Genomic DNA, 72,089 nt, shown 5'->3' with positions numbered 1-72,089 from the left:
AAATATTAAATACAGTTTAGACTAACAGTTGTCCTACCGCTACTCACAAATAGTCCAGCTAGTATTGTCCTGTCCTACAAGTAGAGAATAGTTATCATCATTTTCATTTCTCTGTGCTGATCCCAGCCCCTTTTAGTTGGTAGATACTTTTAAACCAGTCCATGCTGCTGTATTGCTGCAGTCTGAAGCGCTGATACTGCATACAGTTATGCGTGTGAGAAGTGCTATTTCAAGTTGAGGGTCTCTAGGAATACAGAAAAGGAGGACTTGTGGCACCTTAGAGACTAACCAATTTATTTGAGCATAAGCTTTCGTGAGCTACAGCTCACTTCATCGGATCCATACAGTTAGTCATGTGCATCTTTTGCCAAACTGATTACTTCCTGTTTAAATAAGCTGTCGCTAACTTCCTGCATAACACATTGAACAACCAGAAAATGAGGAAGAGGGTCCCTATTTCTGCATGACCACTCCACTCTGCTGATAGTATAATTGCTTGGGTTTTCTTACCAGAGCTGCTCAGGGTTTTGATTCTATTTATTTATTTTTGAAGTGCTCATGGATGTTGACAAGGCTGACTACTTGATGGAAATGAATTTTTCTGACATGAAAAAGTACAATCCGCACATTTCCTGCAATTCTGAAGTTTGTGATCAGCAGTTTCTTGGAATCTTCTATCATTTGCCAGTTAGCTGTGGACCAATGAAACCACTCCTCTGTGATCCACAGTTTCAAAGAAACAAAACAAATTTTAAAAATGACTGCAGAAATCGTGCAAAGTATGATAGGTTCCTTCCAGTCAAAGAACAATAGAATGTTTGGTGGCTGGAGAACTGTGTTTTCAAGTTATATTGCAGAGTGACAGTGAGATAAAACTGAGCAGAATTAGGTCTCAAGCACATTGCTTCAAAGCAATTAATACTTGGTCAATTTTCCCCCTGTTGTGCAAGAACAGTGAGAAGAGGATATGGGGAAGGAAAACTCTGCAAGGTACCACTTTGTGGAGTTTTCAGCAGATTGTTGTGTTGGGAAGGTGGGAGTGACTTTACCCACCTCATGGAATGGATAAGGCATTCTTTCCCCAGAGTCTAAAGATTTGTTGTTGTTTTTGAGATCTACCCGGAATCCTGGGCATCTGCTTGAAGGCAATGACTGGCCTGGTGGAGACCTGCACACTGGGCTCTTGCGTACTCTCCCAGTCTGGCTCTCTGGCAGTGTCTCCAACAGAAATCTCTTTCAAGTGGGATGGGTGCACTCAAATGGATTTCAAAGGGATGTGAGATCTGCCTGTCTGTTAAGGCATTTATACCATCCCCCTCAGAGTGATACCTGCATGCCTACACTGCGGCACACACAGCAGCAAAAGCACAAATTCAACAATTGCCTGCCAGCTTCATATATGATGGTAGAAATGCTAAACCAGTGTTGGTTAGTGTATGAAGACAAATATGCACATAATGTTTCAAGGAGCAGATTTTTAATATTGAATGTCAGCACTGAGGGCTTTAAAAAAATCTCTCTCCCTTCTAGTCAGTCAATGTAAAGAAAATGTGGGGACATAATGAGAAAATAAATTGAATGACTGCTAAGGGAGTCAAGAAGATGACCAATTACTCAAGCTGAAAGCACAACAAAACCAAAATCAACAATCAGTTGCTTCCTAACTTATACCTGGTACACATGCCACCAAGCTGTCATCCTTCATAGCTGCTGGACAATCAGGTAGACATAGTTTTATCAAATAAAGTACAGATGTTTGTCAAATGAATTACAGTGGTAAAGTCAACCCATATATGATAAATAAGCTTATAACTGCTAGATGTGAAATTGCACTGAAATAAATTCACTTGCTGTTTTCCTAGCCTTCAGTTGCTTATTGGAATGCCAGCACATTCATTTTATTTTGTGTTCTTATTTAAAATATCAGTGACACCGATACAGCAATATCCTGGACAAACCTTACTGAATTAAGTTTAAGTATCTTAGGAATTCATTGTATTAAAAATACAAATGTATTATTGTGGGATTGTGTGTAAAGGCTTGGGGCGGGGTGGGAAACAGGGGGAGAGAGAATCAGACTAATGCAAATCCTAGGAAGTGTTGTCAGCTATTTGAAACCATGTGAAATTTAAAGTTAAGTGGGTTTCCCATTAAATCTCTAGGGGAAAGTGTGAGCAAATGTAACTCTTCCAGTTACAATCTTTTGACACTAGAGAAACCCATTGTCTATGAATTACCTATTTCCACATCAAGAAAAGGAGTACTAGTGGCACCTTAGAGACTAACCAATTTATGTGAGCATGGATGAAGTGAGCTGTAGCTCACGAAAGCTTATGAAGTGAGCCATAGTTCACGAAAGCTTATGCTCAAATAAATTGGTTAGTCTCTAAAGTGCCACTAGTACTCCTTTTCTTTTTGCGAATACAAACTAACACGGCTGTTACTCTGAAACCTATTTCCACATCAGAGATCTAGGCTGTATGAAGGAACAACTGAACTTCTCATGAGAGTATGTGTTCTGAGCCAAGTTGATTATGAATTTGCAACCTCAGAAAAGCCCTATGGTGGCATTTGAAGGACTGTTCACCTGCCAGATCCTCTGTTGGAGGTGGAATGGACTCGGGTAATCTTATTAGCATCCATGTCAGTTTTTAATGTTTTCTCTGTAATGCTTTCACCTTGAGAATAAATGTGCTTTTTTAGAGCTGTGTGGTAACTTGTGACTATGGACATTTACACTGTTCAATAGACTCTGAAGAAGGAAGGGAAAGCAGGCCTGTTGAGACAGTCTGACTGTCCAGCCTGGAAATACCCCAGTCACAAGGGAGAGAGGTGGGTCTCTGCCCAAGGGAGGTGAGGGCTGGGGAGCCAAAAGCCTAAAAGGGGGTGCTTTTGCTGGACCATGGAGCAGGAATACAGGTTCAGTTGCCCTGAAATGTGACAAGACCCAATTCTTTTCTCTCCGTCATTGGTAAAAGATCATATTGACTTCAGTTGGAACAGGATAAGGCCCTCAGATAATGAACATACTGTTTCAATTGCTCTTGCTTAAATTCATTTCCTTCTAAAACTTCAGCCTTAGAATTTGAATGAAAAAACATCTCAGTCCATAAATGATATACAGTGGAACATTGCAAATTCACCATAATCAAAGGTAAGCACATTGTAACATACAGTACCAGTTTTTGAAACTGATTTAAGGCCTAAATCATCACAAGTAAGTATACACTTTGGAAAGGCTGTACTTACCTATACGCTGGGAATATGTCTACATGTGGAGCTAGAGGTATATTTCCTAGCTCACTAGACGTACCCATGATAGCTCTCATCAAGCTAGTGTGTTAGCCACCCTATGTACAAACTCACTGATCCTTGTGGCTATGTACTTGTGGTGGCTAGCCTGTGCCAACAGTTGCTGCTGCCCATGCTACATGACTATTTTTAGCATGCTAGCTCAATAAGAGCTAGTGCAAGTGTGTTTACATGAACTAGGAATCACAGCATTGCACCAAGTGTTCTTGTTGTCTGTGCTCATATATGTGCACCCATAAACCCATGAGTGAATGATTACATGTGCTTCAAGGCAATGAAAAATTATGTCCAATGTCTATTCAGTACCTTCTATCATGCATTTTCTACATATGGTGAACTTTAATTCTTTCTCCCATTGTACTTATTACTAGATGTCTTAACTGCTCAGAATTTTATTATGTGAAATCTAATACATTTTGTATTATTATTATTATTATTTGCATTTTCTGAGTCCCTGTGATGATAAATTTCAGTAGTTCATGGCTACTATTACCAAGCTACCTTGTTACTTAAGCTCTCGATTTGTTAAGAATGAATTAGCTTTTGAACATCTTCTACTTCTGGTTCTAAGAACATAAAGCTCTCTTCATAATATTGCCTTGCCATTGTTGTGCTTGTCATAAGGGTATTTAAGAATCAGAAGGCAAGTTATAAAGATATGTGGGTCTAGTTTTGTATGAATTGAGAGTTATTCCATCAAGTCAGTGGAGTTATATTTGGACTAAAACTGTTGTAAATGAGAGGAGAATCAGACCCAACTGAGTTTTAAGAAGAGTTTAAGTGAGGTGCATATGGGGCAAAAAGTTCCTTGATTATCCATAGAGTTCTTCCTCCAGTGGGATATCTACTGAGAACACACTGAAAAAATAATTTAGAAGTTATGTAAAAACTAAATGTATTGGCTAATCAACATTGAAAACATAATAGTGATAGCCTTGGAAAACTGCATTTTCTAAATTAACCCTTTCCTCTATCATTATAAACTGCAATAATATTTCAATATGTATTGGGGGGGGGGCAAGACTAAACCTTTAATGCAAATCCTCCTTTACAAGGTTCCTGAAGTTTTGATAAAATAGTAACTTTTTAAAGATTTTAATCTAAATCTGGGTTAAGTCCTGCCATTTTAAAAATCAGTGAAAGTTTCTTAAGGAGGTATGTCTCATTCTGTGGAAACCCATATCTGAAAATAGTGGATCAAGGAACACGTTTGCTAGACCAGAGAAGAGAAAGGAGCAGTCCTTTAATGTTGTTGCCCCTTTTCCCTCCCGTCGGCCTCCCACTGGGGGAGGCAAAAGAAGTGCTCCGGGGCCGCGATTTTAAAGGGCCCAGGGCTCTGGCCGCATGTCCAGAGCCCCAGGCCCTTCAAATAGCTGCAGGAGCCCCAGGCGGCGCAGGCCAGGCATCACAGATGGGCTGGCTGGGGGATGCTTCCGCCAGAGCCAACCCCGTACCAGTAAGAGTTCAATTTTTACTTTCACCCCTGGGGAGAGAGGTGTATTGCTTAAAGGTCATAATATGTAGCGAAGAGGATGGGATTTTCAAAGTCATCTAGCACAGTGGTTCTCCAAGCCGGTTTGCCACTTGTTCAGGGAAAGCCCCTGGCGGGCTGGACCCGTTTGTTTACCTGCTGCATCGGCAGTTTCGGCTGATGGCAGCTCCCACTGGCCGCAGTTCACCACTCCAGGCCAATGGGGGCTGCTGGAAGCAGCGCGGGCTAAGGCATGTGCTGGCTGCCGTTCCCGCAGCCCTCATTGGCCAGGAGTGGTGAACCGTGGCCAGTGGGAGCCGAGATCGGCCAAACCTGTGGACGCAGCAAGTAAACAAACTGGTCCGGCCTGCCAGGGGCTTTCCCCGAGCAAGCGGCGGACCGGCTTTGAGAACCACTGATCTAGCAGATTTCAATGCCTAATGCTTCCCCAAACCTACTCCACATGCCAGCAGGAGAGAGAATTTGGCCTGGTGAGTTCAACTTCCGCTTTCAGTTACATCAGTATAAAGTTGATGTAACTCCACTCACTTCAATAAAGTTACTCCAGGTTTATGCAGATGTAACTCAGAGCAGAGTTTGGCCAACTTTTTCTTATTATATGTATGTACCAGCTAATAACTCTTCTCACTGGATTTAAACTGATTTTACCTCACAATATTTTGTTTACAAGGTAATCTTTCCATTATTAAATGGAAATTTTTTTTTGTCATCATGGGAAATTGAAGAGACAGCTAGGATAACCACCATTAAGACCTGTTGCATTCCTTAAATTGTTTTACTGTACTGGTATGGACAGGACTTCTACAGTGAGCCTGGCTATGTTCACCTTATGGCCTCATCTCTGCACAGGATCAGCTCATATGGAGCCTGTGCTTGTATGGAATTCTACTGGTGTTCACACTAGCAGATTTCATTGCAAGTTTGACAGATATGGCTGAAATCATGTTAGCAAAAAATCACTCAAGTCTGGTGAATGTTGGTAAAGTTTCTCTGACAACTATGGCTTTTCCCCCCTAATCTATACAAGGAAGAAAGGAAAGCAGCAGAATACGGACCCTGGACTTCAGAAAAGCAGACTTTGACTCCCTCAGGGAACTGATGGGCAAGATCCCCTGGGACAATAACATGAGGGGGAAAGGAGTCCAGGAGAGCTGGATTTTAAAGAATCCTTATTGAGGTTACAGGGACAAACCATCCCAATGTGTAGAAAGAATAGTAAATATGGCAGGCGACCAGCTTGGCTTAACAGTGAAATCCTTGCTGATCTTAAATACAAAAAAGAAGCTTACAAGAAGTGGAAGACGGGACAAATGACCAGGGATGAGTATAAAAATATTGCTCGGACATGCAGGAGTGATATCAGGAAGGCCAAATCACACCTGGAGTTGCAGCTAGCAAGAGATGTTAAGAGTAACAAGAAGGGTTTCTTCAGGTATGTTAGCAACAAGAAGAAAGTCAAGGAAAGTGTGGGCCCCTTACTGAATGAGGGAGGCAACCTAGTGACAGAGGATGTGGAAAAAGCTAATGTACTCAATGCTTTTTTTGCCTCTGTCTTCATGAACAAGGTCAGCTCCCAGACTGCTGCACTGGGCAGCACAGCATGGGGAGGAGGTGACCAGCCCTCCGTGGAGAAAGAAGTGGTCTGGGACTATTTAGAAAAGCTGGATGTGCACAAGTCCATGAGGCCGGATGCATTGCATCCGAGAGTGCTAGAGGAGTTGGCGGCTGTGATTGCAGAGCCATTGGCCATTATCTTTGAAAACTCATGGCGATCGGGGGAAGTCCTGGATGACTGGAAAAAGGTTAATGTAGTGCCCGTCTTTAAAAAAGGGAAGAAGGAGGATCCTGGGAACTACAGGCCAGTCAGCCTCACCTCAGTCCCTGGAAAAATCATGGAGCAGGTCCTCAAGGAATCAATTCTGAAGCACTTAGAGGAGAGGAAAGCGATCAGGAACAGTCAGCATGGATTCACCAAGGGCAAGTCATGCCTGACTAATCTAATTGCCTTCTATGATGAGATAACTGGCTCTGTGGATGAAGGGAAAGCAGTGGACATGTTGTTCCTTGACTTTAGCAAAGCTTTTGACACTGTCTCCCACAGTATTCTTGCCAGCAAGTTAAAGAAGTATGGGCTGGATGAATGGACTCTAAGGTGGATAGAAAGCTGGCTAGATTGTTGGGCTCAACGGGTAGTGATCAATGGCTCCATGTCTAGTTCGCAGCTGGTATCAAGTGGAGTGCCCCAGGGGTCGGTCCTGGGGCCGGTTTTGTTCAATATCTTCATAAATGATCTGGAAGATGGTGTGGATTGCACCCTCAGCAAGTTTGCAGATGACACTAAACTGGGAGGAGAGGTAGATACATTGGAGGGTAGGGATAGGATACAGAGGGACCTAGACAAACTGGAGGATTGGGCCAAAAGAAATCTGATGAGGTTCAACAAGGACAAGTGCAGAGTCCTGCACTTAGGACGAAAGAATCCCATGCACCGCTACAGATTAGGGACCGAATGGCTCGGCAGCAGTTCTGCAGAAAAGGACCTAGGGGTTACAGTGGACGAGTAGCTGGATTTGAGTCAACAGTGTGCCCTTGTTGCCAAGAAGGCCAATGGCATTTTGGGATGTATAAGTAGGGGCACTGCCAGCAGATTGAGGGACATGATCATTCCCCTCTATTCGACATTGGTGAGGCCTCATCTGGAGTACTGTGTCCAGTTTTGGGCCCCACACTACAAGAAGGATGTGGATAAATTGGAAAGAGTCCAGCGGAGGGCAACAAAAATGATTAGGGGACTAGAACACATGAGTTATGAGGAGAGGCTGAGGGAACTGGGGATGTTTAGTCTACGGAAGAGAAGAGTGAGGGGGGATTTGATAGCTGCTTTCAACTACCTGAAAGGGGGTTCCAAAGAGGATGGCTCTAGACTGTTCTCAGTGGTAGCAGATGACAGAACAAGGACTAATGGTCTCAAGTTGCAGTGGGGGAGATTTAGGTTGGATATTAGGAAAAACTTTTTCACTAGGAGGATGGTGAAACACTGGAATGCGTTACCTACGGAGGTGATGGAATCTCCTTCCTTAGAAGTTTTTAAGGTCAGGCTTGACAAAGCCCTGGCTGGGATGATTTAGTTGGGGATCGGTCCTGCTTTGAGCAGGCGGTTGGACTAGATGACCTCCTGAGGTCCCTTCCAACCCTGATATTCTATGATTCTATAGAGTATTTAGAAAGATTCTTATAGCACATATTTGTTAATTGACTAACAGTCCCTGCCATAATTGCCACAGAAGCATTACTACCAGCAAACCGGTTTACATAAGCTTGTTGCTAGGCCGATTTCAGCCATGGGTGAATAGAACCACCGAGCCCACATGGAAATGCAGTAAGGGTATTGCATTCTGCTGCCTTACATTACACGGGAGACCCTTAGCTGTGACTTTGCTAGACTAACTTTTGTCTGCATAGACCGTTTTTAAAGAGACTGAGTCTATTTCTTCTGTTACACTGAATCTAAATCCCTCCTTCACCATTAGAAGTCACTTATGGCATGAATGTTGTTCTGCCAGCCCTGTGTATCACGGGCTGCTCTTTTCATGACCTATGTTAAATCCCATAAACTCTCCCTCTCGAGGTAGTGTTTGAGGAGGGAATCTTTTTGGTCAGCCCCTTTTACATGTTCTTCCAGCTGCTATGGCTTCATTCTTAACATACACCCCAGATATTTCCATCTTTTGATTGACTTTAGCAATAAGAAGTTGTTAAACTCTTGATTTTTAAAAATATATTTGTTCCATTTAATACATTAATGGCAGATTTCAAAGCCATTTAGACATCTGTCTAACTTTGGTGGATTTCCAGTTTTCACATCCATATGTTAAGGTGGAAATAACATTTGAGTTGAAGATTCATAGTTTTGGCTTTCAAATTGTAGATGTTTTGATGACAATCTTGTTTAAGCTGGTGAATACAGCTGCTGCCTGCCAATTTCCTTCTGGATATACCTTGGCAATAACATGCAAGCCAATGGGTATGTAAATGACTCAACCCCTGTGTTACTTTGCATTCTTGGAGGGTTCTCTTTAGTTTAGTTTTTTTTTTTTTTTTAAGCAGATGCAATTCTGGACAGTCTTTTGGACTTTCATGTTGCTCGAAATGCCACTTAAAAGAGCAATGTCAGTAAAACTAATTCTTCTAGTGCAGTGTTGCTGAGCCATGCAATGCCTGTGTTGTATCCAACTATACGCTCTCATAATGAAGTTAAAGGCAATGCCAAATAGGAGATATCAGAGAATGCCTCCTTGTCTTACACCAGTACTCGTATTGAACCATTCACTCAAGTCTGTGTTTATTTTAACTGCATCTTGATACAAAGCCTTATGTTCATTACATGTCAAGATGTTTCAGACTAAATTGTGATGGAGGCTATCAATTGTCTGTTACACTGACAAAACATATTTGAAGCCCAAATGAACAATTTTACCCAAAAATACCCAAATGACCTGTTTGGTAAGTAACTATAAATAATCATTGAAATGTGTGGAGTATTGGGAATATTTGTGTTAATATTGTGCATTCCATGTGTGTGTCCATGATGGGTTACTTGCTATGGACTTGGAGCAAAACAGTTTGTTAAAGAAACCAAGCAGGAAAGAAAATGGCCTAGATAAAGGCATTCCAGCAACAATCAAACACAATAGCCAGGTTTTATTGCAATGAAGAGGTGACTTCTCAGACCCTCCTTGGTGACCTGGCTGTTTTGCCAAACCTGAGGACCTGGAGATCAAAAAGTTACTGATCTGTTGAAAGATCTACTCTACAGACAGGAGTCTGCTGTAGGCTGACAAAGCCATCTGCAGTAAACAGGCTGTAACTTGGTCCTCAAGCACACAGTAGTTACCAAGGCTGTCATGCCAACCTTAGGACTGGAGCGGAATGCCAGGGGTACATAAGACAGTATGTGTATAGGTCTCTGTTTGTTTTTAAATCCATTTCTTGGAGCATTGTGCACCTTTTGGACACCCTATTTTGTGTTGAAGCTGCTTCTGTGTCACTGCAAACTGTTATTGTCCACAGGCTCTATAGGGAAACTGATTTGTTGGAGGGGGAATGTGGTGGACATAATATGCCTCAATTTCAGCAAGGCTTTTGACACAGTCCCCAATGACATTCTGTTAAGTAAGCTGCAGAAATATGGGCTTGACAGAACTACCATTAGGTGGATACATAATTGGGTAAACAACTGCAAAGAAAGAGTAATGATTAAAGGAATTATGTCATCTTGGCAGGAGGTCTCAAGTGCGGTTCCACAGGAATCTGTTTTGGGTCTGGTGTTTAACATCCTTATTAATGACCTGGATGTAGGTATAGAGAGCATACTGATCAAGTATGCAGATAACACAAAGCTATGGGGGTTACCAATACGTTGGAGGATAGAGCTAAAATTCAGAGGGATCTTGATAAATTGGAGAACTGGGCTATAAGCAACAACATGAAATTCAACGAAGACAAAACTAAGGTGCTACCCTTGCGGAAGAAAAACGAAATGCACAAATACAGAATGGGGAAAAACTGGCTTGGCTGCAGCACTGCTGAGAAGGATCTGGGAGTTGTGGTAGATCACAACTTCAACGTGAGTCAACAATGCAATGCTGTTGCAAAAAAGGCGATGCAACCCAAAATTCTATTTAAAAGAGGCATAGCCTGCAAGTCACAGGACATGACAGTATCACTCTACTCGGTGCCAGTAAGGCCACAGCTGGAGTACTGTGCTTCTCATAAGCATCCAATTTTGGTCACCAGTGTGTAGAAAGGATGTAGAGAAAGTGGAAAGGATCCAGAGGTGAACAACAAAGATGATCAAAGGGATGAAACGCAAGCCATGTGAGCAAAGACTGAAGAAACTGGGTATGTTTAGTTTGGAAAAGAGTAGGTAATGGTCCTCAGGTACTTGAAAGGCTGCCATAAAAAAGATGGAGATAAGTTCTCTTGCCACAGAAGGCAAAACAAGAGCCAATGAGTTCAAACTACAGCATAGCAGATTTAGATTAAATCTCAGGAAAATTTTCTTACTGTAAGAACTGTAGGAAAATGGAACAGACTGTCTAGGGAGGTTATAGAAGCGGCGAACCGCGGCAGTGGGAGCCGCGATTGGCCAAACCTGTGGACGCGGCAGGTAAACAAACCGGTCCGGCCCGCCAAGGGCTTTCCCTGAACAAGCGGCGGACCAGCTTTGAGAACCACTGATTTAGATAACAAATCCTGCATCTCGTCAAGGGGTTAAAGCAGATGATCCTTGCGGTCCCTTATAATTCTGTTGTTCTAGGCACTTGTTGAGCCTGCTATATATCATGGCTGTCACTCAGGGGTTGTAACTCAGAGAAACTCAGAGAAACAATGTAACTCAGAGAAACAACACAGAGTGGTTGTGTTGCAGGGTCCTACCCTAAAGAGAAGTGGATGCATGGGCCTGTCACTTCAAAGGGGTGCACTCAGGAGACAGGAAATGATCTCAGAAGGGGCAGCCTGCACTGGGACCATAACACAGTGTACTGAAAAATATATACAGTCTGCAAAAACAAGGGACAATTCCCCCAAACGTGTACACTGTCCCTTTGAATCACCTTACATTTTAGTTAAAAGGTTGGAAGGAACTCATTTATAGTTTCTAATCACTACAAAGCAAAATATAATCCTTGTTTAATCAGCTGCAAGTCAGTCTTGACTAAAACGATTCATTTACACCAGTTGGATAGAACAATATTTACTACATGTTAATATCAGCTTCCCCCTTCGATGTCTGGCCTGTGAGTAGTGTTCCTCTCACTTAACAAATAGGATTAAATAGAGAGAATTATGAGTCCTTGCTAGTGTTGCAAATATTTGGCCTAGCATGAAAAATATGTTGTCTTTGTCTCGTGGATAACTCTGCCAACCATATCTGCTTAAGATCAATGGCTAGTTACATTTCACATGCAAGCAGAGAGAATGTAATCCACACACCCAGAAAGTGCTTTGAGTAAAGACAGTAATCTTGTTTCAGCTCTTTATTTGCTGAGAGAACTATTACTGAATGGAACCCCACATCTCAAATTAGCTTCCTCTTAGTTTATGCTGACAGGAATTTACTTGAACAAGAACAAGCAATTTTAAGGAAGAAGAAAATACAATATTATCTGCTTTATGATGCTGATATATTTGACATGATAAACTAGGCTAAATGCTCAGATCTTTGTCAAGGTTTTGGTTTATTGCCATTAACACTACAGCAGTTGAAGAGCATGAAAGACTCGAAGATATTGAATCTCATCTCAGAATATGAAAACACTTGAATGTAAGGGAGTAAGGGAAAAATGGGAAAAAATGTGTTTTATTGTGGGTGTTACCATCGTAAGCAATACATTTGTTTCAACAAGAGCACTCTCTGGGACACATTCCCACGCACTAATGCTGACATTAATAACTAATGTAGGGATCATACAGCATCTCTAAATCAAAGTGTTTCTGTTAATGTCCTCCTTCAGGAAAGTCTTTAAGGAAGTGTGCATGGAAGGGGGAGAGTGGATGTCAAGAAGGAAAATAAACTACTATGTTCTCAACAAGCCTTCCATTTAACTCCATTGTAAATAGCAATACGAAAGTCATAACAATACAGCTTGAATCTAATGGCTCCAGGGTCTTGATGTTAAATGAGGGAGTGGAGATCAAGAAACTACTGAACATGTGAGAGTGGAGAGAAAAGCAGAGAAAAGTTCAAAAATGGTACAAAAAGCTTCAGAAGGCCAGAGCCCTTTTGTAATGCAATAGGCTTCATATAAAGACTAGTATGGCCATTATCCAGCAAAACCCTTAATCAGCTGCTTAATGTAGTACTCCTCAAGTGAATAGAACGATCCACATGGATAGAGTTAAGCTCATGCTTACCTATTTAAGGATTGGGGCCTCTCTGAGGGGAAGAGGAAGCAGGAGAAAATATTTGTTGGTCAGACGTTCAGGAGCTAAACTAGAAAAGGTGAACTGGTTCAGAATAAATAAAAAATACCTGCTCTTTCACTCTTACTTTTAGTGGTTTAGGAAAGTTCAGCTGAAGGCTCCCTGACCTGCCTGTCTTCCAGAGGCAGAATGGAGATGACCAACCACTTCCTATTTTACCACCCGTACCTGCTGGAACAGCTTTTACTCAAATGCTTCCTGCAGAGTCAGGCAATTTACAGGGTGACAAGATAGCAGAAAAGGTGTGGGCTTTTTGTTTGTTGGTGGGGGAGGTGGGCTATAAACATGCTTCTTCCTCCAGCAGACAGATGTCTTGAAAGGTGGGAAGGTTATGGAAACAGTCCTCCTTGTCTTAATCTAGTGCTATTGGTTGCCCTAAGGTTTTTAAAGCTTTCTCGGGATAAAGCACCCCAGTGTGCCCTGGACTCTTCTATAGTATACTTAGGTCCTGCTGTTTTAAAACTTCTAACATACAGCTGTTGCAAATACCAAGGTTGGCAAGAGCTGTCTGTCTTCTAGACTACTTCATGGTGTGGAATATGGGTGGTGGTGGGGAAATGCTGCTTAATGACCAACCTTCTCACATGTCTGAGAGAGTGAGCCAGTTGGCTGAACCGTGTAGAGGCTTTGAATGAAGAAAATCCAGATCTCTGGAGGTTTGCTCCTTCCTACAAGGAAATTAATAAAACATTTCTAGTTTTGCCTACAAGGCCTTTCAGCCAAGATTTTCCAAAGCACCTAAAAGAGCTAGCTACCCAAATTCCACTGAATTTCAATGGGAGTTGAGTGCCTAACTCTATTAGGCTCCTTTCAAAATCCCATCCTTCCATTTTAAGAAGCTCTCATTCTTGTTTTTTGTGTGTAGAATCATGGTTGTAGAGTGAGTCATTTATTATTGTGACTAACATGGATGTGTTGAATGTTGAGCACTTTTGAATATAGGGTCACTTCTAGTCAGGTGTCCAAATATGTAAGTGTAGGAGATGCCCAACTTTGGCATCCAATTTTAGAAAACATTGTCATGAAACCCCAGTTCTGTTTCCAATAAATGATAATATCCACTAATAAGAACAGCTCTCCATGCTTTCTCAGTGGTAGACTCATGTTGCAATACAGAGAAAATGACGCAATTAGGAGATTTTATACTCTTCATTTAACAAATTTGTGGGGGCTGGGCAATGCGTGGAAATATTTCCCTGACAAATAAGTATGTGTTAATGAAACAATTGTGCACTCCTCTAGGGGCACCATCTACTGGTGAGCATTCAGTGTCACATCTGCCTTAGGAGAGGAATTCAGCTGTCCTCCTAAGCAAAGATCAGCCACAGACTCATTCCTGTTAATGATTCTAAAGTTTTCAATTTCATCTGCTAGGCTGCTCATCCACATACCTAACAGCCCATTAAAAATGAATGATTGGAAACAAAAACTTTAAAAGGGGAAAATAATTCACAGATCCATAAGTAATCTTCTGTGATGCCCTGGGCAGCAACAGCAGCAAAAGCATAGAGTGAAAGCTGACACATGCTTCAAGCAGTATTAACAGACAATCTTCAAAGAAATTGAATATAAAGGAAACATTTAAATTAAAGCATATCAAAGAAGTATAATTGAATGATGGGAAGCAATAATTAGGAGCTAAATAAGGTATTATAAACATTTCTGCATGATTATGGTTACTTCTGAACAAGGGGTAACTACCCATTCTCAAATATGAATGCTAATTTCCTATATATTGTGCTTCTAATATGTTTTTTCTTTTTATATCTATCTAAAAAAAATCAATACAGAATACTACTAATGCAATTTCTCCTTGTAGGGAATATTATGCCTTTTGTATGAAGCTGAGTAAAATAAACACACCCTTACAGGTAGGTTAAAACATGGCTTTGGGAATCACTCTTGAGCAGATATATCTTAATGGTCACAAAAGGAAAATATGAATAGCCAATCAAACGTATTAATTAATTGCATTTAATGTCCAGGGTCAGTGTAGTTCTCCACATCCATCTAGTTCTCCACAGTTCTACTGATGCATGTGAATTATTAGCCTTAAAGGCTACTTTAAGTAATTAGTAGAGTTAGCTGGATAAGTTTGGTCTAACATTTTGATGCAAAGCAAAGTCATGGACATTTTGTCCATTTCCCAACCACCTTCATGAGACCTCAATAAACTGTAGATGTTGGTATAGTATATACTGTTAACTGCTCAATACTCAGCACCTTAGTATTAATTTTCAATAAAAGATGTCTATAGATCTTAAGATCACCACATTAATAGATAGTGACACATCAACAGAAATAAAATCTGCTGTCTTAAATTTGGGCCCATAACTTCATAATAGGTATCAAATAATACAACAGGTATATAGATAGTCAACAGGAGACATTAGTTTATCCATAAACTAAAGTGTTATTTATACACTTGAAGGATAATCATGTATGAGTTAGGAAGAAACCAGTCTGGTTAGAGCAGTTACTTAGAACTGATATGTTACCTGCCCCTCCTAAGGCCAACGTCCTGCGAAGACTTATGTGGGTGCTTAATTTTACATATTTGTAACTCTTTTTACTTTAACAGGACTATTCACAGTGCATGAAGCTAAGCATGCATGTAAGTCTTGGCAGAAGTGTGCCCTAAATCAGAAAAATCTATTCGGCTGTGTCCCATTCGGTCCTTTCCCCACTTGGAGGAGACCAACAGTCCTCAGTCCAACCACTTGCCTTAGTGGCAATCTGAAGTCCCAGTTCTAGCCACTTGTCTCAGTGGCAGACTGCAGTCCATGCATTGGCTACTTCCCTCAGAGGCCAGTGAGGGCAGGAGGAGCCCAGGCCTGCCTGCTACTCCTGGCCCCAACCCAGGAACCCTATAGCCAGCAGCTATGTACTGCCTCTCCTCCAACTCCACCATCTTCTTCCCTGGGACACTTCCCCCACAACCTGAGAACCTCCTCTGCCCTTGTGTCAGGGCCTCAGTTTGGCAGCCATCAGCCTGGAGCTTTCTCATACTCTGCTCTGTCCATGGTGCTCCAGATCTCTAAGCAGCCAGATCTCCCTCAAACTCCATGGAGTGACTGCCTTGTTCTGCTCAGTAGCCCCTTCTTATATGGGCCAGCCTGGCCCTGATTGGCTTCTCCAATAAACCTTCCCCTAATTGGTTGGCACTACAAGCCCTTTCCTTATTGACTGCCTCCCGTACAGCCTCCCTGGGTTTGCTTTAACCCCTTACATACCAGTGAGAAGCAGCCACCCCATTACACCATCCGATTCCTCTTGGATTATGGACACAAATATGTATCTAGACTTGGCTGATTCCCGCTTTCTGTGCTGTTTCTTCAGGATAGCTTTTATGCTCCTCCCTTGAGACAGAATCCATTTTGGGCAAGATCTTCAAAATTTTTATCTAAATATCCAACCTGCTCTCACAAATCGAAGCTTTTTGCAGGTACAAAATCTTAGATGTGAAAAAATTGTGTTGGTACAGATTGAATTTGTAACTGTAGCATATAATTCATTTTGGGTTAAATTAATTTTACCTCCGTAAAATCAAGCTTTATGCAGGTGAAATATATGGTGGCTGGAGGGAGATGCATCCCTCCAGTCCAAGACGATGTCTCAGAGTTGCAGCATAGTCCCTCTGTAGTCAATGCATGAGCTTGTAAGCTCTCCGGAGATGAGAAAGTGGTGAAGGGTAAAATATGGATGGGAAGTCAAATAAGGAACTCACCAACTTCAGGTAATACAAATAAAATTTAGCTCCTCAGCTCTCCCAGTGGAATCAGCATGGTCCACATAAAGATGCCAGGTCCTAGAGTTTGCCCTTCCTTGTACCTGGGGAGCCAGCCCAGCCAGGAGGCGATTCAGGGTGCTATATAAAGAGCTTCAGTCTCTAGATTTCCCTACTCCCACCAGCACTGACAGGTCCAGCAGAGCCTAGGAGGTGTAAATCTTGGCTTGCTAATTCTCTATGTTCTCTCACCATCCCAGCCTTCCAGTCCCCTCATGGTATCAGTGTTCCTGCAGTTTTGAAATTAGAATTCTACATTTATTGCTTTCCTGTTAGTGCTTGGACATTCCCTCAGCCCACCTCTCCTTCTAATGCCACCACTCCTTGGCTCTTTACCTTCCTTGATCCTAGCAACCATGTTTCTCACCATTCTTCTTTCTCTCACCACTCTTTCCCCTTCCCACCACTTCCCTTCCTATTTGTCCTCTTTCCCTCCCACTTTCCCTTCTCCCTCTCTTGCTCCCTTCAGTCTTTTTCCTTTTCCCATAATTCTCCTCATCCATTTAACGGCCCCTCCCATGAAAAGATGTATAAAGACACACCTTAGTAACCACATAATCTTACTGTTTATTCTCCCCTCCCTTCCTTGGCACTTTGTTTTTTTGTTTGTTTGGTCTTTAGTTACATCTTGTCTACTTAGGTCTTGTCTATTTCTAAAGTTGGTTTGACTTTAAATTGGTTTTAAAGCTTTTTTAGTTAAACCAATGCACAGAACAACATATGGACAACCTTAATTTGATTTTAAACCTGGCTTTTATCAATGTAATTTAAATTGATTCCTCACCAAATTTATACTAACATTACACTAGGTGGGCTTAAATCAAATTAAAAATGTCCATGCTGGGTCTGCAACTATTTAATTAAACTGGTTTAAAATAACACCTTCTGTTAAACCAGTATAATCTCAAATACAGAGGCAAGGCCTAGACAGTGGCTGTTCAGGCAGGGACCTGTTTTACTCCAAACTCTGTGAGGCCTCTAGCATAAAGTATCATATTTGATAAATGATAAGGCTGAGAGATGGGAAGAACAGTGTCAAAGGTGATGGAGGGTAGAGGGATTAGGAAGAAAGTTGAAAAATTCTATTATTGCTGCATTTTAAAAACGTAATGTTGCAGGGCACCTGTGAGAAGATATTAGAGAGACAAGAACAGAGGCAACACTGGAGATATCAGGAGTGAACAGTTAGATGTAGGAGTCATCAGTACAGAGGTAATAAGGGAAACATTGGTAGCAGGTGAGGCTACCCCATGTTGGCATGAAGGTAAAACAGCTCAACTTTTCAAGCTTGATTTTTGTTTAGGGTTTTGTGTATTTTCATGTTTGGTTTATTAAATGAGAAATGCTACTTTTGGTTCATATTGTGCTTTTTTTCAGCAAAATTTAAGACAAAAAATCTGGTATTTCAAGTTTGCCTCCATTAAGAATACCAGTCAAATAACTGCTCCATTTCCAGGAGACACTTCACATTATCATTAACTAGATGTGATTTTTATTAAAAATGAATCATTATGACTACAGTAAGCTGGACTTCTACTGTTAGTGAAACAGATGGTATACTTTGTAACATTATAAATATAAATCAGTGTTAATGCCATTGGGAATCAAAGTGCATAACATCAGGTACATTTAATGAGTAATTTTTCTGGAATATGTTTCAAAAAGTCTATTTTGGGGTCATAAAATAATATTTTGATAATTGTGATAAACCTTTTTAGAAAAAAAACCCATCAGGGCTTTATGATGCATCCGTTTTTGTTCAAATTGCTGTCTTTGCAAAACATTTGTTTTTAAACGTTTGTGTACAGTATGTGCATATATATAGAAGAAGAGAAGAAGAAAGGGACAGTGAGAGAAAAAATATGCCAGACAATTGTGTGTTATCTAAAAACACCAGTGGCTTTTTAAAATGGTATGTAGAAAATGAACTACTGGGTACATATTGTCCACTTACTATTTGCACCAAAGAATTTACCAAAACAGCAAGCCAGATCAATTGTAAACTTGCAATTGAAAAAGGTAATTTCCAACATTGGGGCCAAAAGATTTTTATTATAGGAAGCATTCCAAAGTCAAGGTTTCTCTGAGTTTCTAAAGGTTGCCTAATAGCAAATAACTTATGTTAGCTGGCTCGATGACCAGGTGTGAGCAGCCAGGCTGCAAATCTACACCTAAGTTATTATGTCCTAAGGCCACACTCAGTTGTATGTCATGCTAGGACATTTGGGGGCATATCCCATGGATATATGATCTGCTTTATGATTCTCTTCCAGTGAGTTGTGGAACAACTTCTCTGTTTTTCTGGGTGCACAAGGAGAATTATGGGAAGGCACTGCAGGACTATGAGCACTTGAGTAGTTTAGTCTGCAGCCTCACTGCAAAGTGGTTAGATTACCAGCTAGAATAAAATCCTTGTATGTTCTTTAGTCTGTACTCCAGGATGGCCACCTAGTCTGGGTATAAAGCACTGTGACCCTAACAGCATTCCAGTCAAAGAGGCTCACTGGTGTCTGGGGTAGTGAGTTTCAGCTGAACTGACCAGTTCAATGTGCTCCAATTCATTAATGTCATGAACTGAATCTGATATATGTCATGCAATTTATTATCGGGAAACAAAGAACACACAGATCATTATTGTGAGGTGTATATACAGAAAAAAACTAAAGGGACTGTGTGTGTGTGTGTGTGTGTGTGTATGTATGTATGTATGTATGTGTATATATATACATATATGAAGAAAATGTGGAACTAAAATGTATTTACCAGGCAAGTCAGTGGAGTGGGTAAACAGTAGTCCCCTAGACAAAGGACAGGCCACAACATCCAGCCAGGTGTCATCAGATTCAAGTAGCAATGACAAGTTGAGCAGCCATTCATTTGCATTTGAGAGGAAAAGGATAGATCAGTTTTTCATTTTAGGAAACAACAGTGGTGAGTAAACCAGCATGGAACTTCATTCACCAAGAGACTCCATGACTCCTTCCTCAGAACTTACTTTTGGAAGTTAACCTCAGAAGAATCCATTCAAAGCTTTACTGGACTATAAAAGAGAGGGGCAAAGAACCCCATCTTATTTTTCAAGAAGACAAAGGAACCATGCATTTTGAGTTTTATGGGAGATCCTAACCAAGGTGGGAGAGTGTGTCAGTCATCTTGCTAGAAAGGTGTGAAAAGAATCTTACCTTGAACAAAGACAGTTGTTTTAAGTCATAGTCACTGGAAAGTATTTTTCACTCATTTGCTTGTAACTAGTTCTAGCTCTATCCTTTGTACCTGAAGTCACTTAAAATCCTACATCCCTTTATTAATAAATTGTTTTATTTTAATCTAAACCAGGCCGGTGCGGTTTTTTAATTGAAGTGATCGTTAACCCCAGTTAAAGTGATAAACTGAGAAGTTTGTCTCTTTAGAGAAGTAAATGAAACTGAATGATCCAAGAGGGGAATGGACATTGCAAAGCATAGGGTCTTGGGACAATTTCCAACTGGAGGGTGTTGGGGTCATCCTGACAGGTGTAACCAGGGCTGGTGGAGACCAGAGTGTGGCTGTAGTGTAACAAGCTAGCTGCTGGAGTCAGAGCTGCTGGTCAAAGGCTGCGTATCACATGAACATTCAGTGCATATTTGTATGCTGGCTGGGAGCAGACAAGGGAGCAACAGATCATTTTAAGGTACTTGGGGTTACAGGGCAGGTGATGAGACAGCGCTTCACTGATCTGGATTGTACTCCAGGATGTGACAAGCATCATTAAATTCAACAGGTGCTGGGTTATGGACAATACCCAGATAAGAGCCTGAGTTAACTTTGCAGAAAAGATAGACCCTATATTTTAACCTTACTAAATGTCTGTGGTAGCATCCCACTGGCATTACATACATACAAAGTAGTTAATATCAGAGATAAAACCATTAATGAAGGACACAGTCACCCTACAATGACTAATTAGCAAGTAAAACTAATTTAAGGACTTTCAACACTATAGTCAAAGGTGAAAAGTCAAGCTAATAGTTTAAAAATAATTATGCTTCTAGGGTGAACGTAGGATTTATAATTGGTGTGTCTGTCCTGTTTAATTAGATAATTAGTGTAGTAAAATTTGTTGAAATTATTTGAATATTCTGTAAAGTCTACCCATAATGATGAATTACTCTAAAAATCTGTCAGTGTTAGCTACTCTTGCTGTGCTGTTTGAACAATATATGTCTTCATCAGTTGTGCATTGGGAAACCTCTTTTTCATAATTGTTTGTTCTGACTTTAAAATAACTGTAAAACTTGCATGAATAAATATTAATCTTATTAATTCAAAGTCAAGAAACATGAATGTTAAGGATGAATGTGCACCTTTAATTCTACCTCCCTGTACATATGTTTTACATTCTAGTCTGTCTTTACATGGTCACATCCTATTTCTGAAACAATTCGATATATGATAACAGCATTCAATTTTTGTATTGCAACCTTGGATACTTAGGAGGAGAATAGGGTGGATCCCAAGTGAATATGCTACTAGTTTACCCCATTCTGAAGGGAGGGTTTGCAAACACTTTGGAGGACAGAACTAACATTCAGACAGAACTAACATTCAGACAGTTTAACATTCAGATAAACTGGGGGATTAGGCTATAGACAACAAAATGAAATTCAACAAAGACAAATGTAAGGTCCTACACGAAGGGAAGAAAAAACAAATGCACAAATACAGAATGGGGGATAACTGGCTTGACAGCAGCAGCACTACTGAGAAGTATCTGGGTGTTGTGGTGGATCCCAAACTCAACATGAGTCAACAATGTGCTGCTGTTGCAAAAAAAAAATTGCAATTTTGGGTTGCATTACTAGAGGTATAGCATGCAAGTTACGTAGGTGATAGCACCTCTCTAGTCAGAACTGGTTAGCTCTGGTTAACAGCTGCAGTACTGTGTCTAATTTTGGTTACCACTGTATAAAAAGGGTATAGAGAAACTAGAAATGATCCAGAGGCGAGTGACAAAAATGATCAAAGGGATGGAATGCAATCCATATGAGGTGAAGGAACTAGGTATATTTAGTTTGGAAAAGAGATGATTAAGGGAGTGGATATGATAACAGTCTTCAGATACTTGAAAGGCTGCTATAAAAAGGATGGAGAGAAGGTGTTCTCTTTTGCCACAGAGGACAGGGCAAGAGGCAATGGGTTCAAACCACAACATAGCAGATTTAGATTAAATCTCAGGAAAAACTTCCTAACTGCAAGAACAGTGGGAGAATGGAACTGCCTAGGGAAGTCATAGAATCTCCTTCACTGGAGGTTTTCAAAGAGGTTGGATAGCCTCTGCTTAGAGGTTACAGTAAATGACCCTTGCATCCCTTTTGCTCTATTGTTCTATGATTCTATGCATCATACTTCACTAGGTAGCCTGTCAGGTATAACTACCAAGATGACAAGCCAAATGTGCAATAAGAATTTTGGTTTTATGGTATACCTGAAGTGAAGTTACTGTAGATTACCCATCACAGAAATTAGCATTCCTACACCCATAGTCCTAACCAGAGAGGAGGCAGTCTTTGATGGAGTGAGCAGATCGAACTTTTAGGTGTTTAAAATCCAAAACCAGATCCTGATCTGAATTTTGCAAATTACACCTGTCTTTATAATTGGCTGAACCAACACAATGAATCTGAATATGCTTGAACTATGAGTATTTGTAATCCTGATCCAAGTCCAAATTTTGTGTTTGAGCTGATATCTTATTGGATTGTACATGATACAAGGGATAGCATTTTGGTCATATTGATAATGTATTTGAAACATGATTCTCAGTGCAACATATTTTTTAAAAAAAGTTTAGATCATGAAGTATTTGTATGAGTTATGAATAAATGTAGTCTATATTAGAAATTAACTTTCCAAATGTTGGTATTGTAAGCATGTTATTTTGTATTTATCTACAGTTCCTATACATGTATACTTGTGACCTTGACAAGAAAACTTTTATATCTCACCATTATGTGATCACTATATAGAAAGCATTTGTTTCATGAAAGAATATCATATAGTGAGAAATTTTTAATGGAAGAAGCCTATGGATTCACATAGACCAACCCCAGTATTTTTCAGGCTCGTTCTCTCTAAAGTGTTGCCAGGTTGCTTGGTCCAGCTAAATGTAGGGGGTGGAGGTTGGATGGGTTGATATATTTTCCATCCTGTTCATTTTATTGTGTGTATCAGTACTATGGTTTCTGCAGCAGACATATAAGTGGTGCCCCCTTGGTCTCCAGCAGTGCTACAATAGCTGAACTCAGTTGTAAAATGAGTCCCAGGTGTTCATACGGTGCCCTAGATAAAATGGTTCTCTATCTCCAAGTTGCAGCTCTATCCCAGAGTTCAGAGGAACAGAGTTACTTTGGGTATGGCTACACTACACAGCTTTTAGCGACAGGGCTGTGCTGCTCACCCGTTTTGCTAAAAGCCATGCAGTGTATCTGCTGTTTGTTGTCAGGTGAGAGCTCTCTTGCCGACAAAGCGCTATTCACACCGGCGCTTTTCGCCGGTAAAACTTTTGTCATTCGGGGATGCAGGTTTCTTTTAACACCCTTAAATGACAAAAGTTTTGCCAAGGAAGAGCCCAATCAGGGAAGTTAATCATCACACCCGAGGCATTCAACAGAGAAACTTCAGCTCCCTGTGCTAATTACCATGGAGGAGACATTTTATATCCTTAAAGGAGCATGAACAAACCCAATAATAAAAGAAGTTGCAAACTAATTAACACCAGCAATAACAAAAATCATAAATTCCTACAGCTTTCCGACTATCAGCCCAGTCCAACTCTAACTGAAGACAATACAAGTTGGATAAAGCCCTAAGTCAGTTATTTGCATTTTTAAAATCTCTATGCGCTCTGTGCTATCAAGCTACTGCTTCCCTGGGCTTCATGTATACAAATGTATATATCTGAAAATAGTAATGTACAACATATTCCTGTAAGAGTCTGAGGACCATACTGTGGGGTTTGTGTGGTGGGAGCATGTGGCAAAAGGGAGCATAATTATAGGATAGGTATCAAATGCTGTCAGACTAGCTATTGGCCTGCTCCCATGCAAACTTGGCTGTACTGCCCTGGAACTGACTCATTAATCACAGAGCCTGATTGGCTGCAGAATCTGCAGCCTGATTTATAAGCCCACCAGCAACAACAGAGCAACCAGCTGCTCAATGCTAATGCCTGTGGAATCTCTGCCTTCCTGTGCTCACCCTCACTACTAGCCCTGCTCCAGCCTAGACCTTTCCCGGCACCTTGCTTTGTTCCCGTCCTGTCCTAGCCTCACTCCTGCCTCAGAACTAGCCCTGCTCCTGCCTTCCCTGACTCCCTGTAACCTGGCTCTGACCCTTGGCTTTGATTCCTGGCTTTGCCTCTGCTTCTACCATTGGTTCTGGCAGTGAGACTCTGACCTCCTCTCTGATGCTAGGCCTGACTTGTGCTCTGAAAACTAGGCCAAACTGCCTACAACTTGGTCTCCTGACAAATACACTTCTGTGAATCTGAGCGGCTGAGTTTCTTTTTGAGCAGTACATAGTTCACAGCCCAGAGGCAGGGGTAATGGTGGCTTAATCCACTTTTGCACCCTCCTGATTCTCAGCTGCTCCAGAGGGCCGGAGTGAACGCCAGTGTAATTCAGACAGGCCTGGAGTTCTATTTAAATTACAGAAGACTGGCTCTGACAGCCAACTCTGCCCAGAATTTCTACTGCACTAAGTACCGCAGCTCAACCTCCAGTCCCACCCCCACACACTCCCTACACCAGAGTTTGTGTGAGAACCCCTGGTAGACAGTCAGTGGCACTCTTCCTCAATTCTTTCAACAGGAGAACTCTTCCCCAGCCATAGTCGGGTTCTTATTGCCCCTTTATGCTACACCAGCTTCTTTATCTGGGGCTGGAGTGGGATTGAGAGTCTCATAGCTTGTCTTTGGACAAAGAACCTTAAGTTAAAGCATATAAACATGTGCGCTGTGATCTTGCAGTGAATAGCTACGGCAAAAGAGGGTTTCTTGACGCTGACAGGACTTTTTGTTCCTGAGCAGACTTTTGGTTATGGATGGCCAAATCAAAGAAGTGCTGCTAAAGGTGGTTTAGTCATAGACATTCTCGGCACCCTCCTGATTTTCAGCTGCTCCAGGGGGCCAGAGTGAACACCAATGTAATTTAGACAGGCCTGGAGTTCTACTTAAGTGCATTTGTCAGGAGGGCCCAGGTGGAGGTCTGAAGTGATTCTGCCTCCAAAAGAAGGATCCTTTTCAGAGTTCCCTAGCACCTGCTACTATACTTCTGTGGGTAGAGCAGTATGCTGCACCCTGAACTCCTGTCTCATGCTGCTGTCAGGGGGGTTGAAGGGGGAGGATCGGGGCATGGTCCCTACTTTTCCCCGCCTCTTTGGGGTTATTTTGTTTCCTGGCAGCACTAGGGGGAAGTAGCCCTTAAATGCCAAGTAGCATAGGTGTTGCAACTGTGCCTAACTGCCATGCAGTGGTGAAAGACTGGGTGAGGGTGGATACTTCTTACACCATCTCCCTGTGTGCCTCTATGGAGGAGCTGGGCACAGTTAAGCACAGAGTAATTTAACAGAGTTCTGAAGTGTCTCTAAAGATGACTGGCACTGCTGAGATACATGCAAAACACTTTGGCAGCAATGAAGCACCATAAACGCAATTTAACAGTGTTTCTTCAATTGTATTCTACCTTTTCCTGTATCACCTTTATTTATTTTACCACTTTTAATGCTAAAACCCAGAAAATTCCCAAAATAAGGTTTCTCTGTCATCTTAACTTTCCATGTTGCTGACAGAAGGCATAGTGTTTCCTATTCCAATTTACCTTAAATATAAATATTAATACATTCCCAACAATATCTTTTATATTATAATTAAGGTTGGGAATATATATGAGGTTACACTAGCAGACTATTTTTGTAGTGTACATTTTACAAAATAAAACCAAACCAAATTTGGGATTTTAAAGTTCTGGATAAAGTTAAAAAGCAGATGATTGTAAATCAGGAAATTCATAGGCAAGTTTCCACAAGCAACCTTAACTGTGTCTTTTCCCAGCATCCATCTATCTTATAGTGCAATATCTGAGTAACATCAGATTTACAACTGCTAGAAATAAAGATAGAAAAATGAACAAAGACCAATTTCTGTCCATAACTAAACCATGTTAACAACAGAGCCAATGGAGGCTTATCTAATAGTTTTACAACTGAAATGGAGGCGTTCCTGCCAGGAGAATTGTTCATGACACAGTGCATTTGAGAATGTTGAACAGAGAATAACACTGTGTTGGCAAAGAGACGGACTGGCTGATCTAATCGACTTTTTCCATCTTGAAATTCTATGATTATTGGTCACTGGTCCAACTGCATACATTCTATTCATTTCATATTACTGTTATAAAAAACAACTGGATTGCTTTGAGCTCCTGGATATCTTTTCAGTGGGTAATCCCTCCTTGCATTTTTCTTGTCTGACAACTGCATTTTTATTTGGCCTTTCCAGTTCCATTTCTTCTTATTATTTTTATCCTTCCTGTGAAACGTCTTCTTTGGAGTGACATTTATCTTCCTTGGAACAATGTGTTAAAGGCAGAACCTGAGCAAAATTATGTTAATGAAGCTGAGCCAGCTCTTTCCCAATATTGCAGGTTGTAGTCACCTGTTTCAAGTACATGAATGTATGCTATCATATACTTCAAATCCAGCTGATCCTTCCCTCAGCACTTTACTTTAAAAATGTTTTCATTGGATACAGTGGTGATGAGTATGGCATGAATGCTTAGAGCGGTAGCCTTCTTTAACTGAAGTTCTGCTAGAGCTCTGAGAACTGTATTAAGATCACCGATGTAAAGGACAAGAAATAATTTCTTAGAATTATAAGGGGGCAATAAAGGGTGGCCTCATGAACCTACTTTACATTTAAATCAGTTATGAAGTTGAAAAGTGCTTTGAAGATACAGAGCCAGATCCTCAGGTGGTGCAAAACTGCCTAATTTCCACTGGTTATGCTGATTTATGTCAGTAGACAATATGGCCCACAAAGTGTTTCAGAGCAGTTGTTCTCTAATGTCAATAAATCATTAGTGACTGACAAAGCACTTGCTAGAATTCTGCAGAAAGCTGGCAGGTTACATGATACTGCCTCATCTTTATTTCCTTCTACTTCTATCAGTTACCTGGATGCCTATAAAAGCAGCTGGAAACAAGGAGAGAGAGCTAGTCCACATACTGCCTTTAGGAGATGATGCTACTTAGGAAGAAAAGAAAAATAAACTGAAGTTTCCTGATCTACTAGTGAAATTGGAGGTGCCAGGCACCCCCAGGACCTACCAGAGAGACATGAGAAAGGAGGCACTAATGGGATCAGAGTCAGCAAAATGAGTGGAATATCCAAGGAACTGGGGAGAATGGCCAGTAAAGCATGGCAGAATGTGCAGGCTAGCTGGGAAGAAATTACAGTTATAATGAATATAAATATTTCCTTAATACTGATCTTTCAAGTAAACAATTGTTGTTGTCATAGGAATGTTTTGCAATTGACTGGGAAATGGAGATGATCCACAGTAATGTTTGAGAACCCTTGTTTTAGACAATTTATTGCAGTGGTATTTATGCTAACCACGCTCCATGCTTGTAATAATGTGCATCATTGTACCAATTATTTGATTATCTGCAAATACTAAACTATCATTATTTAAAAAACTATTTTCTATCTTAATTTGTGAATGTGCTACTTAAAGCATGGCCATAATCAGTCTCTTAGTGGGAAGCGTGTATATTGTTTACCCTGAACATGAGGAGATGCTTGAGAATCAGTAAGTGTGGGCAAAAAGAGTCCCCCAAAGAATTAGCTTCATGTGGGCTGTAGATCTGGAGAAACTGCATTGATGGGATTGTGACAATTAGAAAGACGCAGCCTGTTTCATTTGTTGCAATGCTTCAGGAAAACTAGGGCTTTCTGTTCACCTCAGTGCTATCTAAGCCATGTTCAGAGGACTCCTTTGTCTTATGTTGTAGCCTCTCATCTTCGACCACCAAACCACACATCACCATTAGTGTCAGGAGAGACATCCATATCAGTTGCTTCATTGCGATCATCTTCTAGATGAAAAACTTCTTGTGTATCTTTAAGAATGTCAGATGTTATCCTTAGTAGTTAGACGTGCTTGTCAGTTCATAACAATATCCCCAAATGCCCTGAAAATACATTCTGAATAAATTTTAGGAAGATGACTGCTTTAACAGTGGACAGCAGTTAAAGTCAAGATCAGCCATTTTTATTTGTATTTTTTAAATTTCAGAAGCCAGTATACCAGGCAATCCTCCAGCTGTGTTGTTTTGTGCTACGTTGACACCTGGCAAGTCACTTTAGGTTGTGCAAATTCCCACTTAATCTTGAAGCCTATTCAAAGGAGTGCACTCATGTCGTTAAACAAATATGGTATCATTACATGATGGTTCATTGTCAGGGCCTACCTGCTATTTTCCATTGCTTATTTGTCATACCAAATCTCACCTCTTTCAACAAAAACTAAATCAGCTAACTCTTAACCTCACAATGACCCTTTTAATAGGAGAGGAAAGTGTTGTCTCCATAATTAACTTGTACAAGCACTGTTATACTCATCCAATTGTATCTTAAGCTAAGCGCCTGCATGTAGTTGGAGCAAAGCTTACTGGGGGGAGCAGATGAGGCTATTTTATTTTACTTGAGCTGGTTCACACAGGTCTAATTTCTATTACACTATTACTTGAACCAGTCACCCAACATTAGGTGGCACAGAGTAAGAAGTCATAATGCACCCACTTTCCAGCAGAATTATCTGGGTAAGGCTGCTTCTGGCCTTTCATAGGCCAGAAGCAAATCTGTGGGGAAAGTAACCTACTTTGAGTTATCTGAGAGAAGTGAGTGGTAGGTGTTTGTTTGGCACATTTAGAAGGTGATAGTGACAATTTGACACAAATTGTGGCTAAGTGAAAGTGGAGAGAAGTTACTGAATGTTTTGAGAAGAGAGGGGAAAAAAGAAACAGATTGTGAGAAGTGAAAACTGGTAGAATAGAAATGAAACAGACTTGGTTGTTGAAAAGTAACCCCCCAAACAATGTAATGGCTTAGACATGAGAAGAAATAATGGTAATTGGGCCCAATTCTGGAAGCTGCTTTCACCGGGCATGAGAGACTACCTACACAGAACAGCTTGCAGGATCAGGGACTTGCTGAATAAAAACATTATAGAAATATAATCAGAATGGGGGTGAATAAGGCGGCCCAGTAGTATAGATTACTGGGTCCATTCCTCTGCAAGTATAGGAAATTGAAGGAAATTGTTTGACCCCCAAATGCACAGGAGCAGCACTCACTGTACAAGGAGAATGGTGAGGTGATGATGTTGGGGATACGTAGTTTATATGCCACTCTTCAATCCCCAGATACTGAGAGTCAAACCCTATCATTTGTCTTCCCTGGAATGGTGATCGGTAAGTCAGCCATACATCTTTCTGAGGATTCCCCGCAGCTGCTGCCTTAATGCATCTTTAGATTCTCTTTGCACTCCTGGAGAGCACAAAGGGGACTTACCAGGAACCAAGGATCTGGCCTTCTGTGTCTGCTGAGGATGGATACTTCCCATGGAATGTGTTCAGGACCGGATTTCAAATACATAGCAAAAAGAAAAGGAGTACTTGTGGCACCTTAGAGACTAACAAATTTATTTGATGGTTTTTTCTCCCCCGCTCTCCTGCTGGTAATAGCTCACCTTAAGTGATCACTCTTGCTACAGTGTGTATGGTAACACCCACTGTTTCACGTTCTCTATGTATATAAATCTCCCCACTGTATTTTCCACTGAATGCATCCGATGAAGTGAGCTGTAGCTCACGAAAGCTTATGCTCAAATAAATTTGTTAGTCTCTAAGGTGCCACAAGTACTCCTTTTCTTTTTGCGAATACAGACTAACACGGCTGCTACTCTGAAACCTGTCAAATACATAGAGGTAATTTCTTGTGAGAGACGTTTTAGCACAGGTCCGCCTTCATCCACTGTTCTGCATTTCCTACAGTGGCTTCACAAAGAAAACAAACCCAAGCCTTTGAAATCAACCAGGGCCTATACAACTGGTGGTGAGCTGTTTTTCTGTGGGTTAACTGCATATTTATTATTATTTTTAATTGACAACTCCCTTCCTTTGCTTTTCCTGATATGTTATGTAGGGCTGCTGGGAAAGCATTTCTCTGACACTTTCCTGCTAAAACAAAAAACACATTGAAGGGTATTTTTGTGGCAGAATAAGAACAAGTTTTAAAAAAACAACAACTCAAGAATGAACTCAACTTTAAGCATTTTCGTTGGCTTTTTTTATAATGTTTATATTTTTCAAGCATCTTTCTCAAGTGTGACTCTCACCTCTCTTTCTCTGAGTACAATGGATCAACGAAGAAGGTTTCAGGCAGGGGGCATATACAACATAAGTGAAAAGCTGAAATGTAATCCACAAGTCCTCATTTTCACCCATGAAGGTTTTAACGGAGGGATTTTCACCAGCCCTCATTTTCACATTACAAGGTTTTAACAGAGGAATGAATGCAACTTTGACTTTAATTCTCCCTTGTTACTGCTTCTGTGACACAAAGAGTTAACTTTGTGTTGCGTATTTTAAAACCACTGTGGTGGAGAAAACCCAAAATACAACAGCAAAGCTGAGTCCTTTTTTCCCCACAAGCTGGTTAATTTATTTCACTTTTGGACAAACACTGCTTCACGTTTGTAAAATTTGAAGTGGATTTCAAAATAAAGTTTTAATTCCAGTTGATGTTTCTACACTAATTTCTGGTGGCAGCCGTCCTGCTGAAAACTGGCATGATTTGTGACAATTGCAGCATGTGGCTGGGGGCAGCATACTGTCAGACACAGGAAACCAGTATTCATCTTCAGATAGTGACTTATCCTGCTCCCATTGAAGTTAATGGCAAAACTCTCATTGCAGGAACATGACCTTAGGGCTTGATCCCACACACAATGAAGTAAATTGAAAGGTGCTTGGATCAGGCCCATAACACTAATGGGTGAAAAATCAACCCTTTGGAAGAAAGCCAATAGAAGGCCTATTTCACACTTACACCATTAAATAGGGGTTAAATGGCACATAGACTTTGTACAGGACTTTACACAGAAGTAAATTCAATTCATGCATGCTACTCTTATTTTCAACTATAAGGCCATGTCTACACGACGGGGACTATAGTGGCATAGCTACAGCTCCATATAGCTATGCTGTCATAATGCTGTAGCATAGGCATAGCCTACAACCACAGACGAGGATTTTCTGTCACTATAAGAATGTCATCTCCCCAAGCAACAGCAGCTAGGCTGACAGAAGCATTTTTCCATTGGCATAGCTGCATCTACACCGGGGGGTTGGATCGGCATAACTATAGCACTCAAGGTTGTGGATTTCCCACACCCCTGAGCACTGTAGCTAAGGGGACCTAAATTTTAAGTATGGACCGAACCTAACTCAGTGTATACAGAGACGCTTCTCACTATGTGATGTCTCTGATTGTTGCACTCAAAAAAACTACACTTTCCATATAGGTAGGAATAATCCTTCTGGCCTCCAGCTACATTTTCCCTCAAATTTACCTTTTCCCTGCCCCTTTTGTACAGAAGGTGGAATTAATTTGGCAGGGAATTATTTTTGCACAGGATGATCATAGTCCTAATCTACATTTAAAAAGTTTTGCTAGCATAGCTATGTCAGTTAGAAGTGTGTAGGGGGGAAGGGGATATACCCCCAACTGATATAACTATGCTGGCAAAATCCCCAGTGTAGATGCAGTTATACTGGCAAAAAGAGTTTGTCAGTATAGCTTGTTTTGTTGGTTAGTAGAAGGTATACCACTACAAAAAACTCATTTGCCAGTAGAAGCTGCATCTCCACTAGAAGAGTTTGGCAATTTAGCTGTACTGAAAAAAAAACCCCTTTCTAGTGTAGACAAGACCTTAATCTCAATTCTTCACATATCCGTTTCAACAAGGACTTTGAGTGCCTTCTTCCTCTCACTTAATGCTGGCTGCAGCATTGAGTACGATGGTGCTGGATCATCATCCTCTTCATTCAGACTGTATTTTGTAGGCAGACATCTCCATTCAGTGCCTTTTTTAGTGTTTGTAGACCTTAACCTTGGAAATTTTGGTTGTGTAAAAAAAAATTAGCATTTCCTCAAAGATATAACAGTAGCTGTCTCCTGTTTACATTATTGATTTCCAATACATTAGTATCTGTTACAGTAACAAAGGCAATTTGATACTATATCATAAGTTTGTGTATGTGTTTTATCTGTGTTTGTATACTTGTTTTGAAACAGAACTTGGAAGCTGATACTAATTTGTTCTTTAGATATTTTGGTTCTCACACTGTATCATCTAGACTCATTTCTTCAAAAGAGGGTACTAAGCGTGTGCCTAACTTTTTGTACCTAGTACTCCTGTGGGAATTCTGTGCCAAAAAATAAAAAAAAAATCTGCATATTTTATTTGTCAAAATAATGTAATATAATCAGACCAGTTTCAATTACTGTATTTGGGTAATTTATAGGACTGTCACTTAATCACAGTTAACTCCCGCGATTCACTCAAAAAATTAATCACGATTAATCGCACTGTTAAACAATAGACTACCAATTGACATTTATTAAATAGTTTTGGATGGTTTTCTACATTGTCAAATATATCTATTTCAATTACAACACAGAATACAAAGTGTACAGTGCTCACTTTATTATATTTGATTACAAATATTTGCACTGTAAAGATGATAAACAAAAGAAACAGTATTTCTTAATTCACCTCATACAAGTACTGTAGTGCAATGTCTTTACCATGAAAGTGCAACTTACAAATGTAGATTATTTTGTTACATAACTGCACTCAAAAACAAAACAATGTAAAACTTTAGAGTCTATAAATCCACTCAGTCCTACTTTTTGTTCAGCCAATCGCTAAGAGAAACAAGTTTGTTTACATTTATGGGCGATAATGCTGCACACTTCTTATTTGCAATGTCACCTGAAAGTGAGAACTGGCATTCGCATGGCACAGATGTAGCTGGCGTCGCAAGATATTTATGTGCCGGATGCATTAAAGATTCATATGCCTCTTCATGCTTCGGCCATCATGCCAGAGGACATGCATCCATGCTGATGGCACTCGTTAAAAAAAATGTGTTAATTAAATTTGTGACTGAACTCCTTGGGGGAGAATTGTATGTCTCCTGCTCTGTTTTACTCACATTCTGCCATATATTTTATAGCTGTCTCGAATGGTGACCCAGCACATGTTGTTTGTTTTACGAACACTTTCACTGACAAAACGCAAAGAAGATACCAATATGAAATTTCTAAAGATAGCTATAGCACTTGACTCAAGGTTTAAGAATCTCAAGTGCCTTCCAAAATCTGAGAGGGATGGAGGTGTGGAGCATGCTTTCAGAAGTCTTAAAAAAGCAACACTCTGATGTGGAAACTACAGAACCCGAACCACCAAAAAAGAAAAGCACCCTTCCGCTGGTGGCATCTGACTCAGATGATGAAAATGAACATGCGTTGGTCTGCACTGCTTTGGATCATTATTGAGCAGAACCCATCATGAGCATGGACACATGTCCTCTGGAATGGTGGTTGAAGCATCAAAGGACATATGAATCTTTAGCATATCTGGCATGTAAAGATCTTGAGACACCAGCTAAAATAGTGCCATGCAAACGCCTGTTCTCACTTTCAGATGACATTGTAAACAAGCAGCAGGCAGCATTATCTTCTGCAAATGTAAACAAACTTGTTTGTCTGAGTGATTGGCTGAACAACAAGTAGGACTGAGTGGACTTGTAGGCTCTAAAGTTTATTTTTGAATGCAGGTTTTTTGTACATAATTTATCATGAAAGTTGAACTTATAAATGTAGAAGAGATTGCACTACAGTACTTGTATTAGGTGAATTGAAAAATACTATTTCTTTTGTTATTTACAGTGCAAATATTTGTAATAAATGGTATTCTGTTATTGTTTAACGGCATGATTGATTGTGATAAATCGTTATTTTTTTAATTGTGTGATTAATCACAATTTTTAATTGCTTGACAGCCCTAGTAATTTATTTAAAATACAATATAAAAAAAAGTCGCCAAAACTATTCAGCATTTCCTAAAAACATGAAAGTTAAGTTACAAATCCTTAATAACCAATACCCTGCATTCCAGTCATAATCCTGGCCAGCTACTTTGGGAAGTGTTTGGTTCTGATTGTCCTGACATTTTATTGACTGTTTTATAAACGATTTGTTTGCCCTCATGGTCTTTTTTAAAAAAAAAAAATGTGTAAGTAAAATAGATCCTGAGCTGTAATCTAACCGAATTGTACCAATCTGGCACAGGAAAAAAGGGAGAAAGTGCATAGATCTTTCTAGCTGAGGGTTCCCTTACTGTCATTCACAATAAGGCTCCTTTCTACCACTCTGGCAATGTAAAGGAGCCTTAAAACTTTTACACGTGTTTTATGCTCCTAGGGATATTTACTAGGGTTTTGTCTACACTAGCACTTTTGTTGGCAAAACTTTTCTCAGTCAGGCGTGTGAAACAAAAGACCCCGCTGTCTGACAGAAGTTTCACCGAAAAAAGCACTGGTGTGGACAGTGCTATGTCAGTGGGAGATGTACTACCGCCACTCATTCAGGGTGGTTTAATTATGCTAGTGGGAGAGCTCTCTCCTGCCAGCATAGAGTGGCTACAGAGGAGACCTCACTGTGGCCCAGCTACCGCAGTACAGCTGTTCCGCTGTAAGGTCTGTAGTGTAGACAGAGCCTAAGAACTGAAACAATTAACTAAGAATAGGAATATTAACAACTATGCAGGAAGGCTGCTGCATTTCTGCTCTGCCTCAGGGGACAGAGTCTGCCTCATGCCTACCTCCAAACAACAGGAAGTCCTACCCCTCCACACCAGGCTTGTGAGGGGGACAGAGTCTGTCTCTCTCTCTCGTTCACACACATGCCTGCCAAGCCTCGCCCCCTAGCAGTGATTGACGTCTTCCCACAAATGCACGCCCACCTCTTCTCCCCACTCCGCAGTTGTTCATATCTCTTCTGTCTGCTCCAGGTCCTCGAATAGATGCACCAGGGCTGCCGGGGAAGGGTTGCGTGTCCCCCACAAATTTCTTTGCTTCCCTGTTGTTCTGCAAGGGAGCAAAGAAATCTGTGGATGATATGAATTCTGTGCCCATGGAGTGGCACAGAATACAGCACTTTCTTCCAAGGAGCTCAAACCACTTTACACACATTACAGAATGAAAGCTCACAATACTTATGTGAAGTAGGAAAATATTGTTAATCTGATTCTACAGAAGGTAAATTGAGATACAGAAAAATAAAACCACAATTTTAAAAACTGTCCATTAATTTTGGATGCCTTGATATTTGGGTTCTCTCCTTGAGAAACCTGGAGGCTGATCTAGGACCAGATGCTGCTCACATTAAACTCAATGGCAAAAATCCCATGCATGTGAATGGATTAAGCCCTTAGAAGCATCAAACTCCCATTGGCTTTAGTTGGAACTGTGGCTACTCAATTTCTGTGAATATCAAGCCCTAATTTACTCCTAAGTGCAAAGTGGGAATCTAATCACTGGTAACTTAGTGACTAAAGCATGAAGTGACTAGGATAGTAAAGGAAAATGGACTGGTGGTGGTGATAAGGAAAGGAAGCAGATGTCAGAGGGAGCACTGATTGAACAGGGGTGCTGGAATAATTTTCATAGTGGGGGGTGCTGATGATGGAAACCATTTTTTTTATGTCTGTTATTACTACTTCAAGCCAGGGGTTGTGGAAGCACCACTGTCATTGAGAGATGGTAACAAGCAGTTCTCTCTAATTTTTCCCATGAACTTGTGGAATTAATTTTGCTATGTGCACCAATATGTTACCAGCTTTGCCCATTACTTTGGGGTACGCTCATTTATTAGGGTTACTCTTCTGGTGGGGGGTCTGTACTTCTATCAATGTACTGCTTATGTCACTTGTGTTCTCATACGGAGCTCTACTCCCTGCTGCAAATACCCTCCCAATGGAGCTATCCTGCAGGACCTAGGCTCCCCAGGGCTGGATTCTTTCAGCCCCAGAATCAGACAAACACACACACACACACACACACACTAACAGAGCGCATCTGAGAGGACCAGGTTCATCAGCACTTCCTAGCTGACCCCTTCTATGCCCCTGGACTCAGCAGATTGGGTCGAGCAGCACTTCCAAGCTGCCACCTGCATATGTGCCAGGTTCAGCACATCTCTGTCCCCACTTTCACATTACAATTATTCTGGTAGTAACCCACTTGATGAGCAAACCCCACAGGATTTTTGGGTGCTGCAGGGAACTTTTCGATTATGTAAGTGGGGGAATAGTCCCGCTCTTGTGGGGAACTTTCCTGCCTTCTGCACTACCCCAGTGAAGTGGGCTGGCGAAAGGATCTGAGTCCTCGCTCCCACTTCCTTTCCCCATTGGCCTCCCTGCCCTTGAGGACTCCCCTTCCACTCTCCTGTCTGGCAGAGTCCTCGTAACCCCAACAAGGCTGGGCCCAGGATTCCTGGGGGGCTCGACCCCCAACCCTGCTGTGGTCACCTAGGACAGGGGCTAAGGTGTCTCCACTCCGGGGTACTCTCTGCACTAGGCACCTCTCTGACCCACGGACCATTACATACAAGTTAAAGCAAATGCAAGTTATTTAATCAACAATTAATTTTAAAAAGAATAAGGAAAAATGGGAAAGGTTAAAGGAAACACATCACCCCACTCTGTGGCAGGGAACATCACAAACAGTGTCTCTGGAATGTCAGGGCAGTTCACAGTCTGTTCCTTGTACGTCCCAGGCCTCCTTCTCAGGCCCTGACTGTGCTGCAGGGATGCTGTGGGATGGACACTTGCTCTGGTGGTGGCCACACGCTCTCAGGCTCTAAGTGGTAGGACCCTTCTTCCCTGTCAGGGTTACAATCCAAGCCTGGCCTGCAGGGCCTCTTGGCTGAAGCGTCTCCCTGTGCTGGGCCTGCTGCTCAGGTTCCCCCTCGCTCTCCCCAGCTGCTCACCGCACCCAGGTCCAGACTGCTCCAGCCCCAGCTCCACCACTCTGTCTCAGCACTGCTGCTGCTGCTCTGCCTCCAGCTCCCTGCGCTGCTTCTCTGGCCCCTCTGGCTCTGGTTGCTGCAGCTCTGCTCCCAGGACAGGTCTGCTCGGCAGGCTGCTTCTGTGACTCTGCTCCCAGCACTGACCTGCTTCGTGGGCTGCTTTTCTGGCCCCTCTGGCTCTGGTTGCTGCAGCTCTGCTCCCAGGACAAGTCTGCTCTCTCTGGGCTGTGCCTCTGGCTTTGGGGCTGCAGCTCCGTTCCCAGGACAGGGTCTGCTCTCTCTGGGCTGCTTTTCTGGTCCCTCTGGATCTGGCACAGCTCTGCTCCCCAGCTCAGCTCGGGCCCCTGCTTTCTCCTTAGCTCGGCCCCACTCTGTCTGACCCAGGCATATCCAGCTCACACGGAGGACGGGACCTCCCTGGCCTCCTGACTCCCTGATTAGCCTGCCCACCCTGTCATTCAGGCTGACCTGGAGCATTGGCCTCTCCCCATTGTACCTGGGGGCTGTCAGTCTCAGGGTCCTGATTCCCCATCGACCCTTCCCCCTTTTTAGTACTGGGAGCTAGCCAACTAAAGCACGCCCACTGAATGTTAATAAGGGGGCAACAGTCCCCTTACACTTAGGTACGAGGAGCATTGCTGCAGAGCAAATGAGGAAACCAAAAGACACCCACAAGTGGGAGAGAGAGAAAGAGAAGCAACCAGCTTAATCATGAAAGTTATTTATTGTCAGGTAATAACTTAAATTTGATTATAAAAGTCAGGTTTACAAAACTATAACTGATCACAAAAGTCAGGGTCAGAAGGCTATACCGAGGGGGGGGGGGGTTCTCACCACTCCATGAAGCTTGAATCGATCAGGGGTCCCAGGTGGTGGTGGTAGCTGAGGGTCCGGAGACAGGCAGAGCCCCCAGCATGAGCAGTCAGGAGAAGATGAAGTCCTAATAGAACTGACACAGTTTGGGATCCAGGCATCAGAACACTTACTTGAGCATAGGTAGGAGTTTTCTGTAGAGAAACAAGAATGGTTCAAGGGAGAACACTAGATTTGTTTATGGTACAAGGGAGTGTACCAAAGTTGTTTTGTTCAGGCTAAACATGGGACCTGATCATTCTTGGCTTTGGGCGGTGTTCCTTGGAGTGAGCTCACAATGCAGTTAGGGAGCTTCACTATTTTGGATACCAATAAAGGATTTATTACTAGAATTGGTCTGATAAGTACTGAGCTGGGTGTGTGCAGGCATGGGTTCATTAACATCTGGAGCAGAGATCCCCCATCATGCAGTGCTTCCCTGCTTTTCTGGTCCCAGAGTTTCATGTGGTTCTTGCCTTGGAATCTCTCTTCTCCATTCTGTATGCTGATGGAGATGCCTCCCTGTCCCATCTCCAATGCAAATGAGGTTAGGGGAGTATCCTTAATCCTGTCATCCTTATCCGAGGGGTTTAGGTGTCTCCCCCACTGTCTTTTCATTGTTTTTTGTAAGTCTTTCTTCTGATCTGTTTTGGTTCAAGCAGAGGCTGGGGGAGGGGAAGGTGGCTGGGGGTGAGGGAAGGTCTTTTGTGAGTCAGACAGACAGTGTACTGCACCCTGGTTCCCCAAGAACACGGAGCTGCTAGGTAACAATATTGGTGCATATAATAAAATTCATTTGGTGGGAGTGGGACTGAGGGGTTCAGAGTGTGGGAGGGGGGCTCAGGGCAAAACTCCTATGGACCTGCCTGAGTAGAGACTACAGGATTAGGCCCACTGCCTTATGTGTTTTTCCCAGCAAATGGCTAGCAAACCTGAAGCAAAGCCACTAATGAGAGTAACTGGACAAATAGATAAAGGTAGGACCAAACCTAATACTTCGGTCATGTCAGGCTTCATCACAGGGATAATCACTTGAGTCTCTCTCAAAGAAAATAATTTATTCCATCTCTTAATAGCACTGTTTTCTGCTTCTTATCTTGTTACCTAAGTTCCCTCTAAGCTGCGCGGCCGAGCAACAGCCTATTAAGTGCCGCACAGGCACTCAGGCTGCAGTGGGGAGAGATGCCTCTCCCCCAGCACAGACCTGAAATGGCTGGGGGAGAGGCGCCCCTTCCCTGGACCCAATCCAGTCCCAGACCTGCTGAGACTAGGGGAGAGGCACCCCTCCCTCAGCCCCAACCCAGCCCAGTTGCCCAGGCCCCAACCCAGCCCCATTAGTGAAACTATCCAAGACAAGATGATAAGATAGAAGACTTGTCATGTAGAACCAAAGATGATGATGGTGATTTCCCTCCTCCCCCCAAGAGACTTGGCACAAGCCTGGTTGGATTTAATTGTTTAATGGTGTGGTGACCCCACAAGGCTGGAGTTCTCCGCAAAGCAGGAGAATTAGTTTTGGAAGTCAAATGTGCAACATTGGCTGCATAGTTCATTTCCAGTTGATAAATGTCTTGTTTTCTTAGATCAAAGAGTGTGTAAAGATCAAGTAAAACTTCAATATATATGATCGTGGCTTTTATATCTCCTACTAAACTAATTCAAATACATTTGAGTGCTGTAAAATTTACTATCAATTTTACTGGAAATAGGAGCAGCTAAAATGGGATCAATGTCCTTTTACTAATTAAGACAAGAATACAGTGAAACTATAGGGTGCATTTGTGATGGTAATTATAGGTAGATTGCAGAGGTAAAATAGAATGTGCATATAGTATGTATTTAAGTGATTATGGTCATCAAAGCAGAAAGCAATCTTAGATGCTTTATGGTCATTGTGTTTCATGCAGAAATGGATTGTGTAGATCCACAGTGAGGCAAGCTGATGCTGGCTTTTAAAAACCTGGGATGTCAACTGTTTACAAACTCCGTGTTGCAACATGGAAAACTTTCTGTTCTGAAATAATTGTGTTTGTACATATTGCCTATTTCTCTTCCCCCAGTTTTTATTGCTGAGATCCTGTACGCATGAAAACAAGATATTGGTGGGAGCAGGGCCTTACAGCTTATGACTCGTAAAACTGCCATGTCCTGAACAGTGAGAAGATAACTATATTAATAGGAAATAAAATGTAGTTTTGCCTAGCTCAGCCATTAGTGGGGGGAGAAACAGAAATAGGGAAGAAAAACAGAATATTATTAGGCCAGATTCTATTCTCACTTAAAGCCTGATCTAACGTCTATTGAAATCAATGAGAGTTTTTCCATAGATTTCAGTGTAGTTTGAGGATCCAGGCCCTTAATGGTTAACTATATTGAAACTAATGGTTTTACACCAGTGTAAAACTTGTGTAAGAGGGTGAAGAATCCGCCCCTTTGTTTGGCTGAACTGAAGCAACTTGTGATTCGTTAAAGCCTTCTGTGAAACGGCTAATGGAAACAATACTAACCTCTGGAAGCTAAGCTGGAAAGCCTGGGCACAAAAATGCTGAAAATGAAGTGGAAAGGGGAAGATAAGGAGTGTTGAAGAGAAATTGCAGGCCAGTGAGATAGGAACAGAAAAGATCCAGGGTTTTTTATCTGCAGCAAATAAAAATATTCTGATTTTGAAGAGGCAGATAAACGCAAATAGATAAAAATCAAGAAACAGAGTTAAAGCCAGGAAAATATGCATCTTGGATTTCTCAGGTGTTCCACAGAATTTATTACTCACTGCTGTGATGACTCCTTGTGGCTCTTCTGGGGATTAACTCTCAACCAGTCTGATGCCTCTTCCTTTGATTGCTTGCCATGTGATCTCTCTCTGGACTCAGGTTTGTCCCTCTTCATGATTTGGCCCTCTGGCCAGGTCACTAGAACTACTGGGTCTAAAGGAGACATTACGTTTGAAATAAAATAATTCTCCTGTTTTTCGGAGGTGGGCCCAGGCCCAACAGGAGAAATCTGAATGAGTTTGTAGATGTACATATGCAAGAGAACTGATTGATTTTTTTTCAGATCAAATATTGTTTTTTTGTCTTAAAGGATTTATTTTTCCCAAAAACAAAACTTCATGAAAATTGTCCAACACTATTGCATTTTTGCCCCCCAAAAATCAAGTTGTTCTAAAATTCTAATGGTTTGGGTGCTTCATCTACACACTATATGGGTAGAAAAAAACAATTCCCTGGGTATTCTTTTCTTTTGAATGCTAAAAAATTAAAATAAGAGTCCTAGATGCCAGAGATATAAAGTGGTTTGAACAACAGTCATCAGAATACAGTCTTCCCATCTCTCATGGTTTTATCACAAGCTTTGCAGTATTTAGAATTATCTTAAAATCCCTTCTCCTGGAGTTTAGTGATTATGTGAGAATCTTAGCTATCATTTTTTAAAAAGTAAGTTTCTAACCTTCACAGTTGCTGAGAAAAGCTTGAAAAAATGACCAGAGTGTACATTTAAAGGTCAAAAAGAAAAAAAAACACAGCACTTATTTTCTTAAAATCTCATAATTTTTTTCAATCACTCATGGTTTTTTTGGTCCTATCATTATTGATGAATGTTTGGCACTGGTAATATTGAAAATATGTTTCTTAAAGTGTAAATAAGTTTTATTTGCATATACTGTACACAGTTTAATCGTTTTTAGTGTCTTAGGACATACAGTTGTGGCTGCTAAACTAGCTCTTGATCACAGTGAAATGCCAATATAAATATAATATAATATAATTAATTATAATAATAGGATTATTTTCACTTTTCCGGTTATAGTTTTCACATTTTGTGGTCTCTAACATGCTGAGACATTTTCTTCCCCCAACAAATGTAGGAACAGTTATTTAGCCAGTGTGTAAAAAGTTGAGCAAACTGATGTCATTGAGAATATTGTTCTTAAACTGCTGCCAGCTAGACTGAAATCTTATATTTTCGTTATTCAGATCAATAAAACTTTTTTTCCATGCCTGCACTGTTTGAAAACAAATGCTGGTTTTCTCATTTAAAGACATATTTAAACTTTGATTTGAATAAAAAATGAAATAGTGTTAATAAAAAGTTATCTGTCCTGTTGCTTATTATTCCACAACAGATGTTACAATCTTCTGAAACATGCCATGGAACTTTATTGAGATTATAAATTCATTTAGAGCCTGATCCAAAACCCACTGAAGTCAATGGAAATTTTACATCAACTTTAATGGGCATTGCATCAGACCCTTTAACAATAACTTTGGAAGCAGATGAGCTCTTACACTTGTGCAATTGTTCTTTGTAAAGAAACAATTAGTTCTTTATCGAGTATGTGTCTAAGTGAAGCCCATTGCAAGGGTACATGCGCATTCTGCAAGCCACATTGGATTTTCTGAATAGCAGTGTCTGTTGAGGCTGCACATGTGCCCTGTGCCTCCTCGTGCTTCTATATGAGGACATAAAAGGTGGGGCAACTATGACCCTCCTTCAGTTCCCTCTTAGCATCCTTGGAAGTGAGACAGAACCTAGTAATTGTCTGTGCCATTATCTCTTAGCTCTGGCTAAAATTCTTCAAAATCTTCAGAGCCACTTCTGATCTTCTGTTTCAACCACTGTGAACTGATCAAGAACTAATTGGACCAAACTTCTCTGGTAAGAGGCCTTTGTACGGAGCCTTTGCAGGGTTTCTGTAATGGCATCAAGCCCTGTCTCTCCTCTGATGGACTCATCCACCTTAAAGATGGGCACAGTACGTGCCATTTCTGTCTGAGAATCTCATGTTGTGAGCAGAGGCTCGGTATGCTCATCCTTTTCTGCATGGACTCTCAAGGTGCGAGATGCATGTTTGAAGCTTTGCCTTCTGGACCAATCTCTGAAGGTCACATTGGACCCAGAAGAAATGAACTCCAGAATCCTTCCAATGGACAAACCAGCATCCTCTAACACTCTATTAAGCAGACAAGCAACTCCTAAGACCATTGTAGAGAAGAAGTCTCTGAAGAATGACCTGGAATGGCATTAACTTTAGCACTGACACCAGAACTGAAGCATATCTCAGGTTTGACATGAAAGGCTGTATCAACACCTCAGGCACTGAAGCAGAACACTGAGGCAAGAATTCGAATAAAAGCTCAGGGTCCTGAGCAAGACTTCTGGGGCTGAGTCTTCCAAGTGCTGCACGACATTGAGGGGTGGAGAGAAGCATCACATTGTGACACAGCAGAGTCTGCCATCATTGGCACCCAAAGTGCCCCCATAGGCATTGACCTCGGCCTTAGGGATGGAGGTTTGGGCTGAACCAGGACTGTTGCTGGTGCTGAGATATCCATTGACATGCACAGAGACTCTGGTACCCTAGGCATCGTAGGATCAGTGCCACTCCCTGAGGAAGTCTACTCCTCACCATCACTGGGGTATATTTTTTCCCTATCATCAAGCAGGGTACTCTTCCATCAGACATCTGTGGATGATGCTACTAAGACACCCATGGACTTATCGTACAGGTTGTAGCCACCACTAGCCAGCCAAGATTGGTACTGGTTCAATCAACAGCCTGTGAGTCACTCATACGCATATAGGATATGGCCTATTGGGACGTACTGGGGCTCAAGTTCAGAGGCATCAAGGAGCTTGTCTCCATCAAGTAAGAGGCCCCAGATCCCAGCAGCTTTCCTGGCCAGCCCATCAGTGCCAGAAAATCAAGAGGAGCTTGATCCAGGGGCAGAGCAACATCAGTACCCTGTCTTGCTGCCTAAGGATCTTTTCTTTGTAATTGATGGATGGAGGAGTATCATCAGCCCTGGTACTGGCACTGGATGATTTAAAGCATTCTAGGAGCTCCTCATGTGGATTACTGAGACTCTGGAGATTGAGGCCCCATCTACACTGGCAAGTTTGTGCGCAGTAAGGCAGCTTTGAGAGCTGTAACTCCCGAGGTGTACACACTGCCAAGCCACTTAGTGTGCAGAAACTGCGCAGATGCAGCGCTCTAAAAAAACCACCCCGACGAGAGGCGGAGAGCTTTCTGCACCAGGGCTACAGCACTGTGGTGCCAGTGTAGACACCGTGGTGATTACAGCGCTGCAATTGGCCTCCAGGAGATGTCCCACAATGCCTGTTCTCACCTCTCTGGCCATCAGTTTGAACTCTACTGCCCTGCCCTCAGGTGACCAACTGTCAGCCCCACCATGTACATTCCTTTCCAAATTTGAAAATCCCCTTCCTGTTTGCTCGGTGATGCATACAGTGGTCTCAGTGCATCTCAATGCACCAAGAGATCCCCCGCTTGGAGAAATGCCGAGCTGCTGAACTTCATCGGTATTTGGGGAGAGGAGACAGTGCAGTCACAGCTGCCCTCCCGCCATAGGAATTATGATACCAACGGACAGATTTCTAGATGCATGATAGAAAAGGGCCATGACCGGGACACACTGCAGTGCAGGTCAAAGTGAAGGAGCTGTGGAATGCTTACCATAAGGCACAGAAGGCAAACCACCGCTCTGGTGCTGTGCCCATGAGCTACCAGTTCTACAAAGAGCTGGACGCGATACTCGGTGGTGACCCCACCTCCACTGCCAAGTCCCCTGTGGATACTTTATTGGCTTCATTGCCAGTCGAGAGTGGACCGAGCCAGGAGGAGGCAATCTTGGATGAAGAGGGTGGAACCAGAGGCAGAGGATGACTCGGAGGCCAGAGATGCATGCAGTCAGGAGCTCTTTTCTACCTCAGGGGAGCCTAGCCAGTCACAGCAGGCGGATATTGGTGAAGCACAAACAGGATACGAGGCCCCTGGTAAGTGGATCTGATTTTTGGAGTTGTTGGGGGCAGGAGAGTTGCAGAAAGCTGGCTTGTCTCCCATCTCATGCCTAGTTTAAACGGCGGAACAGGCTGTTGATACACTCCCTCACTTCATGTGAATCTCCCTCGGAGATCTCCAGGAAACTCTCATGGAGACACTGGGCAATCGTCTCTTGCAGGATCCTTGGCAGAGATGCTTTATTTCTTGCCCCATTAATGGTAACTTTCCTGCGCCACTGTGCCATCACAGAGGGTGCAGGACCACAGCTGCACAGAGGCTAGTTTCACAGGGACCAGGGCAGAAGCCGCAGGCTTGGAAAAGACCCTCCCTTGATTCCCTGCTCACCCTCAGCAGCGAGATATCTTCCGTAACGATCACCTCCTGTGGAAAGTGTGGGGACAGGAATGATTATCAGGCCACCCTTACAGTGCTGGCTTTCCCCAAGTGCCCAAGAGCCACATGCCCAGTGTACAGCAGGGTCCGGGAACAGTGATTTACCCTGCCCCTGCAGCTACTCACCATTTTGGGGGTCTTGTGGCTTATGTGTGCTTATGGGGTCAGCCAGTTAGTGTCAGGTGTGTGAGTACTGGCTGTGTTTTAAAGCACTGAAACAGTGTTATCTGTGTTGCAAATAATACTGCTTCTGTAAAATGTTGCATTTAAACTTCACAGAGATGACCTTGGGAAGCCAGCCTCCCTTATCGGTGGCAGAATGGTTGTGAAGAATAAGAAAGCATCCAATAAGAACTAAGGAGGACTTTATGCATGAGTTTATGACACACTCCACTGCCGAGAAAAAGGAATTAAAGGAGTGGTGGGACAGAGAGAAGAGGGAATGAAAGGAGAATACAGTACACCAGAAAGAAGCCATGAAGCTGCTCTTAACAGTTATGGAGCGCCACGTGCACATGCTCCAGGTGATACTAGCTCTTCAAACCGAGCAGCTCCGCGTCCACCCTCCCCTGCAGCTGCTGTCGCAAAACTTTTCCCATGTGCCCCCACCCCACACACACACACCGCCAATACACTCTTATCAACCTCCTGGCTCCACTCTCTACCCACAGCATTGCACTCCTCTCTCCTCACAGTCCTGCAGTGTGGACTCTCAATACCCACTGCACTCAACACCCATTCATCTGCAGTTTGGCCCTGCTGAAGTACAGCACCCGCTGCATCATACTCCAAAGGAGAAGGTTGGGTATGATCCCGGGACAAACACAAATCTGTAGCTGTCCCGGGACCCCTCCTCCTCTTGAGACCTTCCATTCCCCCATCCCCCTCCCTGCTGATGCATGTTTTTGTTTGACACTCTCCTTTGATTGTTGTCTTTCAATAAAAGAATTGTGTTTGTTTGAAAGCAAGCTTTATTCTATTAAGTGAAAGCAAAAAGAGCTCTGAAAAGCAACATACATTTACGTTAAGGCCCCTTCTTACATCATGTGCACCAATCACCACCTAGCAATCCCGAGCATAGCAACAAATATTTAGTGTCTTTCAGCTTAAAATTGCTGCCTCAAAGCATCTCTGATCCTTATGGCCCTCTACTGTTCCCCTCTAATAGCCCTGGTCTCCGGCTGTTCAAACTCAAACTCCAGGAGCTGAGACTCTGCGGTCCAGCCCTGAGTGAAGCTTTCACCCTTCCCTTCACAAATATTATGGAGCATACAGCACGCGGCTATAAGCATAGGAATATTGTCATCGGCCATGTCCAGCTTCCCTTATCGGCATAGACAGCAAGCTTTTAAACAGCCAAATGCACACTCCACAGTCATTCTGCAGTTGATCAGCCTGTGGGGAGGCTTGAGAATAATATCCTCACCAATTGGTACTGGTGAGCACAGACCAAATCCCTGTGTTTTTAGGACACTGAAAACCAATCAGATTCTTTAAAAAACCAGAACTTTATTATAAAGAAAAAAAAATAAAAGAAGCACCTCTGTAAAATTAGGATGGAAGGTAATTTTACAGAGTAATCAGATTCAAAACACAGAGGATTCCCCTCTAGGCAAAACTTTAAAGTTACAAAAAACAGGGATAAACCTCCCTCTAAGCACAGGGAAAATTCACAAGCTAAAACAAAAGATAATCTAACATGCCTTGCCTGGCTTTTACTTACTATTTTTGTAATATTAGAGACTTGTTCAGGATTGTTTGGAGAAGACGGATTTCTGACTGACTCCCCTCAGTACGGAGAAAAACACACAGACAAAGAGCACAAACAAAGCCTTCCCCCACCCCACCCCCCATTTGAAAGTATCTTCTTTCCCCATTGGTTCTTTTGTTCAGGTGCCAACCAGGTTATCTGAGCTTCTTAACCCCTTACAGGTAAGGGGGAATTCTAGGCTACCTTTAGCTGTACGGTTATGACACTGTTGTTCAACCGCTCCTTGCTGCTGTCAAGTTGCCCGTGTATGGCTTCATGAGCCACAGCATTAAGGGATAGGTAGGGTCTCCCAGGATCACAATGGGCATTTCGACTTCCCCTACGGTGATCTTCTGGTCCAGGAAGAAAGTCTCTGCTTGCAGCTTCTTGAACAGGCCAGTGTTCTGAAAGATGCGTGCGTAATGCACCTTTTCGACCAGCCTGCGTTAATATCTGTGAAACACCCATGGTGATTCACAAGCACCCCCAGAACCATTGAGAAATACCCCTTGCTATTAATGTACTCTGTGGCTAGGTGGTCTGGTGCCAGAATTGGAATTTGGGTGCCATTGATCGCCCCTCCGCAGTTAGGGAAGCCCATTTGTGCAAAGCCATCCACAATCTCAAGCACATTGCCCAGAGTCATGGACTTTCGGAGCAGGATGCGATTAATGGCCCTGCACACTTGCATCAACACAACTCCAGTGTCGACTTTCCCACTCCGAACTGGTTAGCAACCGATCGGTAGCAGTCTGGAGTAGCCAGCTTCCACAGTGCAATCGGCACGCACATCTCCAGCAACAGGGCAGCTCTCATTCTCATGTGACCCCTTCTGCCTTCCCACAAGTCTTAGTGGCAAAAGAGAAAGAGGTGCTCTGTGGGATAGCTGCCCAGAGTGCACCGCTCCGAATAGCGCCAAAAGTGCTGCAAGAGTGAACACGCTCTTGCACAGGTAGTTGTCAGTGTGAAGACACAACAGCGGTTTTCCTTTGGCGCTCTCTGAGCAGCGCTATAACTGGTGGCACTGTAACTTTGCAAGTGTAGACATGCCCTGAGACTTTGGTCATCCCAGAGAAGGCCCACAAGCTGTTCAACATCCTGTCAGCTTCTGTTCTGCCACAATCACCCTTTTCATTAATTAGGGACTGATAGTCTCTGCAAAAGCTCTGTGGCAAATACCAGACACTACAAAACCAACAGTGAAAGGTGTTGAAAAGAGGTTCCAGGTATTTGATTCAGGGTTTGAGTACTTTTACAACCACTCCAACCCTGCCTCCTGAGTTGTTTCAGCCATACAAGAAAAGTCAAGATCAAACAAAAGAATGCCAAAGGGAAAAGACCTTGACCTGTTTGAGAGGAAGTCATACTCTTCAGCATTGCTATAACTACAAGAAGCTAACTGCCAGGCCCTCCTGGCCAAGTATGTCTGTCTGACAACAGACAGGTGAGACTCTTCCTCACAAAGCTTCCTCATCACAGCAGAGTGCAGTAACTGTGGTCCTCTGAGATACTGTAATCAGTGTGCATCCTGTGACCCACCCTCCATCCTTGCTTTTTGGAATGCTCAGCAACACAGACTTTGAAATGAGAGAACTGAGAAAGAGTGGTGGCCACTCCACCTTTTATGACCCCACATTGTAGCATGAGGAGGCACAGGGCACATGTCCAGTCCTGATGGACACTGCTAGTCAAGAACATCCAGTCTTATACATATGAGGATCATTGACACCTACAGTGGGATCCACACAGACTACAACATCTCAAAGAACCACAATTACTGTAGGTTAAATAAACAATTGTTAGTACTAGTTAGTTCAATTTCTAAAGGAAAATTTTGTTTATTCATTTATTTATTGGCACTCAGATATCACAGTAAAAGGTGCCTTTGCACCTTTCACCTGACGTGTGAAGTTTTTTACAAGACTCCACTCCAAGTGCTGCATGCCAAAAGACCTCTGGCATGAATTCATTCTGTCTCCTAGCATCTCCTTCTCTCAGCACATTCATCTGTGCTCTTAATGTTTGTCATCACATCATAAACCCTAATCCCATCTTCAGACCATATGACATCGACAGTGTCTTCCAGGAAGTACAGTACCTAATTAATCTCTAATTTGATCACAAGGATTCAATCACTTGAGCCTCCCAGTTAAAACCAAATAGCTACAGTACATCTGTTAAAACAGAAATTACAAATCCAATTGAAGCACTATCACTAGTGTTAGCCTTGCTCTACTTGCCAACAATTCACCCTCTATAAAAGAAGTGAATCAAAGTGATTCTCTGTTGACAAAGGAAGTATCAAAAGATGCCAGGTCATTCATGTATATACATTACTCCTCAAATCTACTATTCTTTGGGCACCAGCTTTCATCTTTATGAAACTGCAGTATTATTATATGTTCGTAATGGCTCTGATTTATCCATGACTTTCACCTAACAGCAAATAACAGCAGTCTATTGGGACTCATTCTCCCTTACTCACTTATGTCCCCACCAGATGCTTCAATAGAACTGCAAAAATTAATGTCCTCTATATCCACCTGATTAACTTTACTTTAAAAAATAGTAAAGGGTAGCAAAGAGCATGATGTGTGCTCTTGCTCAGCAGATGTCACACATGAACCATGGAAGGGGATGACTGATATTCATGTTAGTTTATAGCTGTATGGTGTCTATTTTGTTTTTGCTAGAACACATCAAAATGATACCTGAAAAATTAGACTTTCATAACAGGGAAATTTTTCTGAAATAACCATGAAATAATGTAATGCTTTTATTTTTTTATACATTATTTTCTTTAGAGAGGAAAGATGGTGCCAAGGCTAGAATGCTAGCTTACGACTCTGGGGCCATGGATTCAAATCCCTGCTGTCTGACTTTGAGAAAGTCACTTAGCCTCTCTGTGCCTCAGTTCCCTATCTGTAAAATGGAGATAATAGCACTTCCCTATCTCACTGGGGAATTGTGAAAGAAAAGTACATGAAAGAAAAGTTGTAAGGTGGTCTGATACCATGAGAATGGGGGTCATTTACATACTTTGGGCAGTTTTGTTTTTTCATATTTTTGTCAACGTCTTCTTGAGTATATTAACCCTAAGAGCACTGAGAACAAATATCTTAATCCTCAGTGTTGTCTGCTGAAACATCAAAGCCTCAGCTATGTGTAACACAGACAGACCCCACTCATCGGGGGGTGGGATCGAACCTGAGGCCTCTGGAGCTTAGTGCATAAGTCTCTAGCACATGAGCTAAAAGCCATATGCCTGTTAGCTAATGCTATAGAGCAGACTCATTAATGTCTTTCTCTCTCTCTCTCTCTCTCTCTAAGAGGTCTCACTGCCCCTAGATGGGACAGAACTCCACACTCAGGAGGTGTATGAGTTACATGTGCTCTCCCCTCCTTTCAGTGAACATGCTTTTTCCCCTTAATTAACATGTGCTGGAAGATGGCAGTCATGGCGCATGTCTGTTGCAATGTGCCTGTTTCCAGTTCCCTGCGTGGAGCCACTCTGCGATCTATTCTGTCCTTTGCAGCTTCTGCTTCTGATTGCTCTTTTCACTCTGGATTGCTTTTATTTAAAATTAAGAAAATAAAGACCAAACCTGAGAGAGAAGGCAAAAGAGAGAAAAAAGAGGCTAGTTTTCTTCATCTGAACTGAAAGGCCAAATTGCAGCTACCTTACTGCTGTTCCTTCAGCACCTTGGGTTATTCTGCATTTAATTGTGCAGTTCACAGAAAACAGAGCGAGCAGAATCTGGCCCAGTCAAACTCTTCTTCCTGTTATGCAGCTATGGCCACCACAGTGATGAAACCTGCAGACTCTATCACTGTTCCCCCTGACCTGCTTCAGTGGCCTGGGACAAGTAGCAAAGGGAAGTAGGCCACACCAGAAGGGGAATGGGTGGGTTCAGGACACAGGGACAGTTGGACTCTTTCCAGGCAAGATTCCTAACTTTTGATATTCTCTCTCCTCTGCAATACAGCTTTCTCCTATGGCTTCAAGAAAGCTTTAGAAATTAGCTAGTGCCCCAATTGCCATTCACTTGGGGATTAGCTAGTCTTGTAAGGATCAGTATTTAAGTATGGGCTTATTCCCTCCTCAACCCATCTGTCATTTCTCTGAGAGAATATATTAATTTCCAGAGCAACTGACTGTAAAGTTGCCAATAGGATTATTATGACTTCACTACAGGATCAAGCAGAAGAGTGTTCTGGAATAAGGACTGTTCTGAAATAAACTCTTATCCAAGCTCAAAACTCTGAAATAATAGCAAAGCTGTTACAAAAGGAATAACTGGCTCAATAAGTCTCCTCTGCATTCTATATAAATGTTCATTTTTTTTCCAAGTTTGCCTAAGTCTGAACCATCATCATTCACAATTGCTAAATAAAACCTTGACAAACTAGAGAATTGGTCTGAAATCAACTATACGAAGTTCAATAAAAACAAGGGCAAAGTACTACAGTTAGGAAGGAAAAATCAAATGCCCAACTACAAAAGGGGAAATAAGTGGCTAGGTGCTAATAGTGCTGCAAAATAGCTGAGGGTTATTGTGGATAGCAAATTGAATATGAGTCAACAATGTGATGCAGTTGTGAAAAAGGCTTTTATCACTCTTGGGTATATTAACAGAGTGTTGTAAGACATGGGAAGTAACTGTCCCGCTATACTCAGCAGTGGTGAGGCATCGCCTGGAGTGCTGTGTCCAATTCTGGGCACCACACCTCAAGGAATAAGTGGAAAAATTGCAGAGAGTCTGGAGAGCAACAAAAATGGTACAACAGTTAGAAAACATGACCTGTGAGGAAAGGTTTAATAAACTGGAAATATTTAGTCTTGAGAAAAAAAGAATAAAGGGAGACCTGATGATAGTCTTCAAGTATGTTAAGGGCTGTTTTAAAGAGCACTGTGGTCAGTTGTTCTCTATGTCCCCTGCAGGTAGGACAAGAAATAATGGACTTAATCTGCAGCAAGAGAGATTTAGTTAGATATTAGGAAACACTTTCTAAGTATATAGGTAGTTAAGCTCTGGAATAGGCTTCCAGAGGGAGGCTGTGGAATCTTCATTGTTGGAGGTTTTTAAGAAGAGGTTAGATAAACAGCTGTGAGGGGGTGGTCTAAGTTTACTTGGTCCTGCCTTGGTGCAGAGGAGTGGATAAGATCGTGAGGTCCCTTCCAGCCCTACATTGCGATGATTCTATGTCCAGCTGGACTTTCCCCAGCTCTTCAGCTACAGTCCTGGAATCTCACAGACCTAGTTAAAGTCCTGTGCTAGTGGTTAGGGATTAAAAACCTGCTAAAGTTAATGCTGAATTACACTGAATTTTCCATTAAAAAAATAATACCTGTTATATAAATAATAGAAGAGTACAAATAGTTGTAACAGTTTTACAACATCAGTATTCTGTAACAACATTTGTATTAGCATTACATTAAAAATAGATGACGTTTTATAAGAGGAAATGTATTCATCTTTATATTTTAAAAATATGTTGGAGTTTAGCAGAATTAAAACAAAGATTAGACATTTATATGAATAAAAATAGCATCCTCAGTTATATTAGAAATGACAAAATAATAAATATATAAAGGAATATAAACCTGTATGCTTCAGGGCATAAGCCATACACTTGCTGACAGGAGCTAGAAAAAAACTACTTCTATTAGCAATTTATTCCATTATTGTCCATTAGGAGGTTTCTCACACCTTCTTCTAAAACATCTGGTACGTGTTACTATCAGAGACAGGATATCTAATAGATGGAATTCTGAACTGATTTGGTACAGCAGTTCTATCTCAACCTGTTTTAACTCTGGAGAAATTCAGGCCTATATGTCTGCTCCATGGCTTAGGCCCAGCACTGTACGCTACTGTTTTAAATTTAAAATACGACAGAAATAATTCCACAAAAATAAAACAAGTGTGAACACCAGTTTTTTCTATTTCTCCCTTCCTAACAATATTATTCATTCCAAGTTACTGGAGAAATGTTACAACCTCAGCTCAAAAAAATCACCTGTCAGATCTGAAGGGCAGTGGATTTTGATTCCAAAGATCTGCTCTCTCCCACTGGTGTCAATAAAAGTTTCATACACATTAGAGAGTGCTACCCTATGGATCTCTGAGAGGAGATGAGTTTACACCAGGACCTCATAATGTAATTTTAAAAATGTCAAAGTAGGTGTGCACAACATGCTTATTACTGTTTCTTAATTTTTTTGTATGCCCTTTGAGACTAGTTTTGACAACTTCTTGTATGAATAACTTTACAGAAAAAAAATATCCTGGACTAATAATACGCATGTGATATTTCAGGTAAATTGGTCTATTTTTATGTAAGTTGAGCAGGGCTTTTAGGATATATAGTGTGTCAAATATTTTGTTGTCTCATATGACTGGAACATTTTCCTAATAAGATATCTCCAAATGTTTGGTGAGAAGCTCCAAATTCCTTTTAATCTGTTAATCTTAGCAAAAACTAGTGCTTTTGACAGATTTTGGTGGGGGAAAGGGCTGTTTGAAAGTGGAATGGTAGTTGTCACAGCTCGGGTAACTGCATCTGTATGTCCTTCAGTGGTCCAGCAATGGCACCCACTCTTAAGCTTCCAGATCCCCAGCTGCTGCGTTTCTCATTCCTTTCTGACAGGTCTATTTCCAGGCTGCACAGTTCCCTGACTTCACTGTGAAATTGCTAGCAGAGACAGGGCTGCCCAAATGTACCTGCTTGCTTTCTCTTCAGAGAATGTTAGCAGTGTATCTGGCCACATGTATTGATACTACAAAGTTCTTTTTTGTGCAAGTGTATTTTATTCTTAAGGTAAAAGCAATACACAGAAACCTATTAAAAACAATAAAATTACCTGCACGCATACTAATAAGCTTACAAGAGCTCAGCTTGCCCAATGCTAACATGGGATCTGGCATGAGCAGTCCTTCAACACTTCCCTTACCCCACAAGGCATTTGCTTTTGGTTTCCAGTTTAATCACAGCCTCAGCTGAGAACAAGCACACAGTCTTATGGGGCCTTAGTAGGCCAAGTCCTTAAGTTCTTCCAATCCTTCCCTAATGAGTGGGGCCCACCTTGGACAAGGAGAGGTCCTATTCACTTGCTGGCTCAGGAAGAAGATCTGAGATAGTTTAAAACCAGGCTATTTATCCAAAAATCCTTTCTTTGTCTGTTGGTCCCTGGAGAATCCAGTTTGAACTAGTATATGAGGACCTCTCCAGGGGACTGATGTTTCTCTGGGGATGTGACAACCTGAGTGAATTTGTCTAATCATCCCCTGCTCTTCTCCTTTTTACCCTTTCCATGGAAATACATACAATCCCTCAGTTAACATGCAGAAAATTGCATTTTTAATACAGTAGCCCCCAAAGAGATTGAACTCAATTCAATAACATTTAACTCCATTCAGCAAGGTTTGTCCAGGATATTGTCAGTCTGTCACAGTAGTTATTTATTACTGAGTATGTAGGAGCAGCTTTTAAAGTGTACATTGGTGTTATGAGGTTGTTATGAACTCGTCAACGGTGCACAGGTGGACTTTGTAAGGCTTGTATGGTCCCAATTCAACTTTACAGAGTCCTTATAGTCCTTATGTTCCTAAAGAAGCTAGTAGGGTCCTTGGCCTCCTGTCACTGAGCAATTAATAATTGTGCGTTGTTGTTGTATTTTTTTTTAAATAAGGGACAAAAAATGAAGGTTAACACGGTAAATATGTCAGTTATCTCAAAGGAAAAAAACCCAACCTTCATAATGTTGTAACTTTCAAAAAATCACCTAATAGTGGACAACATAGTATGGAAAATACAGCCAAGATCACCCAAATATCCTTCAATCTGATCCTGTTTTCTACAGACTTTCCTTCATTGCATCATCTTAATAATATTGTTTTCTTGGCATCTTGCTATCATCCCAACTTCCAAGCAGTTGAAGAACATGGGATTTCAGGAGAATGTTGTTTTACCATTAGGAAAGAAATCTATGACCTCAAGGACTAAATTGTGGCATTTAGCCACTGGCCTGAACAGACTGTGGAGGGAAGCTGCATAACTTCATGGATAGCTCTTGGAGGGACAGACTCCCTCCCCAAGCATTCTGGTGTGTAGCGAGATGGTCCAGTCAGCTCCAGCAAGTGTGTCTGAACAATTGACCCGAGTTCCCCATACTGCAGAGATGGCAATTGTGACAGGGCCTTGCACAGGTTGTGGGGAGTCGGGCAGACTCTCTGCACCATGTAAAGGCCAGTCACACTCTAGTTCTTAGCTAGTGTGTGACTGTATGTCTTAACTCAGCTTCAAAATACACCCACTGGGTGAAATCATGGGCTTATTGAAGTCAGTGGCAAAACTCCTATGATTTCCCAGGATTTTACCCAGTAAAACCCTCTTTGTGTTAGAGGTTCATCTCCGAGCAACTCTTCGGCTGGATGATCAGATAGTCATTTGGAACCAGTGTCCAAGTGGAGTTGCCCTACGCAGGATTCTCCATTTAGGCAAAAAAGAGTGATTACAACACTGCATATAAAAGAAACCTGGCCTTGATCATTTTTTGTGTTCAACCATAAGTATGCAAGTACCTCATCCACATACCTTTCAATGATTTACCATCCATTCTGATTTCATGTCCATTTGCTTGTGGAAATAGAATATTGGCTCTGTCAGCTGCCAACTCATGGCTGCAAAAGCATTACTTAGGGGGTTAATTTTTAAATTGAAAATTTGTAATTAGAATATTCAGCATGTAAATACAAATGTTATAACAACTGTGGCACAGATGCACAAGGGAGGATTCAGATGCCAGTTAGTGGTGCAAGACCAATATGTCATCCAGTTAAATCCATTTAGCAGCTCAAATGCCACTAGAGCAGGCCAGCTACTAATTGTCAATCACATTGTTCAGTGAATGATGTTCAAATAAATTATTTAAATACTATTATATTCTACCATTCAACCAATTCCATATGCCAATAACCCAATTAGAATCAACCCCAAACACAATTATTTAACCAAATGGCACAGTGGAAAGCAGGCAATAAAAATTATATGTGAATGAAAAGATTATTATGAAGTTAAACTGTCTTCATATTTCATTAACCTAATACTCTGAGGCATACTACAATTTACTACTAGCAAAGTTACTTACTAACATCTTGAAAACACTCTACATCCTCCACTCTTAATAAAGTACTGTGCTTTTGATTAAGTCATTCAGTTTTACAGGAATGAAATGAGCTGTTGTGGCTCTGTTAGAAATTCAAGTTTCCGAGCCACAAGGACTCCTTGTTGTTGTTTTTAAAGAAATTTTCAAGAAAATCTTGTATTAGACTCAAATAGAAAATGAGAAATATTATGGGGGTAAGGAGAGGAGTTGGGTAGGTTTTGGATTGTGATTTGTGACCAAGAAAGCAGATAGCCACATATTTTGGCCTTCATTCTTGGAGAGCCCCAAGGATTTAATTCTGCCACCCTCACTCATGTTGAGTAGTACCATTACCCAAATTGTTCCATTGGTGGTACTTTGTTTGGTATTTGTATGTTTATTCTGAGCATGGCTGATGTGAGCTCTAAGATAAATGAGTTCTTACAAATAAACTGCACACTGAAACGGTTATAAACATAAATAATAATTACACTTAATGTTAATAGCTGCTAAGTCTAAATAATGAGTATGAAGGCGCTGCACCGTGGTTTTTGTCAGCCAATGTATATGTACTTTGATTACATTAAAGGGCTTAGTCCATCTTTCAGCACACCAATGAAGCATTTACATTAGCTGATGAATTAATACTCTAGAATTTGTTACCACTTACTTTGAATACCCTTTGTTCAGATGCATAGAACTGAGCTCACACAAACCTTTTCTGCTTATCCTAGTCATACTTAATATAGGCCTCAACACAGCAAAACACATATATGGTATTAACAGCTAGCTGTTGAATAGTGCATTACACTTGTAGATCTTACATTTTACAAAGGAGGTATATATCATTTCTTCCACCTTAATGAAGTGACTTGCAGATGCTTAAGTCTGTTAGTATTCAGCAAAGAACTTAAGTTTATCAATTGATGAGCACATAGGGTTGCTTGAAGTCAGTGGGACTTAAGCTTGTTTTAAGTGCTTTGCCAAACTTAGGCCATAGTGCATTTCATAGTGCATTTCATAGGTTTTGTTTTTATAGCTGTGTGTTCTGTGAATGTATATGAACTGTTAGTGCTAAAAGATACATAGCATATCACCTCATCACCTGCTTTATTGCAGAATTTCAGTCTTTTAGCCTTCTACATCATGCTTGTCTAGTTATCCTGGACTCTCCATTCCCCAATATTCTGAAGCAATCATATTTTCTGACATTATTAGTGTTTGCATGCTTTGGATTTACCATATAAGAGATGATTAAATGACTATTGTTGATATAATCATTGAACTCTCATCCAAAAAACATTTACTCTCATTAACCCAACTGCAACATTGTTTTTTGTAGTTGTATGGAATATCCTTTAGTTTAAAGGAAGCCATGCCACTTACATTACACAAAGGTTGAAATTCTGGTCTCCTGAACAAAGCCAGAGTGGGGTAGTGGCTAAAACAGACATTGGGAGAGCATAAGTCTCTCTCTCTCATACACACACAGACACACACACACTTGCTCTCTCTCTCTCTCTCTCTTCCCACTCCTTCTCCCAAAAATGTAATATCTGTGATGGGTTTATCTTTTAGCTTTATTAATTCAGAGATACACGCAAGGAGCACTTGTCCAGAATCTCAAGTATTATTCTATTACATACAGGTAGAAATGGTGAGATGGTGTTAGTTTGATATTAAGTGTATATCTCCCTTTTACTATGTTATGAAGTTTTATATCACTATGGTAAACATGTTATATGAAACCCATCTAATGCCTGCTCACATACTTCATCTCTTATCTCATATACTATGTAGATACTGAAAAATACTCAGTCGAATCCTCTGATTAAACACATATCTTTTCCTAACATCCATAATAAAGAACCATCCTGCATTCCCGCAAATAAATTCAAAACCATTCTTGCTAAATATCATCTGGAACAGGCAAGTGCTCACTGCCTTAGATATCTGTCTAAACATCCATTAACAGCAAACCTCCATGGGATCATCCTCTGAGCATTTAGGAGCAAAGACAGAAAATAGTTGTTCGGACTTATCTTGGAAGTGAGAACCCCTGCCAAATACAGATCAGAAGCAAAAGTGCATTATACCAAACAGAAAAATAGTCTAACTCTCTCTGATAGAAGATAGAGATACTTGAACATGTTTAGTTTCTTTTTAAGATTGATGTTTTCAGTCCATGGGTTTTCAGATCTAACTTATTCAGCTTATGTATTGGTAATTAATTCTGTAGTGCCAGAGCTCCAACCTAAGAAGAGGTTTCAGAGTAACAGCCGTGTTAGTCTGTATTCGCAAAAAGAAAAGGAGTACTTGTAGCACCTTAGAGACTAACCGTAGCTCACGAAAGCTTATGCTCAAATAAATTGGTTAACCTAAGAAGAGTCACTACAAAATATCAAATAAGATAATTAATTACGGTAGTATTGCTACTTTTTAATTAAAAGTTTGAGCTCATTCAATAATACAGACAAAGCTTTATTTTTAAATCTCATTGACTGAGTTTGTTTTATAAAGGGAAGGAAGATGAGGTAAAGAAAGAATACTGTATATTTTCAAAAGAGCTGAGGAAAAAATTGCTCTTGTATTTTTACACCCAGGCTAGAAGTGCAAGTGACTGGATTTCTGCCTTCAGTTCATCTCTAGATTCCAAAGTGAGAATGAAGCTTTTATGGATATTATACCTGCTAAAAGTAAGGCCACTCTTTCGTAAGGTTGACCATATTCAGTAATAACCACCATAAACAGCTGTGATCCGTAGCTTAACAATACTTAATGCCACTGTGCTCTTCTGTATGCCCTTCCCCTTTTGAATGTTTAGCTACTGTGCTGGATTGCAGAAGGGAACGGAGAGTCTCATACTGATGACAAGTCTAGCAGATGGATAAAGTGTAAGTCTAAAATATTTCTTTAAAAAGCTAAAGTGAATTTATTCCAGTATTTCAAAATCTAAAGAAAATAAAACCCCACAAATGGACTCAGTAAAACTATATTGCATTTTTCTAGAAAAATACCTCCAATCTTTCAACTATACATCAGCCCTGTACATTAGTCACAATTATATACTTTAAAATCTATCAAAAAACTGATTTTACTATAGCGTACACAGAAATTCCAATCTAAAGCAACTTACACCACGTGTTTAAAAAAGCATATTCCCTGCCTCAAAGAGCTTACATTTATATTCTGTGAAAAAACATAATTGTCTGTTGGAGGGCAAAATTATACGATCCCATCTCAACAATGGTGGTTCTTGTAGATTATAAAGCTGATGTGTATATGTTGAAGACAGCCAGGTTTCATTTTGGCATTTGGCACAGTATTTTGCTGCAAAGGCATAACATATCTTTTAGATAACTGTACCAAAAAAAAAAATAAAGAGAATAACCTTTATGCGGAAGATGTATTTTTATCTTCATATGATGTGTGTTGGCTATGGTAACATTCCCAATGACAATAAGTCAAGTCCGTTAATATTTGTCCTCCAGGCATCTTCACAGAAAAGAAGATTAGTGTCATATGTATTTACATGTAATTTATTTGTTACCATTAGGAATGTTTCCCTAACCAAATTAAATGTAAAAATATTCCAGTTAATCTCAAGGAAATTTTTGTAACATAATATGTACATGTATATTTTTAAGTTACCCCTATAAATATATTCTTATGTTGCAAACACAAAGAAAAATAGGATGAATAAAACAGTAAGATTTTAAAGCATTATTTGTAATCTGTATTAACAGTGATATAATGTTAATGGTTTACCAGAAATTAAAGTAAACCATACATTTTAGGGTATGCATTATATGGGGTTAGGTTCATCAAACGAAGGACAGATACAATTTATGTATACATATTTACAGAATTTTAATGGACTAATGCACAGGGCTTTTTGTATTAGTGTTATACCAATAAAATAAAACCCAACAGGATCTTTTAAAAGGGGATAAGACAAAATGCCACGTTTATTGTGAATACAAAAAGAGGCCCAGTGAACAAGTAATCATAAACATTCTATCCCATATACTCACACAAAATACAAAAAAAGGTAGAGCAAGTAAACAATCATATTAACTACATCCCATTCACTCGCACACACATACAGCTTTTGCAAAGTTGTTATAGTTACCAGCCTAGAGGTTGCTCATGCCAAGTTACGAGCCAGGTAACCTTGCCATGAGGGTGGAGCCAAGTCTTTGTCAGATGTGCATCTGATGCTCCTGGAGGGTGGTTGTAGAACCAGACTCAAAGTTCTTAGTCTTTAGGGTCTGTTTTTATAGGAGTTTATTCCTATGCCAGTCTATGGAGGTGGCTTCATCATGCTGTTGCTGAATCAATCAGCAGATGACACATCCCTGACGGCTCCGTGCTGCCAGATGTTATCTTGTTCTTCCGTTCTCCCATCCTTGAGGCTGTTGGGTGGATTTCAGTCTGCCCTCTGGGGATCATCTGGTTATCTCCACTTAACGCATTCTTCGGCCAATGGATACCGAAGTGGTAACTCTTAGGCTGGCACTCCTAGCCATTCATTTTCTATTTACACACAACATCCATTCACATGCATTTTCTAGCTTTATTTCAACATATATCTCTTCTGACTTTAACAGCTCTTAGGGTGTAACAGAACTGCTTAACCCCTTTACCATATAACATACATAACAAGCAAGATAAAGAATGTGAGAAGGGTGGGAGTCTCTGTGTGCTGTTCCGAGGAACTGTTGTTTTTGCAAAGTCTTATCTCTTCTGAGAACAGACTCTCTGTCCCAGGATGTGCTGAGCAGTTTGGCCTTGCAAACTGCTCACAGAGAAAGGAAAAAAGGAAAGACCTTCTAATTAACATTACTTTGGGATCTTTAAACTTTATAAAATTAAAAATCATACAGAAATCCTCTGGTATAGTAACATTAGTTATTTTAATACCACTATTTTAAAAATTGATTCTGCTTTCAAAAGGAAATATTTAAAATCATATTTAACAAATATCTCAAAATACATGGCCCAGTTCAGAAAAGTTAGTGTCTCCTGGAAGTTGATGATTGCCCTCATCTCATTGATTTCAGTGCGAGGTGGGGGAATTCAGCAATATGTAAGATAAGGTCCATAATATCCTCTTTTTTTTTTCTGTTGGGAGTTGGATTCTTCAAATTTACTCACATGAGTAATTCTTACATGAGCAGTCTTGTTGAAATTAACGGGATGGCTCTTGTAAATAGAGATTACAGGATCAAACCCTCAGTTTGTAGTAAGCAGGAAGGACTTCTGAACATCTGCTGTTCAATAAAGTTCAGTTAATTAGTGATTGATTTACTCCTCTAGGTCAGTGTTTGAACATTGGATTTCTTAACCTTCTTTCTCATCATATCTATTAATAGGTATATAGTTTAGAGGTTGTCTCCCATTTTGGCAAAAATAATTAGGTGTGTTAAGTCTCTTGCATCTTCCTCTTAATAACTTTAAATCAATGTCATGAAAAGCCTAGAACCTATCTTCTGTTTCATCTTCTGCTGGTGGTAGTGTACTGATCAAGTTTGTAAGAGTGCCTGATAGAGTGGCCAAGTAGGAAAATCATGTCTCACCAACCCCTTAGAATTCTTTGACTGTGTGCTCTGACACATCTGATTCTGGCTACTGCTGGAGACAAGTTACTGTATTAGGCGGACCACTGATCTGATCCATCATGACAGGCAGAGTTGAAAACACTTGCACTAGATCTGAATTAGGCCCAATGGGCCAAACTCTCCTCTCATTTATATTTTTGTTTTACACCACGTAATGTGGTATACAAACCCCACACTGGACAACAAGAGGTTAATGAGCTGCTTTGGGTGCAGCCAGCCCTGTCACCACAAGGCATGCACAGGCATGTACAGGCTGTAGGAGGAGGTAAAGCTCACTTTGGGGCAGACTAGGGAAGAGAACAGACCTTTACCCCTCAGCTCCTTAGGAAGGGACTGATTGAAGATAGGAGCTTCCCTGACAAGCACTGCCTGAAATTCCCTCCCTGAGGTGGAAACATAGAAATGTAGAACTGGAAGGGACTTCGATAGGTCATATAGTCTGCACCGAGGCAGGACTAAGTATTACCTAGACCGTCCCAGACAGATGTTTGTCTAACCTGTTCTTAAAAACCTCCAGTGATGGAGATTCCACAACCTCCCTAGGTAATTTGTTCCTGTGCTTAGCTACCCTTACAGTTAGAAAGTTTTTCCTAATATCTATCCTAAATCTCCCTTGTTGCAGTTTAAGCTCATTACTTCTTGTCCTGTCCTCAGTGGTTAAGGAGAACAATTTATCACTAGGGTCCTACCAAATTCACAGCCATGAAATCTGGTGTCCCCATGAAATCTGGCTGTTGTAGAGTGGTCATGGTATTGCCACACTTACTTCTGCACTGCCTTCAGAGCTGGGTGACTAGAGAATGGCAGTTGTTGGCCGGGTGCCAGCTCTGAAAGCAGCACCGCTGCCAGCAGCAGCACAGAAGGAAGGGTGGGAGGGAGTCATCACAGTCTGAAATATTTTCAAAGGGGGTCTCAGCAAAAAAAGTTTGAGAACCCCTGATTTAGCAGACTCTCTTACCAGGGTGACTTACAAACATAACAGTAGTACAGTACAATACTTGTTTTAAATGTACTGTATGAACACATCCACAAAATTTGCTATTTATGCAGTGACCAACTGGTGAAAATGTGATTTCTCTGCAATTTAAGTAGACCCCTATTTATCACCCTCCTCTTTATAACAGCTTTCTATATACTTGAAGATTGTTATTGTGTTCCCCCCTCAGACTTCGCTTCTCCAGAGTAAACAAATGCAGATTTTTTTTCAATCTTCCCTCATAGATCATGCTTTTTTAGACCTTTAATCATTTTTGTTGTTCTACACTGTCCACATCTTTCCTGAAGTATGGTGCCCAGAACTAGACACAATACTCCAGTTGAGACCTTACCCGTGCTGAATAGAGTGCAAGAATTTCTTGTCATGTCTGGGTTACAACGCTCCTGCTAATACATCCCAGATTGACATTTGCTTTTTTTTGCAATACAGTATTACATTGTTGACTTAGGGAGGGCCTGATCGTGATACATCCTGAAAGGGAGGTATTTCCCTCTCTCCCATACTAACTCTGTTTGTGTTAATACCCCTGGCTTTCTGTTTATGGACTACTCCAGAAGGGGAGAGATTTGGAAATGACCTGGCTGGAGGGCCAAGTCACCAGAAGAGGCAGGCCACCGCAGATGCAGAACAGACAGTGGCCACAGACCCCAGTGAAGAGAGAGTTCCCATGCCATGCCCAGCCACATGGAGGTGCCAAGTAGTGAGCTGACTCCCTCACAATTTGTGGAAAATGCAGGAACCCTTCCAAACTCTAAAGAAGGGGAAGGACTGACTGACCAGCTGGTCAAACACTCTGAAACTAGAGATGTGGGTTGGTAGGTCCGACAACAAGGACCTAGAGTGTCTTTTAAATGAGTGACTGAGAACCAGCAGCAGCACCAGGCAACTCAGCAGCAGCAGCAACAACTACTCCTGCAGCAAATGGCTGCCCAGCAGCAACTGCTGGTCCGGGACTTAGTGGCACAATAGCAGGAACAGTAGAAAAGCCTGGTCCAACAGGTAAAGATCTAGATGCAACTTTCAGGTCTCCTTGGTTGCTTTAGGCCTGGGCCTACTGGTTCTGCCCGCGTCAATGAAATTCACAAAGACAGGGCCTGAGGAGAATCCAGAGACTTTCCTGATAATATCTGACACCAGTATAACTGAGATTAGAAGTTGACTTGTTTTGTCTGTGATCGTTACCACTATTTTATTCCTCACAGTATGTGATAATCTTGGTTTACCTGATCAAAACTGATGTCTATCAATTATAATTCCTACTATTTCAGTTATTACTATCCACTGATGCTTTCTTGGGAGCTGGCATTGTACTGTATTATGTAAACTTTGACTGCCACTCTAACTCTGTGGCAGGTCACCGTTACTCCTAATTGATGCTTTTTTGAGTTCTCATCTAGTTTTATCTTCTCTTGTTCTATGTATTGAGGATGAGAGATGGGGAATTGTTGTGCTACAATTATAAACCCAGCTAACCCCTGATTCTTTTAAAGATAGATTTCAATCTATCTTCAGGTGTGATTGCTGTATTGAGAGTGAAATTATGAGAACATTATCTGTACTGCACTTCTGCTCCAATCTGAGTGGTGTTCTCTTTTTACTTTACATTCTACAGTCAGCTACCTATTACTACTAGTTTTATATATTAGGCCCTTATGCTGTGCAATAAACTTTTCCCCATTGTGTTCCATTGCCAATATCAGTCATTCTGATAACATCTTTTCCAGGAACCCAGTTTATAGATTTAGCTCATTTTTCTCATAACTTTAGAATGAAAGCCAGTGGGTGTGTTAAGGAGAAGAATGGTATTCCAAATGCAGATGCCAGTGCTGATGCATGCATACCCACAATTAGTCAGGGTGGAAGTTGAAAGTGCAGCAATGAGGGATCAAGACGAAGCTGTACAAAGCCACTTGCACGCTGGTGCAAAGTTAGTGACAGCAGATTTTTGGCAAAAAAGCCTAGTGTAAATTTTCCTTTGTTTATGATCCAAACATTCAAGCTCTTGAATTTTATTGATAAATGCTCATGAAAAGATCATTTCAAGGTCACAGGATTGACTATTTGTACTGGAAAAGGTGTATTTTATGTGGGATGGTTTACTGTTTAGCATAGCAAGACAAGGTTTCCAAACTCCTTGCTAGACCTCTAATACAGAGGCCAACAAGCAAGGTCAGGATTTGGTCATACCATTCAGTGTGGGCACATGCTTTGTTATTGGGATGAGACCAAATTAAATATATACTCTGCTATCAGTCAATAAATGCTAATTGCCTAATTTTTCTATGAATGATGCATCAGGCAATGTATGGTGATTCAGATAAGAAAAGGTCTCCTGTTTTCCAAAATTTCCTAATCCAATTTATCTGCTAGCTCTCCTTAAATTGTCACTCTTCCCTGGGTTATTGAAAATCAACCTCACACCTCCCGCCCATCCAGAAGGACTATCAAAATCAGATGGACCATCAAGGAACATCATAATGGCCCTAACACACCTGGGAGATGGTATGTGCAAGGAAGCTCGTCCTATGGACTTGGCTGCTGAACTAAGGAAATAAAACAAAGTCACAGGGGGAAAAAAAAACATCTTTTTGGCTGTTTGAACTCTTACAGGGCTAGAGACACCAAACAGAGGCAAGAGATCCACAGAAGCTGCCCCCTGGGTCGGCCTTGAAAGATAGTTTGAATTGACAGATCACTGCAACTCTGTCACTCTTAGGATTTAGAATATAACTCATTTGTGTGTATGTTTGGTTGCTTGCTTTAACCTGTAAATAACTCTCATTTCTTTTTCCTAATAAACCTTTAGATCGTTTATTACAGGATTGACTACAGGCATTGTCCTTGGTGTAAGAAATAGGGTACCACTTGATCTGGGATAAGTGACTAATCTCTTGGGAGTGGAAGCAACCTGAATGTGGTGTGATTTTTGGTGAAAGTGACTATTTATCTCTAAATCCAATTTGTCTAGGTGGCAAGATCTGTCTGTGACTCCATGGTAAGACAGTTATAGTGATCCAGGAGTTTACATTTTTACTGGGTTAGTGAAATCTAATTATAGAATACCCCACCAATTTGGGGTGTCAGCCCTGTTTTTGACAGTCTGCTCTGAGGTAAGCACTCAGTCGTAAGCCACTCAGAACTGTGTGACACATGTTTTTAGTCTTTTCTATGCAACCAAGACAGTTACAAAATTACCTTTATATATATATATAAAAAGCAAGAAAGCTGAGATTCTTAGGTAATAATCTGATTCCAGCAGCTGGCTGGGGCTTTAAGAAAAAGAGCAAATAGTGCAAGACTCATGAGAAAATTTTGATAAGTTGACAGTGAAAACCTCAATGAGTTTTTTCAAGTCCTATTCCGAGTTACAGGTGTCACATTTCTCCACTCAGGGAACGGAAATAATATCATGTGACTTTTGAGCAATTACAGTGTATTAACACATCTTACATTGAGAATTCAGTACTTGCAGCAAATTGTGACTAATACGTAAAGACAGAAATTTGGACAAATATTTGACAAGTGCATTCATATAATGCATGTGTGTGAGGAAGTTATAATCCTCCCATGGACATTACACAAGGAGAAAAAGAGGCTAACTTTGACAAGTAAATTATTCACTGTGAATTATTTGTTCTGCCCTAGTGTTTTTCCGCTCCATAAGTATCTTAAAATGCAAGGTGATTTTATTGATTGATAATGCTTCTCCTCACTCCAATGTAAAAATTTAGATGTTTAAAGCTTCACACAGTCAGCCACTGGATAGAGGAATAATTCAATATATTAAGGCACTGTGCTGCCACCATTAGCTGCAACATATTATCTGCTGCTTCAGCGATAGCAAACCACCAGACATGAACATCAAGGACAATCAGTATTTCAGAAGAGATGACTGCAGGCAGCTTACCTCTTCTACTATTGTTAACTGTTGGTGTCGTTGTGACCTGCTGCCCTCAACCTCTGTAAATGAAATCAAAATGAAAAAGCACTCAACCACCCACAAGCACTGAGGTGGCTAGATCAACAGTCAAACAAACAAACACTTTTTTCAATCATTCCTCATAGGTAATGTTTTCTCGATCTTTAATAATTTTTATTGCTCACCTCTGGACTTTCTTCAATTTGTCCACATCTTTCCTGAAATGTGGTACCTAGAACTGGACACAGTACTGCAGTTGATGCCTAATCAGCGCAGAGTAGAGCTGAATAATTATTTCTTGTGCTTTGCTTAAAACACTCCTGCTAATACATCCCAGAATGATGTTCAGTTTTTTTGCAACAGTGTTACATTGTTGACTCACATTCAGTTTGTGATATACTATAATCCTCAGATCTTTTTCTGTAGTGCTCCTTCCTAGGCAGTCATTATGTTGGATCATATTAAAGAAGTTCTGTATTAAAATCACAAATGAGTTTGATTCCCCATAGTTTAAATTCCAGGGTATTACTAATTAAGAGGTCTCTTGGTTTTTGCTACTGTTTCTCTCCCTCTATGTATGAAACTTGCAAGCTGCTAATTGTGTTAGTACATTCTAAGACAGAGTCTGTTCTCAAAACAATTCTTTGTAACAACAACTACTCACACAGAGAGAGATTCAAAGCAATACCCTGTAACAATAGAAACAGCACCCAGAGACTCCCCGCCCTTTTGTTGTATTCATCTCACTTTGTTAACAATTGTGATTAAAATAGAGATAGAGGATGTATGCGGATGGATGCTTGGTATGGATAATAAATGAATGATCAGGAAGGTGCCAGCCTAAGAATCCAGTGTCCATCGGCTGAAGAAGGCGTCAAGTGGAAATAAGCAGAGGACCCCCGGAGGGCAGACTGGAATCCACCCAACAGCCTCAAGAATGGGAGAACCAAAGAACAAGATAACATCTGGCAGCACGGAGCCGTCAGGAATGTGCTATCTGCTGATTGATTCAGCAACAGCATGATGAAGCAATTCCCATAGACTGGCATAGGAAGAAATTCCTATAAAAATGGACTCTGGAAAGTGAGAACTTTGGGGTCTGATTCTGCAAACCAACTTCCAGGAGCATCAGATGTGCATCTGACAAGGCCCTGCTCCTGCCTCATGTCCAGGCTACCTGGCCAGTGCCTTGGCATGAGCAACTCTAAGGCTGATAACTATGGTAACAACCTTGCAGAACCTGTGTGTGTGTGTGTGTGTGTGTGTGTGTGTGTGTGTATGTATGAATGAATGAATGTATGAATAAATATGAGATTGAATGGAATGTTATAGCTATAACTAGCTGCTTACTATGATTCTTTCTGTATTCACAATAAATGTGGTATTTTGCCTTTTTCCCTTTAATAAGATCCTGCTGGTTTTTATTTTATTGGTATAACAATTTCCTTTTTTGTATTAGTGTATTTGATTATTCTTTCTCAGGTATAGTATGTTGCATTTGTCCTTATTGAATTCCATCCTATTTCTAGGATGTATTTTGTTAGGCCCTGCCAACTTGAAGATATCTAATTGATCTAAGTAATTCTTAACTTGTTCTTTCCCTATTTTAGCCTCAGATCCTACCCCATTTACACTGATGTTAACTAAATTAGTCGCCCTGACTGAGTGAAACAAAAAAGGGATTTAACACTTGGGCCATTGCTGCATTTTCTGTTATTGTCTTTCCCTCCTCATTGAATAACAGGCCTACCATGTCCTTGGTGTTCCTCTTGCTTCTAATTTATTTATAAACATTTTCTTATTACCCTTTATATCCCTAGCTAGTTTAATCTGCTTTGTGCCTTGGCCTTTCTAATTTCCCCCCTAAATATGTGTGTGTGTGTGTATTGACCTATTTTCTACTTTTTGTATGAGTCTTCTTTGAGTTTTAGGTCATTGAAGATCTCTGGATTAAGTCAAGGGTGAGTTATTACCATACTTTCTATCTTTCCTATGCATGGGCATAGTTTGGATCTTATTTCCTCCATTCCCTTCTGCAAAACTACTTGAGAAAGAGAATTTATAATGGAATGTAGCCTAGGGTATGGCAGATGGCCAGTTTCTAGTATATCATCCATTTGAAATATGATGAGCTGTGATATAGAGGCCCATTGATGGGTCGCTATTATGTATCAGGCTTCAGAATAGTAGCCGTGTTAGTCTGTATCCGCAAAAAGAAAAGGAGGACCTGTGGCACCTTAGAGACTAACAAATTTATTTGAGCATAGGCTTTCGTGAGCTACAGCTGAATGCATCCAATGAAGTGAGCTGTAGCTCACGAAAGCCTATGCTCAAATAAATTTGTTCGTCTCTAAGGTGCCCCAAGTACTCCTTTTCTTTTTATTGTGTATCAGCCTCTCTTGGCAGGCCTGACATAATCACTACACCTATCACATCATAATTGGAATTTAAAAGGTGTCATGTAATATATCATTGGAGAACTAATAACTCATGGGTCATTAATATCCTTGCATGCAGTATGTATGAACTGTGTTCAAAGAATTATGAATATGAGCTAGAATTATGTTCTTAAAATATGTCTGGAAAGCAATATATAAGCACAGTCTGCCTTACACAAAGGAATGAGTATTTATCTCACCAGCTTGGTCATCAGGCAGAGCCAATGAAGATACATTTACATTAAAGGTAAACAAAGCCATCAACCTACTGTGTGTGGGAGATCTAGACTATAAAGAAGGAGGGTTCTGAACCTCAACTTATAAATAATTGAATCAACTGATTTCATACAATATTACTGCATTATAAAAATGTATCAAATAAGGTGTCTTATGAAAGCTAATGACTTATATCATTGTAAAATGTATGTTTTAATACTCTATGAGAAATTATAAATATCAAAGGATGTTATGGCTTGAAGTTTGTGATCAAACACATGGAGAATCAGATTTTCCTGCAGACAGAAGGGAAGGCAGCTATTTACCTGTCCCCAGTGAAATTAAGCAACATGTGACCAAAAACTATGGAAACCCCGTTAACATACAAATCAGCAGAGGGATGGGAAGCCCACAGGAAGGGAAGAACAGCATGAGGTTATCCTGAGTCTGAGGAAAAAATACTGAATTTGGGAAAATATAAGGAAAAGGAAGAAACTATCTTGGTATCCATCACTGGACAGATACAATGGGTCCAAAATCTTGCAAGCTGAGAAATATGGGTCATTTAAACAACAGGGTTGCAGTCTCTGGGAATGGAATATAGGTGACAAACCTGCTTAGCCTGAGGTGTTTCACCTAATTAGAGAAGGGAAACCATCAGCTTGTACTTCTGCAGAAGGTTCTGAAGAAGAGAGAGAATCAGCCATGCCTGGTATGAGGACATTGGTAAGACATTTACCTTGAACCAAGTCTGTAGCTTGTTAGGTCCTAACCACTGGAAAGTGTATATTGCTTTTATTGGCTTGTAAGCATTTTGTCTTTATCCCATGTACCTGAAATTACTTAAAACTGCTCTCTTTTTGTTAAAAAACCTTGTTTTACTTTTAATATAAACCAACCCAGTGCTATATTTGAATTGAAGTGATTGTTAACTCCAGTTAAAGCAACTCCCTGCTCCTTTAAAGAGACAAAACCACAGTATCAAACCTTATTACTTCTCGAAATGTTCCAGAATTGGGCTGGACATTTCAGGGCAGAATGTTTTGGGGAAAGTTGGGACTGGAGGTTCTTTGGGGTCACCCTACAAGTAGTAACCAAGGTTGATGTAAACCAGGGTGGGTTTTGTGTTGTACACAGGAGGCTTGGGTGACAGTACTGAACCAGGGATGCACAGCACACAGATACTCAGGGAACTGCATGTTTGTCTGCTGACTGGTGTCCAGGCTGTGAATCACAGCAGCAGGATTTACCCAGGGTTACAGGGCTGGCAATGACACAACATTTAATTAGTCTGGGTTGAACCCCAAAACATAACAGTGGCATTTGTCAGCAAGTTTCTGTTACCCTTTCATCATTTACACCGTAATCCAGGAAAGTACATAAGCATGTCCTTAACTGTAAGTAGGTAAGCAGTTTCAGTTAAATCGGTGGGGAGTCACATGTAATGAAGTGTCTACTTACCTACCTTACCTGTTGGCAATGAGGAATCTCGTGGGGTGGGGTGACTGACAGGAGATTACTCAGCAGTCTGGTCAAGCAGGAGTTACAGATTCAGAGCCCCAGTAGGAATAAGAAGCCATCTTGTAATTACAGGGTCTTTTTTGCTCTTACATCTGTGTATCTCCAGGAAACTGCTGATTTGTGGGGGCAATCCCCCAGTTTTTTTACAGAGCAGCACACTGTGATCACTGTGGAAGAATTAGGAAGAATATATGTGAATATATGTGAAGAGAACATTGCAAATTTTCCTGTTCTTGTACAGAAATACTCCATGTAGGAGACATAAGTAATCATATTACAATAATGTGTTTGTGTCTATATTTTTAGATGAATTAAATATGAAATAAAGCGTTCAAGGTCTGATTCTCATTTGCACTAAAGGACTTATACCTCTGGTGGTATAAATGTAAAAGGGGATGTAAACTGCTTCCCCACCTACTTTACATTACTAGAGCAGTATAAAAGCACTATAAAGATACCTTAGGGTAAATAAGAATGAGGCCCTGAATATATTAAGATTTTTTGCAAAAAGATATTGTAATAAGTAGAAAATATTGTTTCTTTAAATTTTATCCTGTATGAAAAAGAGTAACGAATGACTGATACAAAATGCAGGATAAATAATTATCAGTCAGTGACACTGGTGGTGGAAGGCGATAGATATCTAAATGTTTAATATGGGTCCTATCTGCACATTATTCTACATATAAAACCACATTAAAATTTATGAGCATTTTGCATAACATCCGACGGTGGGCTGCAGAGTGTTTTACTGATGAAAAGGTATGCTGGGTTACAACAAGTGTTAAAGTGTTAATACAGTTCTTGTTTAATCTTACTAGACTAAATAGCTAAGAAGTGTGGTCTGGAGTTTTGCATGAGGTTAGTGGTGGCTTACTCCCATTGTAACACCACCACTAAAAACCTTTAACCTTTTATTAAACAAACAAAAAAGAAGAAAAAACTCCAAAACTATTTAAAGGATGTGAAATGTAAAGAATTCATGTTTTCATTTTACCATTTACCTTATTCCTTTTCCCTTTAGTCTCATGGAGATTTTTATAGGCAGAAACGTTTTTGCAGTCTTCTTAGATGGTAATAAAGATTATATTAACTGACTTTCCTTTTTGGGAAGAAGAGAAAGTCAATTTAAATAATAGGTCTTGGGTTAAATAATGGTGTGACATTAGGAGCCCATCAATGCCAACTGCCACCCCCACCCCCGGCCCCATACTGTACTTACATCAGGCCTGACACACTTATTGCCCCAACACATTCTTGTCATAATATGTATCTCAAAGATGTCATGTAAAGTATCATATGTAAACTGGTGACACACTGGTCCCAAAAATCACTGCATGATGTATGCATGGCTTGTGCACAAAGAGGTATTGGAGTGAGCTGGAAATAAGTTCTTTAACTGTTTTTGGGAAGCAGCACAAAAAGCCTCAGCTTGTCCTAGACAGAGGAATGTATATATGTGTTTCTGAATGCCTTGATCGCCAGCAGAAGACAATGAAAGTACATTTATATATAAGAGAAACAAAGCCATCAAACTAATAACTGGGTGAAAAGACTGCTTAATGATCACACCAGGACACAGAATCTGCACCCCAATAAACCTTCCTGGTTCTTGAAACAGAGGCAAGAGGCTTTAGGAAATATAATGAGATCCAAGA

The sequence above is a fragment of the Natator depressus genome, chromosome 2, assembly GCF_965152275.1.
Source record: "Natator depressus isolate rNatDep1 chromosome 2, rNatDep2.hap1, whole genome shotgun sequence".
Taxonomy (NCBI): domain Eukaryota; kingdom Metazoa; phylum Chordata; order Testudines; family Cheloniidae; genus Natator; species Natator depressus.
Note: the sequence above shows the minus strand (reverse complement) of the source record.